The sequence below is a fragment of the Spermophilus citellus genome (genome assembly GCF_964194105.1).
Source record: "Spermophilus citellus genome assembly, chromosome: 3".
In the NCBI taxonomy this organism is placed as follows: domain Eukaryota; kingdom Metazoa; phylum Chordata; class Mammalia; order Rodentia; family Sciuridae; genus Spermophilus; species Spermophilus citellus.
Genome location: NC_138184.1, coordinates 110,925,957 through 110,995,209, shown reverse-complemented (window position 1 = coordinate 110,995,209; position 69,253 = coordinate 110,925,957). Strand labels below are relative to the sequence as shown.

General features: G+C 47.3%; 4 protein-coding genes and 1 long non-coding RNA gene across 16 annotated transcripts in view; 1 reads left to right on the top strand and 4 right to left on the bottom strand.

Moving 5' to 3' along the window:
- The window catches only part of TBC1D10A (TBC1 domain family member 10A), a 33,072-nt gene extending 14,372 nt beyond the window's left edge, over positions 1 to 18,700 (bottom strand). The window contains exon 1 of the mRNA XM_081286138.1: positions 18,222 to 18,700. Within this exon, the coding sequence (XP_081142264.1) occupies positions 18,222 to 18,532 (311 nt within the window). The 5' untranslated portion in view covers positions 18,533 to 18,700. The remainder of the gene's footprint in view (positions 1 to 18,221) is intronic.
- An 8,106-nt stretch (positions 18,701 to 26,806) lies between these two features.
- Positions 26,807 to 46,533, bottom strand: SF3A1 (splicing factor 3a subunit 1). Its single transcript, XM_081286130.1, has 16 exons — positions 46,395 to 46,533; positions 43,580 to 43,701; positions 38,049 to 38,256; positions 36,703 to 36,960; positions 34,775 to 34,849; positions 33,856 to 34,006; positions 33,392 to 33,585; positions 32,315 to 32,432; positions 31,827 to 32,012; positions 31,051 to 31,172; positions 30,711 to 30,956; positions 29,942 to 30,149; positions 29,287 to 29,441; positions 28,177 to 28,278; positions 27,991 to 28,062; positions 26,807 to 27,307 (listed from the first exon to the last, which is right to left on the bottom strand). Exons 1-16 carry the CDS (start codon positions 46,455 to 46,457, stop codon positions 27,206 to 27,208), a joined length of 2,382 nt encoding a protein of 793 aa, XP_081142256.1. The 5' UTR covers positions 46,458 to 46,533; the 3' UTR covers positions 26,807 to 27,205.
- A 127-nt stretch (positions 46,534 to 46,660) lies between these two features.
- On the top strand, positions 46,661 to 60,449 carry CCDC157 (coiled-coil domain containing 157). 9 transcript variants are annotated; one of them, XM_081286133.1, is made up of 12 exons: positions 46,664 to 46,795; positions 49,128 to 49,319; positions 52,225 to 52,483; positions 54,509 to 54,680; positions 55,370 to 56,015; positions 56,698 to 56,775; positions 57,144 to 57,334; positions 57,922 to 58,098; positions 58,254 to 58,422; positions 59,441 to 59,580; positions 59,968 to 60,056; positions 60,145 to 60,449. In XM_081286133.1, exons 3-12 carry the CDS (start codon positions 52,236 to 52,238, stop codon positions 60,392 to 60,394), a joined length of 2,160 nt encoding a protein of 719 aa, XP_081142259.1. In that variant the 5' UTR covers positions 46,664 to 46,795; positions 49,128 to 49,319; positions 52,225 to 52,235; the 3' UTR covers positions 60,395 to 60,449. The 9 variants fall into 9 exon arrangements, 7 of the variants coding, with proteins under 7 accessions (XP_081142257.1, XP_081142263.1, XP_081142258.1 ...); XM_081286134.1 differs by having other exon boundaries at positions 46,754 to 46,795; positions 49,194 to 49,319; XM_081286131.1 differs by lacking the exon at positions 49,128 to 49,319 and having other exon boundaries at positions 46,661 to 46,795.
- Positions 53,179 to 59,549, bottom strand: LOC308644673. The gene is made up of 3 exons (XR_014021074.1): positions 59,420 to 59,549; positions 55,502 to 55,639; positions 53,179 to 53,272 (listed from the first exon to the last, which is right to left on the bottom strand). It is a non-coding gene; the product is annotated as an uncharacterized lncRNA (long non-coding RNA).
- A 238-nt stretch (positions 60,450 to 60,687) lies between the features above and the next one.
- On the bottom strand, positions 60,688 to 68,250 carry RNF215 (ring finger protein 215). Of its 4 annotated transcripts, none has more exons than XM_081286142.1 (9): positions 67,373 to 68,180; positions 66,962 to 67,105; positions 66,427 to 66,498; positions 66,259 to 66,344; positions 65,676 to 65,832; positions 62,803 to 62,922; positions 62,583 to 62,726; positions 62,224 to 62,326; positions 60,688 to 60,768 (listed from the first exon to the last, which is right to left on the bottom strand). In XM_081286142.1, exons 1-9 carry the CDS (start codon positions 67,658 to 67,660, stop codon positions 60,692 to 60,694), a joined length of 1,191 nt encoding a protein of 396 aa, XP_081142268.1. In that variant the 5' UTR covers positions 67,661 to 68,180; the 3' UTR covers positions 60,688 to 60,691. The 4 variants fall into 4 exon arrangements, with proteins under 4 accessions (XP_081142268.1, XP_081142265.1, XP_081142267.1 ...); XM_081286139.1 differs by lacking the exon at positions 60,688 to 60,768 and adding an exon at positions 62,057 to 62,135 and having other exon boundaries at positions 67,373 to 68,162; XM_081286141.1 differs by lacking the exons at positions 60,688 to 60,768; positions 66,962 to 67,105 and adding an exon at positions 62,057 to 62,135 and having other exon boundaries at positions 67,373 to 68,250.
- Between the last annotated feature and the right edge of the window lie 1,003 nt (positions 68,251 to 69,253).

Here is a 69,253-nt window from a genome sequence, read left to right as displayed (position 1 = left end):
CCTACATACCCCAGGCCACGGTGACTTCCACCACCCATAATGCACTTGCTTATGTAATAAGTCAGGAGATAAGCCAGCAAGTTAACTGAAGAAGCACTCACAGAGTCAACAGGAAGTTCTGGCCGTTATGGATATAGATAACATCAGATCCAGTCTCCCTGTTGCACAGATGAGGAAACTGAGGCTCAGAGAGGGCAAGACTTTTATCCGAGAGTATCAGTTTCAAAGAATTCCCACATGATTAAATATGTACCCATTTGATACCTTATTCCTGGAGTCTGACTTTGGTGGCAAAAATCTTATTGCAAGGCCTCCAAGATACCCATTCTCTCAACTATAGATACACAGAGGAACATACTAAGAGTTCTTTTAACTGATGTCAGATAACAGCTCTGACAGTTTCAAAGCCTCAATTTCAAACCTCAAACCGGAATTTCAAAAGGGTACAAAACAAATGACCATATTTCCTGGATTCTAAGATACCTCTGATTTTAAGATACATGATTTAGCTGATCATTTGGTAAGACCTTCTCAGGGATAAACAATAAAAACTTCCACTGCTTTAAATATACATGTCAGCTGGGCAAAGTGACACACACCTGTAATCCCAGAGATTTGAGAGGCTAAGGCAGAGAATGATAAGTTTGAGGTCAGCCTCAACAACTTAGCAAGACCCTGGAAAGTGGTAAAGTGCCTGAGTTCAATCCCCAGTACCAAAACAAATAAACATATCAATCAAAAGATATTTTAATTTTTTCTTTTTTTGGCAAGGAGGCGGGGTACTAAGGATTGAACACAGTGGCACTTAACTACTGAACCACATTTTCAGCTCTTTTTATTTTTCTAAATTTTGAGACAAGGTCTCCCTAAGTTGCTTAGGGCCTCAGTAAGTTGCTAAGGCTGGCTTTTAACTTGCAATCCTCCTGCCTCAGCCTCCTGAGCTGCTGGAATTACAGGCGTGCACAACCATGCCCAGCCATGCCTGGTGATGTTTTAATTTTTAAAACCTTAAATTTGAGGAAATATGGTCATTTAAATGGCCTCTACAACAGAGGAGTTTAATCTACCTAGGAATGGAGAGAAGGAAGACACTTGAGGTCTGGGTGTATTCAGCACTCAGCACACTCTCTTTTTGTGTCCGTGTGTGGTACTAAGAATGTAATCCAGAGGCACTTTACCATTGGCTATATCTCTAGCTCTTTTTATTTTGTTTTTGAGACAGAGTTTAAAAGTTGCCAGATTGGCCCTAAACTTGTGATCCTTCTGTTTCAGCCTTCTTAGTTGCTGGGATTATAAGCATGTGCCACCACCCCTGGCCATTCAGCACACTCTCTAATGGCAGGCAGATGTCTCTTTCTGTACAGGATATGCTCCTGAGTAGTTGCAGACTATCCATTAAAAAAACAATCAAACAGGGCTGGGGATGTGGCTCAAGCAGTAGCGCGCTTGCCTGGAAGGCATGCGGCCCAGGTTCGATCCTCAGCACCACATACAAACAAAGATGTTGTGCCCGCTGATAACTAAAAAATAAATATTAAAATTCTCTCTCTCTCTCTCTACCTCTCTGTACCTCTCTCTCTCTTTGAAAAAATAAAATAAAAAAACAAACAAACAAAAAAAAAAACCTGAAGGTTCACATATCCTTTTATCAAAAAAGTCAGGATTCCAGAAAGCACCTGGTACAATTGCTGTCTGATACAGGAATACTTTTTACACAATCCAGTCTCCTCCTTACTCTGAGCCTCATTTTCCCTATATGCTTAGACAGGCTGCATTATAAATTGACTTTCAAAGAATGCCCAGAAAGGGGCTGTGAGAAGAACCTAGAGTCAATTGGGTGGGATTGGGGGTGGGGGTGGGGGTGGGTCCCTGCAAAAAGCTTAATGGTGTAAAGGCCCTGAGGTGGCATCCTCTTGACGGCAGACAGAGGGCATGAGCCAATTTCTGGTGAGAGAACAGTTGACTTCATATTAAGAAACCAAGTGGTTAAGATGTACATAAAAATAAAACAAAAAATGGAAACAAAAAAGAAAGAAACCAAGTGGTCCATGGGGTATGCCTCAGATCAGGACCTCACTCACCCTCCAGCAAACCCCTCTTGGTGGCCTGAGGAAGTTTCTGCAACCAAAGAGCCTACTGAAACAGTCTCTTGGGCCCAGCCTCTACTGGAATTCTGGCAGGGATAGGGCCTTATTATCTCCAGAGGAAGCCACCCAATTGTTGAACAATTTCTACACTAAAACTTTCTCCCCCGTGTTATGACAAAATTGTCCTGGTATTTTCTACCTACAATCTCAACATCCCCTCCTGAGGCCACACAATGCTTATCCCTTGTCACCTACTCATTCCTTTCTTCTCCGTCCCTCTCCAAGTTACAGTACTTCTTCAGGGACCAATGTACCGTTAAAAAACCCAATTACAACAAACATCAGCAATAGTAGTTACCATTCATACACCATTTACTACTTACTAATTTCTTTCTCAATGCTTTATGTACATTTATCACATGTACATTTCATATTAACCCTTAGCTTAATATTCTCCCCATTTCACAGTAGAATCCAAGACTTAGTAAGGTCAAAGTGCCTTGCTGAAGACCATGTAGCTGTAAGGGGAAGAGCTGGAACCAAACCCAGGCCTCTCTGACTCCACAGTCTATGCTTTTGACCCTTGTTATGCTCTTCCACTCCTACAAGCCAAACCCCCAGCCCCTACACAGCCAGCACACCTGCCAGCCCAGATGTCATTAACTGCCCTCCAATCTGGAGACCTTTATCCTGGCTTAGAACACCATTTCTCGTACTTTTTAAACTGAAATACATTTCATACTGAGTGTATACACACATATATAACTTAAGTATGTTTCATGAAACAAGTTGCCTTTACATGTACCAATGCACACTGATATTTTCAGTTCAATTTTATAATATTATATTCTGCTTTTACTTCTTTTTTCTTCTTTTATTAAATGCTGGTCACAATTCTGTAAAACTGACTTTAGCACCAGTTCATGAATAAATTAAAACATGAAGTCTGAAATGAACAGTTCATTATAATTTGCCCATTGCTCAGCATTGCCTCTCCCCAACTGGGTCTTGAACTTCTTCAATAACTCCCACCACACCCCTCACAGGTGTTCAACAGATGCCTAAGTGGTTTTCTCCATGACATCACTACTTCCACCTGTACTGCATTCAGGTCCACAAACCATTTCTGCATACAGCAATTTTATTTATCCCCTAATGCCATGTAAAGAGAAGTCCTCACAGACCATTTCTGTTTGGCCAATGAGAGACTTGACTCAGTCAGAGAGGTTGTATGACTTGGGCAAAGTCACAAAGCTAATAAATGAAAGAACAAGATCTTCTCCTCTGCCATAGTGACTTGTGTGTTGCCTCTAATTCCCCTGGGAAGGCTATGAGGCAATTAGGCCCTCTCCAGATGCTGCTGTGTGACTGAATCTGGCTCCCTACTCCTTGAGACAGTTTAACCCCCTCCTTCAGTTCTGACTGCCCCAGTGAGTGGTCTGTCCATGTCTAGCAATGCTCAGTGAGGCCAATATGCCAGATGGCATTTTACAAGCCCAACCTCAGAGATGGTAAGCCTGGGCGATCTGCCATTTGTCAGCAGCCCTGTCTCCTGAGTAGAAAAGGCTCAGTCAGAGAAGACAAAGGTGGCAGCTGACTACAGATCCCATCAGGCTCCCAGACTGAGCTAGGCTTAGCCATGCTGTGCCATACAACAGCCCAAGGTGGCAGTAACACTTCACAGACCTCATTCTCTGCAGGCTTCCAAGTCCCTAGCCTTCTCCCAAAACCCAGAGGCTGAAGGCTTCCAAAACCTCAGAAGCACAAGACTCATTCCCAAAACTGGGGCTTTTTCTTCGTTTGTACTTCTAGACATCATTTCTCAACCTCCTGGCTTGGCAGACTCAGTAGAAGTGGTACCCATGCCCAGGACCCCTCTACCCTAGGATGAAAGGTAAACCCAAGGAACTAATCTAAACCCCTTCACCAAACCTCACTCCTGGCCAGGCATGGTAGCACAGAACTATAATCCCAGCAACTCAGGAGACTGAGGCAGGAGGACGGGAGGATCGCAAGTTTGAGGTCAGCCTCAGCATCTTAGTGAGATGTAGTGAGACTCTATCTCAAAATTTAAAAAAAAAAAAAAAAAAAAAAGAGCTGGGGATGTGTATCTGTGGTAAAACATCCCTGGGTTCAATCCTCAGTATTAAAAAAAAAAAAAAAAAAAAAAAAAAAAAAAAAAAGCAAGAAGAAAAAGAAACTTCACTTTACTCCCTGAGTCTGCCCAAAAGAAGAGAAACACAGTCCAAGCAGAAACCCTGAGGTCACAGACCACAGTTGATCTTATCATCTCATTTATCAAGAAGACAAAGTGGGACATGAGGGAGAATAAACAGAGCAGGGACTTTGAAGTCAACCTACAGAGGTACCTATTCCAGTTCTTCCATCTACTAACAGGAGACTACAGACAAACACTTGACCTCCTAAGCCTCATCTTTAATGGGACCATAATGCACACCACATATTCATAAAACTTCAGTGAGAAATAAATGTATTGTTGGTCCAGCCTACTGGGTGGTCAGTAAGTGGCAGCTATTAGGCAACTGATGCAGTTTAGCTAGAACTTTCACATCCCTTTTCTAATCTGACTGGTCCCCATACACAGGTCTTGGAGGTAGACAGGGCAGGGTTATCCCCATTTTACCTAGGAAGCAATTGAGGCTCCAAAAGATTGTGTAATTTACATACAAACTATAATTCCTGTCTTCTCGGGGAAAGGGAGGAGGCAGGGGATTAGCAAGGATGATGGAATGTGATAGACATCATTATCCAAAGTACATGTATGAAGACACAAATTGAGTGTCAACATACTTTATATAAAAACAGAGATATGAAAAAAGTGGTATATATGTGTAATAAGAATTGTAATGCAAAAAATAAATAAAACAATTCCCGTCTTGTCATCTCAGCTCTGCCACTGTATAGCTATGTGAAATGGGGAAGGGTTTCTCCATTCTTTGAGCTTTCAGTTCCTCATTTATAACACATGGGCCATGCCATCTCCTTGGAGAGCAGTGGTAAAGATGGCATGAGGCAATAAGAACTGACACAATTTGAGCACTCACCATGTACTAACTCTGCCAAGCACCACATGGACACATAACTCCCTGAGGAAGTAGCTTTTTTTTTTTAATCTCCAGTCAATAGACTAACATTAAGCATGGTTGAGTAATCTGCCCATGGTTACATAGCCTGGAAGTGGAGGTTGCTACCTGAGCACTAACCTATCCAATAGATACTAAGTGACCTGCACACAACAGAGCTTCCCTCTTCTTCTCCACCCTCGGAACTGAGAAGGGCAGGAGTAAAGGATATAACAGGAGACTTTCATGTTTGAGTCTCCAGGATGAAGAAGAGACCACCGGAGGAAGTCCCACCAAAGTGCGGGAGTGGATGTGCAGAGACAACCAATCACAGACCCAGAGGCAATGAAGGTAAAGGAGTGTCTTCTTCCATACCCAGAATTGGATATAGAAGCAAGGATAAACAAAAAGACTGATCTACACACTGGACAACAGCCTCTAGAGTTCATTTCCCCAAGAGATGGATGGTAACAACTGAAATTAAAATAGCTTTTATCCCAATTCCAAAAGATGTGATGATAGAAAACCTGATTGCAGGAGAGGGTAGGCTGTTGGTGTGCAAATGGCTGACAATCAGGCCTGGGAGATCACCCAGTAAGTCTATACAATCCCTAGAAAGCTGCGGGGGACAGGGCACCTGTGGCCCAGAGGGTAAATGACTTGCCTAAGACCACATTGTAAGTAGTGTGGAAAGTATGATGGTCTGTAGCTGTCTGACCACCTGCCTTGGATCTGGCTGGCCATCAACAGGTCCTTGTTTGGGTGAGAGTCTGACCTGCTTTTCTTTCCTTGCTCCTAGTGCAGAGGAGTGCTGGGCCTGCCTCTCTTTCCCATGAGGCATTCCCTGGCTCTGTTCCTTCCGGTTCTGGGTCAGTGCACAGTGGTAAACAGGTTTTCTCCACCCTTCACTGGCCTTGGTGCCCTGGGCAGAGTGCCCTCAGCACTCTGCTCAGCTCCACCCTGCTCTGTGTGAGATACAAAAAAAAATGGTCTCCTTAGTCATCAGTTTTGTTGGCCCCAAAATGCAAGGCATCCCTCCTCGTCTGCCTTGCTCAGATAGGGAAGGGAACAGACCACAGCAGAAACCCTACAGCAGACCTCATTGACACACACAGAAAGCTATGGAGACTGTTCTCCACAGAAAATATCCCTTCCCCAAACCTCAACTTCTGCCAGCAGAGTGGTGTATTAAATTCCCTGCCAGTGTTGGGTGCATGCCTGTAATCAAGAAGCTGAGGCAGGAGGATTTCAAGTTTGAAGCCAGTCTGGGAAATTTAGCAAGACCCTGTCTCAAAAATAAAAATTGAAGGGCCAGGGATATCAGTGATAAAGTACCCTTGAAATCAATCACCAGTACTGCAAAAATAAATAAGTAAGTAAATACATACATACATACATAAAATTCCTTGCCAGTGACTGGGTCCTTGGATCACAATCTCATTGCAGGCACCCGGGGGCTACCCTGACTCACACATGACCCCTTCACCCACCCTTCCAAACTGCTAGATCTTATTGACAGATCTTATCAAATTATTCTTGTCTCAACTGCTTGCACAAAGCCCAACCTCTGCCTATACTCCTTCATGGCTGCCTACTGTCCTCCTTCACCAAGAAAAGCTTCAGGCCCAGGCTCTCTGCCCTCCTGCACATCACTCCTTTCACCTCTACTTGCAAGTCTACACAGCCCTCCCCTTGAGCCATCCTTCTTCAGCCTCCCTGACCCCAGCCTCTTAATTTGGTTCCTCTCATCCTAGTAGACCCCATTCAGATCTGCCTCTCATCTCTACAATGCCTCTCCTAATTGCTCTGGAGACAGCACAATCATTACATTCCATACACATCTCTCTAGAGCTGTGCTCTAAGCCTTGAATCTCTAAAAGATAAATAAAATGCAGTCTCTGCCCTTGAGGAGGTCAATCTGGCAAAGGAGATAAATGAATTGGTAAATAACTAGCCTGCACAGAAGTGCTAGCCTAGAAGCAAATGAAAGGCCAGGCACCATGGCATATGCCTGTAATCCCAGTGGCTCAGGAGGCTGAGGCAGGAGGATCACAAGTTCAAAGCCAACTTCAGCAACTTAGAGGGGTCCTAAGGACTTAGTGAGGCCCTGTCTAAAATTTTAAAAAGGGCTGGGGATGTAGCTCAGTAATTAAGTACCCCTGAGATCAATCCCTGGTACCATTAAAAAAAAAAAAAAAAAAAAAAAAAAACAGAAGCAAGTGAAAAGGATGAAGAGCCTGCAAGAAGTCCCTAGGATGAGGGTGGAAATGTTTAGGAAATGCTTCAAAAGGGAGTTGACTTTTAAATTGGGGTTTGAAGGGTGACAAGAAGTGACCAGGCCAAGAAAGGGAAAAGGACATACCAGGCAGTAGGCCCAGCACGTGCAAGTGCAAGTTAATAGGAAAGGGAATGGCTTGTTTGGGGAATGTGGACAGTCCAGTAGAGCAGGCACAGCTTCCCTACCCAACTGTCCAGTCTGCTAAGGAAGCATTCTGTAAGGAGGTGCCTTCCTAGAAAGCAGGGAATTCTGGAGGGCAGAGGCTTTGTCAGTCTCATTTTCTGCAGTGTGTCTCAGGTCAAGAACAGTGCTATCTGCTAGAACAGATAACTAGCTGGTGCTCAATAAATGTGTGTTGACAATTTGTTAACTTTGTGAGCTCAGGCCCTATTCATTTTAGGGTTCTCAGCAATGAACTCTACCTGGAAACCAATAGTATCAAGCACAGTAAGAGCCTGATGAACAGCACTCCCTCTCTGGCCTGATACCAGGTCTGGATCTTCCTCTAAAGCCAGCACAGAGCTGCACACATCTGCTTGATGATGGCCTTTTACAACATTACAATTCTAATAGTCAATTAACTTAACTGAAGGTCTGTTACAACACCAGACACTTGCTATGCACCAGACACTACTTAGCACTTAACTTACATGATTTCATTCAATCCTGGCACCAAGCCCATGAGATAGGTCCTCTAATTATCAAATCCCTTTTATAGATGAGAAAACTCAGGTAAGCCAGTAACTATCCAAGGTCCACAGCAAGCAGGGGATGGCACTGGGAAGTGAATCCAGGTCTTCCTCTTCTCCTGCTGTGTCACCCAACTATAGTATTGGATGCTGTCTGCTCAGCTCAGTGCACACAAGCCTTGTTCCAAGAGCTTGGAGCTCAATGGACTCACAGCCACAAGCTGGGTGATGCTTGGCAAGTCATATTGCCTCTTGGTTTATGCTTCTGTAAAATGGGGATTATGATGACAACTACATATCAGAGAATTAAATGAAGTGAGGTAGTTGAAAGTCTGATCCACCATACAGGTTCCTCTGTGAAATGGCATTGCCAGGACAATGCTGGAAAGCCAGAGGGAACCACTCAGAGGCAGGACAGAAGTGCAGCAGGAAGGTCTACAAGGCATGCAGGAGGATGGCAGTGGTAATTATGAAGCAAGCTTGGACTCTTTCCCAGGTGACTGCCCCAACCCAGGAGGGCAAAGGCTCCAGGCAGTCCTTTGGTCATATGCTGGGTTGAAGCTCTCAGGAGGCCCACCTCTGTCTCACTTCTGCTTTCTCATCACAAGTCAAGGAGAGGGAAGAGCAGGCCCTCAGAGTCAGGGTTGGCTGAGGGCCCTGCTTCAAATGTCTCAATGAGGAACTGATGGGGGAATTCCCAGCCTGCCCTGGCAAGCCCAAGTCTTCACTACAAACTGAGAGGGACTGGCTCCTGCCTCAACCCCAAGAATGGGTGGTCAGAGCATGTGGGGGAAGCCAGATCTTCACTCCCATGCTGCCTTGCTTCCTCACAATTACACCAAAGGTCTGAAGTGAAATCTCAAGAGGGTAATACACACTTGAAGTATGAAAGCCACCATGTACCACAGACACAGAGCACTTACACTATGGCAGACTATGTGCTGGGTGTTTTTCCAACACCATCTCCTTTAATCCTCTTAATGCCCCCCACCCTCCACCAATGCCATCAATGGCCCATTTACAGACTCAGTCACATGTAGGGGCTGGGGATGTGGCTCAAGCGGTAGCGCGCTCGCCTGGCATGCGTGCGGCCCGGGTTCGATCCTCAGCACCACATACCAACAAAGATGTTGTGTCCGCCGAGAACTAAAAAATAAATATTAAAAATTCTCTCTCTCTCTCTCCTCTCTCACTCTCTCTTTAAAAAAAAAAAAAAAAAAAAAAAAAAAAAAGAACAGTCACATGCCTAGGAAGGGTCATAGCCAGAACTTGAAGCTGAATTTGCTGGTGTCTTGAACCTAGGCTCTCCCAAGCCAGTTTAGGTTGTTCTTTCTTATAAAAGTGAAGACAGAAAGGGTAGGGAAAGAAGTAGCATCCTCCTAAAGTGGCCAGCCAGGAAGGATTGCTTTGAACACAGAGCGTCCAGGGCCCAGAGTACACTGAGGAAGAGCAAGAGTTCCCTACACTTACACTCCCACACTGGGCCCCTTATGACCCAGCTGTTCGCACCTCACCTTAGAGCACATGTGAGGAGCTGTGTGGGCAGACCTGGATCAGGAGTTGTGCCATCTCTCATAACAACTCAGACAGAAACAACCCAAGAAGCCTGTTAAGAGAAGTATCAAGGGCTGGGGCTGTAGCTCAGTGGCAGAGCACTTGCTAGCATGTGTGAGATACTTGGTTCGAGCCTTAGCACCACATAAAAATAAACAAATAAAATAAAGATATGCTATCCATCTACAGCTATAAAAAAATGTTTAAAAAAAAAAGAAGTATATAAGCTTGGAACTGGTCTGAGGTCTTAAGGCTCAAGGAAGGGGAAGAAAGGCTATACAGCCACAGCTCTGGTGAGATGGAAAACTGGAAGATTCCAAGTCCATTTCATTACTTTCAGCCTTGGTTTCCTTACCTGTTAACAAGGTAAAACAAAACAAAAAAACCTTAGTCTACCAATTTCCCATTGCTCCATAAGGGTTACTACAAAGTAATAGGAGAATGAAAGTGCATTATGGATTAAAGAGCCAGGCAAATCAAAGTATCCTTCAATCTGGTTTTACTTCCCAAAATGTGAGGGCCACTGGTCCTGCAAAAAAAAGAGGGGTCTACTCACAGGGTAACACAATATTCTGGAAGCACTGGCTTCTATATGATGTGCCACAATGACCCCTTGCAGTAGAAAAACTACCACATAAAGAACCTTTCAAAGCACTTTTCATATACTCTGAGGTCAGTCTCAGAATGTTCTTCAACATCATGCCAGTAGAATGGCCTTATTTTATATGAGAAGGAAACTGAGGTTTAGAAAGATTAAGCAAGCTTCTCAAGGTCACACACCTAGTTAGGGGGTCAGCGAGGCCAAGGACTTGGGTCTCCTGATCCCTGTACGGCAATCTTTGTTCACACTATGTTCCTAACCCAGTTATTGTGTTTGATCCTCACAGTCCTCTGTACACAGCCACACCTGTAATTACTGATTTAATGTCTGAATTCCCTGCTAGGCTGTAAGTCCTGTGAGGGCAGGACCAATGTCTACCCTGAGCCTGGCACAGGACTGTACACAAAGTGAGGGCTAAGGGGTTGGATGAGAAGATGAGCATATGTCACAAACCACAAGAGTCAGTGGGAAAGCTGGGATTGGAACCCTATGCCTGATTCACAGAATTTCCCCACACATCAGCCTGAATCGACATTTCTAACTAGTATCTCTCATCTCCAAGATATAAACTTGGAACTGGTCTGAGGTCTTAAGGCTCAAGGAAGGGGAAGAAAGGCTATACGGCCATCAGCTCTGGTGGTACCCCTAAATGATAAAGAGTTTGCCTTCTCAAAGGTGTGGAACTTGTTTCCACTATCTCAATCAAGGCACCAGCTCCATGAACAGATAAAGATACTAGATTTGGCCTGGAACTGTGGCTCAGCGGTGGCGCCCTTGCCTTGCATGTGTGAGGCACTGGGTTCAATTCTCAGCACCATGTATAAATAAATAAAATAAAGATCTATCAACAACTAAGGGAAAAATATTTTTTTTTAAAAAAAGATACTAGGTGAGTTCAAGCCAGGCCTCAGCTATCATCTGCCTCCCATTGACCAGTTTATGCTATGTCCAAAGGCCCAAACCTACCCTTCCCAACTGCCACACATCCTAAGGTTGTTTTCCCTGTCCTTGGGCCTCATTCCTCTCTCCTTGGAGAGGAGCCTGGCACTCCTTGGAGCTTTCCTTGCCATCCAATATGTTTATCAGGCAGAGACCACAAAGGTCAGTACTCACCTAACTCCCTCTCCAACCAGGTCAGCCAACCTGCTCTCCTGCTTGAAGGGAGACAAAGAGTCCCTTGATTTGCCCTGGACATACCAGCCAGATCAGGTACCTTGGGGAGTCCAGTGCTATGCCAAAATGAAGTCAGCAGCAGCCCACTGACTACTGCAGAGTAAGGTGCAGCCCGCCTTGCCTCCCTGTAGCTAGAAGATGCTAGGATGGGCTCTGTGGAAGGGCTTCCCACCTCTCCAGTCCATGCAGCCAGTTAAACACCAAGCCTTAATGATTTGCCAGCCCTTCCTCCTCATGGCTCCAGACCTCTTCCAGGTCTCACTAGAACTCTTGGCCTATCATGGATTCTCCCAACAGGTCTTACTACTTGTGATGCAGATTTTTGCCATCTTCCACACCAGACCTAGGCTAACCTTTCTGAAACAAGAGGCCTTAGTCTGACATCCAAGACTAGCCTTGTCAACCCATCTTCCTTTCCTAGCCCTTACTTCTGTTCTCCTGCCTATTCTTATCACCTCTGCTCTTGGTGTATCTACAATTCTCAAACTGCTGACTTGAGGGAAATGCTGCACATGTGTTCCCTCTCACCCAATGGACTGCCCTGGCTTGTCCCTTCTGAGTCTTGGATCAAATGCCACTTCTTTCTAGGCTCCTGTGGGTGGAACAGGCTGCTTCCTCTTATATATTCCCAGAACAACCACACACTTCAATTACAGCCTCTATCACTCAATATTGTAAAGATTTGTTTGTGATTCTGTTTTCCAACCAATCTGTGAACTCCTTGAGGGCAACAAGATAGAGACATCTTGTTCAGTTCTGTATTCCTTGTTCTAGTCACAGGGTCTGGCAAAGTAGGTACTCAAAAAATGTTTGGTAAGTAAGCTCACTGCTGAAATGGCTAAGCCAGCAAAAGTAAACTTTGGCTTGCTTTCTCAGGCTGTTGTGTCTGTTACCTACTTTCCTACCTAAAGAGGAGCAAAGAGCTAGGCTGTGACAGCCTCTGAGAAGCTAGACAGGGCATAGAATGGAATAGGCTGGGGTCAAGGTAAGAAAGATGGGGAAGGGGAAGATCAGACAGAAAGCCAAAGTGGGCAGCTACCCCCAAATCCTGGATAGGGGGCTTCTAAAGCAGGCTGAGTATCAGAAGTATTCGTTTGCCAGTGGGACATCCAGGACAGTTTTCTCCCTGCCAGGGAAGATCCCTTGAACCAGAATAGTAGCAGATTTTCCAAGAGCAAATTAATCGGCTAAAGGAGACCATCTCTCCATCAGGTGTGCTGCCAGGAGCATAAAGAAAATGATCAACTAGGACATGACTGCAGATGAATAGTGGAGGGTCCTGGTCTGGTACACAATGCATCCTGTGCTTGGAGACTCAATAGGCCAGTAAGAGTGGGCAGTGCCATATAGCTAGAGAAGTACTGGACTGAGAGTCAAACACCTGGGATCCCTCTTTGGTCTGTCTCCACTGTGAACTAATGCAAGGGTTCTCGCAGCTTCAGATTCCTCACAGGTACAAGAATACAATTCCTGCCTTGCCTACAAACACTACAAATACCTCTTCCAAAAGGTACAGATTGGATATCAAAATCAGATTGCCATTTTGTAGCACTCTGGAGTCAATACCAATACCATGTAGACTCTGGTTTATGGAAGGGCTAAGCCACACTTCCAGGGATTCCCCAAGGATCCTTCTCTCCAGGCCTTTCTCCTGCTTGAAGAGCCATGAACTTTCACTGTACTAAAACCTGTCTTGCCCTCCACACTGGGATGGGGAGGTAGCCAGGTTTCTGCTAACTCCTGCCCTGGGTGTGGGGCCTCAGAAAATGGAAAGACAGACCACTAATTAATTACTCCAGGGTTTAGGAGGGGGAAAAACATTCACTGATCACCTACTCTGTGCCAGGCTTTTGTCATTAGTGCATTTAAACTTCACAACAATCCTGCAAAGCCAGTGTTATTGTAACTACTTTGCAGGTGAGAAACTGAGGCTCAGAAGTGAAGCAACACATCCATGGTCACACAGACAGACAGACAGACTCAAGAGCTCATGTGAGGAGGGAACATCTTCTTTCTCCCTGCTCAGTGTAAATAGACTGGATGCTTGGAACAAAACCAGGTCTCCCTGTCCCCTGAAGGTCCTGTTTCAGGACAGATGCTGGGAGGACCAAACATCAAGCAGGTCCCACCACTTTATCTCTTTCCCACAGCTTAAGGTTTCCTAGCAGGCGGACACACAGGCACCTTCCCAGGGCAGCAGCTGGTGCCTGCCCCCACCTTTACCAAGTCAGGTCTTGTCTGAGGTCCTAGAACACCCACAGGGCCACCAAACCGGATTTTCTTTTGAGGCTGAGAGAAGGGAAGGAGGAGAGAAAATGGGAGGGCCTGTGGTCTAGAGTCACAGACCAGGGCCCCACATGTATAACTGCCTCCTTCCAGATGAGTCACCCAGGGACCACTTATTGCCAGCTCCATGCTCTCCCAGGACCTGTAATAGCTCAAGAAAAGTGGATTCTCTGAGCTTAAAAACGAGAGAAGGTAGTGGGAGGGCAAGAAGTCAAGTTCTGGCTTGCCAAGAGGGCCCTGGCCTCACCTCAACCAAAACTGGCACAATCTATAAGGGATGCCAATTAAGCCAGTTCTGATTTCCAAAGTCATAGAGCTGCCACAGTTGGCTGTAAGCAGAGGACCCAGGGGACAGAGGAATTGAAGAATGCAACACTGCTGTTCCAGATGTTTCTCCCTGAGCCCAGTTTAGATCCCTTGCTCCCTTAACAGGAAGCCAACGCCCACGGGATGTCAGAGAGCATAGCTCCTCACCTCATCTGGCCTGCAGACTGAGCATGGTCTGGGTGGGAAGCTCTAGCCTCAGGAGGCCAGTCTTAACAACCACATGAGAAAAAGAGAGAAAGTAAGGGATCCACCTTTCATCATCTCCTTCAGGCCAAAAGACCTGGCATTCAACTTGTATACTTCTTTCCCTTCCTGATCACCTCCTCTAGGCTGCAGAAGGGACACTTAACAGGTTTGTTCTTCCTACCCACCAAGTGATAGGAAGGGTAACAGCACTCCTCCCACCCTTCCCTGCTGAGAACACTTCTTTCCCCTTACCTGGGCCCACCCAGCCTTCAATGCCCAGCTCAGCCTCCAGTCAAACCACAAGAACTAATGTTGCCAGCATCTCTGTCTGTGCCTATGCCACCCACAGGGTCACTGGCGGGCTGGCTGCCTTCTTGCCTCTGACTACTGCCCAAGAGCAGGCAGGAATCCCTCTGTCTCACTAAACCTTCCCTGCACAACAGGCTCATATGACAGATAAGAGTAGAGGCTAATCACTTCTCTTAGACTTCAGTTTACCTATCTATATGATAATGGCCATCTCTAGGGTCACTTTAGCTTTCTGACTTGGAATGTCTATAAGTAAATAAATATTGTGCATTTATTCTACTGCAGGCCTGAGGGAGAAAAAGGTGAATAAGCCTGATCCTAGTCCAAACCTATCATGCTAATGTACTAGTAATGACAACACACCCTTCCTGTTAGCCTTATACAGTGCTGATATAGTAAAAAGTGCTGAACTAAGCTAGGGAAGGAGAGGGCAGGCAGGTTTGTGCTAGGTATCTTCAGTTCTACTCATCTGATCTGGTGAAGGTTGTGGAATGTATCCTGTCCTGGGAGTCTGAAACCCTAGGTTTAAGTCCCAGTTCTGTCACTAATACACTTGTGATTTTTCTAATTCTTCTTCAGTACTGGAAGTTGGACTCGGTGTATTCAACCACTGAGCTACATTACCAGCCCTTTTAATTTTTGAGACAGGCCTCAAAGCTTGCTGAGACTGGATTCAAGCTATGATCCTCTTGCCTCAGCCTCCTACTTGCTGAAATTACAGATGTACACCACTGTGCCTGGCATATGCTTGTGATCTTAAACAAGTTATTCTCCTCTCTGGGCTTCAATTTTCTCTTCTAAGTAAAGTTTAGGTAAAGGTTAAACTGATTGATTTCTTAAGATTCTTTTCAGCGGCTGGGGCTGGGGCTGGGGCTCAGCGGTAGAGCACTTGCCTGACATGTGTGAGGCACTGGGTTCAATTCTCAGCACCACATATAAAAAAATAAAATAAAGGTCTATCAACGACTAAAAAATATTTTTTTTAAAAAAAAGATTCTTTCCAGCTCAGTCTATGATTTTATGATCTACTCAGGTCTGGTACCTAACAGCTACTTGAGCAAGAAGACTGATCTATTTTCTTCCCCGTTCCCCCAGGCCCTGGCAATTACCAAAACTTGACTTTTCTTGAGACACCCTTTGGTCCAGGGTGGCTGAAATGGACCTTTACTCTGAAGCCAGAGTCTCCACCATCTCCACCATAGCCATCAGTGCTAATGTTTCCCTTCTCTGAGACTGCACATGAACTCCTAGCCCTCAACCACAAGACTGGGTTCAAGGCAGTCACCCTGAAACTTCCCATAACTTCCCCTCTTTGGCCTTGGGCAGGGAATTACTCTTGGCTTTTTTGAAACCACAATTCAAACTAAACAAGGAACACCCAAGCTTTCTGATACACAGATTTTATTGACCCAAAAGCTCAAGCAAGCAAAGCAGAGAGAAAGGAGCAGACCTGGGATCCCACATCAGCCTCAGTCTTACAGAACCAGAGATGCAGAGGGTGTTTGCAGAGCCACATCCCGGGTTTGTGGTTAGTGGGGTGGGGAATACAGATGTCTGGCTGCCTGGTTGGGGACTACAGCCAAAGGGAGGTACTCCCACTGGGCCTCTCTCTGCCCACAAATACCAGAGGTACGCCCTCATTTTTCTCCTCATTTCTCAGACCCTTAGAAGGAAAAGAAAGGAAATTAACATTTTCTGGGCCACCACTTGTGCCAGGCACTGTGCTAGGGAATTTTGTATATCCAATTCTCATTTAATTCCCTCAGTAATGTTGGAAGCAGATGTTATGATTGCCCTTTACAATGAGTAAACATGCTCAGATCTTGCCTGAGGTCTCATAGCCAACATATAAGATTCCTAAGTCCAGTCTTTTCCCACTACATTACACTACTCTGCATTCTGAGATCTGGTTAACAGCCTGGTAAGCATGTAGTAGGAATTCTCATGTTCTATAACTCACCAACAAGTATTAGGTCTTCCTTTCAAGACATCACAATGAAACTGCATACTCCTTTCCTAGTTCTCAAGATCCCACCCTTCCCTGTACCCTGGTCCCTGGTGACTGCACCCCAATTCAAAGCCACACCTAAGTTCCCTTTAGGTTCTCACAGCAAATCCCTGGGAAACTGGGACAAAATATCAAGTCAGGGTGAGAGATGGAAATGAGGGGCACTCTCTTGAGTCCTGGACTGAACCAGCTGCTGTGAACAACTGGGGAGAAGCTGAAGGAGACAGATCCAGAGGGGAAGGAGGAAACTCCCCTTATGGGAGGGGCCTAGATTTCTCCTAGAGAGAAGGAGGCCTGGTGAATAAGAGGCTTTGGGGCTGGAGAAAATCCCGGAAGTGACTTTTTCAGGGCTGCTTGTGTGGGATTGGGTTCTTAGATAGTCAAAGCACTAACAGAAGTCATAAGAGGAAGGGAGCATTGGGCAGTCCTAACTGGTCAGAGAAAGGAAGAAGACCTTCTAGAATAGGGTCGTTCCTGGAGTAGGGTCTCCACTGGTGACCAAAGGGCTCTCTGTTGAATGGAAGGCACATTAGGAAGGAGGCTTGTCAGTTCTGTACATGGCACTAGTCTTGTGTGACACAACAGGTGGGATGAGAGTGGGGTCTGGAGTCTATCTTCTCTACAGACCACCAGCATACACATACACTCTCTGGGAAGACTGGTTCTTTGGGGCTGCCCAGCCTACCCAGGTTGAAGGGAAGATGGTGCTACACTGCTTCAGCTTTTTCTGCCTGCCAGCTGGATGCTTGAGTGTTCTAGGGTGGGGCACCTTGATGTGCTATAATATGAGCAGGTACCTTGCTTTCTCCCTGCCTACCCTCAGGGAGGGTGTGTACATTCCCACAGCATCCATGGATTCTGCCTGCTAGCTCCTGTAGTTAAGTGTCTGCCCAATAAGGTAAGGTTCTGCTACCCTATAGGTACTGGAAAATGGAGGAGTGTCTGCCCACCTGTTGCCAGTGACAATGGGAAAGCTGCCTTTGATGGGGTAGGGGAACACCCCCTGAGCCTTCCATGAGGGGAAAGAACCAACTGTCTCAGGATGGGATTGTCTGTGAAGGAGCTGACCAGTGTCAGTCCATCCAGAAGTCTGTGTCTGTCTTAAAGTACGGATCAGTCTGTCTTGGGATGGGACAAGAGCAAGGCAATGGGTCCTTTTCGACCTGTGAGACAGGGGCTCTGTGGTTCTGTGAGGGAGGGAAGAAATGGAGAACATCTGTGTTTTGGGGGGTCCCAAATCTGTGAGCCTGCCCAGAGTTGGCAAAGTCAATCAGCTTTAAGGTCATAGTGGCAGAAGTGGATTTAAAGCAGGTGCTGGTTGTTGTTCCTTATTTGGGAGGGCACTGTGGGTCCTTCCTGTGGGACGGATCAGTTTGTCTAGGGGATAAGAATAGGGAAAGGGGAGGATAGGTGGGCTTGTTTGCTCCTAGGTCGGAAGTAGAACTGCCAAGGGGGTGGGCCTGGGGGGAAAGGGACGAAGTGGGGTGGGGCAAGGAAAAAAGGGGTCGGTTGTCTAGGGTAGGTAGGGTCCGGAACAAGTGGATCAGTCGTGAGGGCAGCTCTGCCCGCGTCCAGGCCCATCCCCGCGTGAGTCCTGCGCCTAGTCCCAACCCCTGGCTCAGACCCCCGGAGCTACTCACGCGCCCTCGGCGCCCTGTGAGCCCACGATGAAGCCGAACTTGTCGATGCGGCGCTCGGCGAAGCCGTTGGCCTCCGAGTCAGAGCCGAGAGAGCTGAGCTCATCAGCTGTTGCGGAGTCGGGGCCCTGGGCCAGGTTCTCCCGAGTCCCGGACAGGCTCCCACCGGCCGCGGGCGCGCGCGGCCCATTCTCTCCGCTGCTCTTCGCCATCCCGGCCGCGCCCGCCGCCTGAGCCCCAGCGGCCACCTCAGCCACCTCAGCCGCCTGGCCTCTGCCGACGCCGCCGACGCCCCGCCCACGCCCCGCGTCCATTGGCCACCGCAAGGCCCGGGGCGGGGCTACAAGCCCTCCGGGGAGCTCCCCCCAGGCCTGATGGGCGCCGCGGACCCCGGGCCCCGCCCACCTCCCCCAGGCTGGCGCCAACAGGCCCAACGTGAGGGGGCGGAGCAGCCGTCACCCGGAGTTCTCCCCCGCCAGGCTGCCAATCATGAGAACTCACCTGGAGGAGTTCCTCTGGCTTTTCCGGTTGACGCGGGCTGGGCCTGTCCCCTCCAGACCTTGCAGGCTGAAGGCCTAGGTATTTCCCCAGGGATTCCGCATCTGCATCTTGGGGCCTGCTCCTTGAGAGACTTTAGGAGCATGGGTGGGGATTGTTTTTACTTAGTGAACTCTTGTCTCAAAATTTAAAAAAATAAAAAGGAGGAATGTAGATCGGTGGCAGTCAATCCCCAGTGGGGTGTGGGGGGAGTGAGGGGAGGCCACATTTATTTAGCTACGCATTCATTTTTTTTTTTTGGTGGGTGGGACTGGTGTTTGATCCCAGAGATGCTTTACTACTGAGCTGCCCCCCGCTTTTTGAGACAGGGTATAAGTTGCTCAGACTCACCTCTAACTTGGCATCCTCCTGCCTCAGCTTCCCTAGGGATTGGGATAACAGACATGCACTTCCATGCCCAGCTCTGATAAACTTTTTTTTTTCAGCACCTTTATTGAGATATAATTATCATACCGTAAATTCACCTGTTTACAGCGTAAAATTCCATGATTTTAACATATTTACAAAGTTGTGCAACCATCACTTTATTTTTAGAACATAAAAATGTTATCATCCCCAAAACATACTCCTACCCATTAACTTCCTTCCGCAGTCCCTGGCAACCATTAATCTACTTTCTCTCTATAGATTTGCCTTCTTTGAACATTTCATATAAACAACCCTATGTGGATTTTTGTACCAGGGATTAAACCCAAGAATACTTAACCACTGAACCACATTCCCAGCTCTTTTTTTGAGACAGGGTCTCACTAGGTTGCTGAGGCTGGTTTTGAACCTGCCATCCTCCTGTCTCAGTCTCCAGAGCTGCTGGGATTACAGACGTGTGCTATGCTACCACACTTGGCTCATATGTGGATTTTGTGTTTAGATTCTTTGTTTAATGTTTCCAAGATCTGTTCACATGTAGCACTTATCAGTACTTCATTTATTTTTATTTTATTTATTTGGTACTGGGGATAGAACCCAAAGGTGCTTTACCACTAAGCTACATTCCCAGCCTATTTATTTATTTATTTGCGGTACCAGGGATTGAACTCAGGGGCACTCAACCACTGAGCCACATCCCTACCCCAATTTTGTATTTTATTAGAGACAGGTCTCACTGAGTTGCTTAGCACCTCACAGTTGCTGAGGCTGGCTTTGAACCTGTAGTCCTCCTGTCTCAGCCTACTGAGCTGCTGGGATTACAGGTGTGCACCACTGCACCCAGCATATTTTTATTTTTTTGTTTTGAGATAGGGTCTTGCTAAATTGCTTAGGGCCTCAATAAATTGCCGAGGTTGGCCTTGAACTTGCAATCGTGCTGCCTCAGCCTCCCTAGTTTCTGGGCTTACAGGTGAGTGCCACCATACCCAGAAGTATTTCATTCCTTTTTATGGCTAATAATATTATTGTATGGATATAGTACATTTTGTTTATCAATTCCTCAGTGATGATCATTTAGATATTTCCATTTTTTGGTTACTAGAAATAATGCTGCTTTAAGCATTTAGGTACAAGCTTTTCTGTGGACATACATTTTCATTTCTATTGGGTGGAAATTCCTAAGAGAGGTATTTCTGGGTTATAACATTAACTCTGTTTAACCATTGAGGAACTGGAAAACTGTACAAATTGGTTGTACCATCTCTTGTGATCTTTTAGCAATAAGATATATACTATTGTCGGTCTATACCTTAATCCCACTGACACAGGAAGCTGAGGCAGGAGAATCAAAAGTTTGAGGCCAGCTCAGCATCTTAGCAAGACCCTCAGCAACATAGAGAAATCCTGTCTCAAAATAAAAAATAGAAAGGTCTGGGGATGTAGTTCAGTAATAAGTGCTTCTAGGTTCAATCCCCAGTATCAAACAAAAAAGATATATACTATTATTAATCCCATTTCACAAGAAAAGGAACTAAATTTCTCAGAAGTAGTCCATTGAGCTAGGTGTTGTGATACATGCCTAAAATCCTAGCAGGAGAATAGCAAATTGGAGGCCAGCCTCAGCCACTTAGAGACCCTGTCTCAAAATAAAAAATAAAAAGGACTAGAGATATAGCTCAGTGATAAAGTACCAGGTTCAATCCCCAGTACCAAAAAAAGTAGTCAGTCGCCTAAGGTCTCAGGATTAATTTATGGTAGAGACAAGATTTGAACCCAGCTCTTACTGCTTTTATTGGGGGAGAGACACCAATTTTTTGTTTTGGTACCAGGGATTGAACCCAGGGGCACTTAACCACTGAACCACACCCTCAACCCTTTTTGTATTTTATTTAGAGACAGGGTCTTACTGAGTTGCTTAGGGCCTCCCTAAATTGCTGAGGCTGGCTTTTTATTTTCAATTGATTTTTTAATTACAATTCCTGTTACACATATAGAGCACAATTTTTCATATCTCTTGTTGTATATAAAGTATGTTCACACCAATTCATGTCTTCATACGTGTACTTTGGATAATGATGTCCGTCACATTCCACTGAGGCTGGCTTTGAATTCACAATCCTCCTGCCTCAGTCTCTGGAGTGGATGGGATACAGACATGTGCCACCATGCCGGGTAAAAGACCAATAATATCTATATGGTCTTACCCACTCCGCAAGTAGCCAACTTCTGACCCCAGAGATTGTTAATGATATTTCCTCACCTAAGTCTAGTACTCTATGGTTTAAAACTTACAACTGTGGTATGATATGACTCTCCCCTACAGACCAGAGGGGTAGACAGGCCCAGAAAGGGGAAGAGATTAGAAAAGTTAGCTCTGAGGGGCAGGGACCAAGGTAGGAAGCAAAAGGCCACAAAGCAAACTCCAAGAGGTCTTAAACCTTGATTTTGACAGATGTTTCCTTGACACCACATGGCCCAGATATTCCTAAAGTCTTTACTGTGCAGTTTTCACATTCCATGGGCTTCTGGTTTTCCATAAACAAAAAAAGATATACACTATTTTTCAAGTGCTTTCAACACTCAATAGGACAATGGCAAGCATGGGAATGGGCCTAGGTTGTTTTCATCTTAAACCCTCAGTCTGGAAGGATGTATCTTCTAATGGTTCTAGAGGGAGTGGTGGGCTCTAGGTCCCAGTTTCCAGGAGAGGCAGAGTAGGCCTTGCATGGGGGCATAGGCCTATTCCAGAAAAGGGAGAGAAAGGAACCAAATATACTTGGGAGCAGATGTGAAACCCCAAACACAGCAAAAAATCTACAGCCCTTGGCTACATAACTTTGGTCTTAGGGTCACACCTCAAACATATTTTATTGAGCCCATAAGGAGACATTTTCCTAACAATACTTGGAATGTGGGTAGAAGCAGGTTAAAGACACCTGGTGTCTATCTTTGAGAGACTATTTACACCTTATTTCAGTTAAAATCTTGATGCCCCATCTTCTAATTATCTTAAATCAGCCTACTCAGGATTCAAATTTCTGCTGTGTCCTTGAGCATATCACTTCTCTCTGAGGCCATTTTTTTTTTCTCTTCCTTCTTTTTTTTTGGGGGGGGTGAAGGGTGGAGAGGGGACAGAGGATCTCACTGTTGCTCAGACTGGCCTTAAATTCCTAGGCTCAAGCAATTCTCTTGCATGTCTCCTAAGTAGCTGGGACTACAAGCACACACTATCATATCTGGCTTCTCTGAGGCCATTTTCTCACTTGTAAAATGAATTACTGAAAAAATACCCCTTTGGAGGAGTCATTCTGAAACCTCAGGGTGACAATATAATCTAAGCATCTGGCACATGGAGTTGCCCAGTAAATAGCAAACAGGAATAACAGCATTTGTAGTTTGCAAAGCACTTGCAAATTCATTATTGTCTTATTTCCCACCACAGCCTGTGGCCATGGTATGGAAGTTAACTCAAATCTAATCAATGGCATACGGTTTAGAACGCTGCTTTATAGCTGTACCCCTCAAAATTGGGTGTTGGGTTTTTTTTTAAACATTTATTTAGTTGTAGATGAACACACAGTATATTTATTTTCACGTGGTGATAAGGATTGAACCCAGCACCTCACACATGTGAAGCAAGTGCTTTACCACTGAGCTACTGCCCCAGCCCCAATACTGGATGTTTTTATATAAAATTGCTTTTCAGAATTTCATTTTCCTTTTCTGAAAAATAGGAATTACTTTGTGTGTCATGGACTGTTTCTGAAGTCTCCAGGATATATTAGTTCCTTTACTTCCTTTAAATTCTAGCGTTCTTTATATAGGTATATATTATGGGCCAGGCATTACTCTAGTGAACAAGAGATAAAGCACTGGGAGAGGAGCTCAATGGTAGAGCACTTGCCTAGCATATGTGAGGCCTAGGTTTGATCTTTAGCACCATTAAAGAGATGGGGGTGAGGGAGAGGGAGAGAGAGAGAGGTATGAAAGTCCTGGCCCTAAATGAACTTATGGTCCACTGGAAGAGGGAGAACATGAATAAGCATAGAACATTTGTCAGTATGAAGAAAAGAAAGCTGGGTGAGACACAGAGAATACTGGGGCAGTGATGGGAGTGGGAGGTGGATGGAAGTGAGGGAGCCTTTCTGTGGGAACTGGGAAAACAGTATACAAGAAGCAGAGCAGCAGGTACAAAGCTTCTCCTTGAAGAAGGAGGTTCATAAGATGATGTGGTTAGGTTGGAGTGAGCAGGAAGGGGGAGGGCTGAATAAATGAACCAGAGTCCCAAGTGCAGTGGTATCTGCAATTCCAGTTACTCAGGAGGCAGGGGTAGGAGGATCACTTGAGCCCAGGAGTTCAAGGCCAGCCCAGGAAACAAAGTGAGACCACATAATACCTCAGAAAAAAATGAATAAATGAATAAGAGACCCACAGATTTATGTGGTTCACTAGAGTGCAAAGTACGAGAAGTCTTAGGCAATACTATGAGACCTGGTTGCCTGGCTACTATGGACATTCGTTTGAAGATAAGAGATACTAACTAAAGAAATAGGAATTTGTTGATATCCTTGAGTCTCATCCTGCAGAGGTCACTCCTGCAAGTTGATGCTCACATAGGTCACTCTTCCAACATGCTACAACGTGCAGTTTACATGTGCTACCTATGAGCATGGGCCATGAGCCCACATAAGTGCCTTTGTTACCTTCTGAGGCTCAGAAGATATGATCAGTATCAAGAAGCCTATGAAGAGCAGGCAAGCTATAAATAGCTTATTTATCCCAATGCAGAGGATAACAATTGAGAATCTTTTGGTACAAATAGCAGAAAACACAACTCAAGTAAGCTTAAACCACAAATATTTAGTGGGTCCCAAAGTTTAAAAAGAATTCACAGGTAGGGAAGGCTTCAGGAGCAGTTTAATCCAGATATTATGTCACCAGAGATATGGCCTCATTTTTCTTTTTCTGCATCTCTTTGACCTCCCTATGGCTGCTTCATTCTCTAACTGGAGCCCCTCAAGGCAGCAGATCCAGGCTTCACATCCTTCTCCATATATCCACACAAGTCTTCTGGTAGCTTCTGTTCAAATGGAGAGAAGCCTGCATTTCCTAGTATGTCAAACATTAATACTGGGTCACATGCCTACCCCTGATCTAGTCACCACAGCTCAGGGATAAGGAACACTGATGGCTTAATTTAACTCAGCTTAAGGGAACAGTACTCTCTTCACCATAAGAGTTTATCTTGTCTTGCTTCTTGGACTATAGAGTCCAAAAGTACGTAGAACTGTTTACCTATTTTTTTTAAAATATAGTAATGCAAAATAGTTAAGAGCAATTTCCCCCAAATAAGTAGAGTTAATAATCATAATACCATCTCTTTTTATTTTAATACATATTTTTAGTTGTAGATGGACACAATACTTTTTATTTTTATGTGGTGGCGAGGATTGAACCCAGTACCTTAACATGCCAGGTGAGGGCTCTATCACTGAGCCCCAGCCCCAAGACTTTTTATTTTTAAAAAGTAAATTTCTAAAAATCTTATGAATGTGGATCTATTTACCCTTAAAAATGACCTGTTATTACTTTGCCTGATTTTTTTTAAATAACAGGGACAAATAACATATATGATTGCTATAGTTATACTAGGTATTTCCATTCATGGATATATTCTAACATTTACCTAATATAACCATTGTACATATTCTCTAATATACAAAGTGAAATGGGACTGATGATTACTGGCCTCTCCGGGGATATGTGTTGAGCACTTATTTCAAGCAGCAAGTAGAACTGAAAAGGAAATTCCTTAATTTCTAGTGCTTCTAGAGCCTCTGAATGCAAATCTTTAAAAAAAAGTCCCCAGTTACTTGGGAGGCTGAGGCAGGAGGACTGCTTGAAGCCAGGAGTTTAAGGTCAGTCTGGGCAGGATAATGAGATGGCTTTGACTCTTTAAAACAAAAAATTACAGCAACTTTTCAAAGACTCCAGTCCTGCTTGGTTTCCCAGTGATCCCAAAATAGAAACATTTCTTTCTATTTCACAGTCTGTTCTGGTGGTACAGCACAGACAGGGTGGTGACCAGGAATGCATGGGCTACTTTGGTGTTCCAAAGCCTTCACTGGCTATGTATGTTGGATATTCTACCTCATGTTAAAAAACAAGATGATGATCCTCAGGCAAGAGCAATGAGAACCAGAATAGTTCTGCAAGCAACTCTGTAAATAGCAAGGTGCTACCTACAGGATGCAGTGGCTGGGTCAATAGCCACTGATGGTCACAAGGCCTCCTGGTCAATGGGCCTCTTGCAACTGAGGGGGCAGGACAGATGTTCATTCAGAAGCTCCGGGAAACTGGGTTCATTCCCTGCAGGGCAGCTCAAAGGGCCCATTCACTCACATTCCACCCAGCAGCATTCCTGGATTCCTGTCACAGCCTCAGCTATAGAGGCAGTGTATGATCTGCCAATCTATGGAGGAGACTAGTGCCCTAACACTTTGCCCTAGCCTTTACTCCCAGAAAGGAGAACTTGGGAGTATGAGACTCCCCCAGGTTTCCTGGTCCCCTTTTACCTCTTGAAATAAGGCCCAGTTGGTAGTGTTCAAGAGGATTTCTGGCCTTGCCTATGGAAAAGAAACTACAAGTGGGCTAACTTTAGGCACTAAACCATGAAGCCCACTTTAGGAAGCCAAATTTTGGCATTGGCCCAAAGGGCAAACTTCTAGCAATTGGGTTGGAGGCAAATAAATGTCAGAGGGTAAGGAATGAAATCACACTGACCAAGTTAAAAATGTGACAGCAGTTTGTAATGGAGCCACATGAATGGTGCTGCCTGAGCCATAGGTATGCAGTTGGAAGCTTTGAGCTTGCTTGGCTGAGAGGAATGGGATGACCAGAATACCAATTCTGTGACCTTGGGAATGGTCTTACCCCTCTGTGTCCTGAAAAGGACCTAATTGGGCAAGAAGGAGGACCAAATGAAAAGACTGTAAATAAAAGACATTGGGGGCCAGGCACAGTGGTACATGCCTGTAATCCCAGTGGCTTGGGAGGCTGAGGCAGGAGGATCGCAAGTTCAAAGCCAGCCTTAGCAACTTCACGAGGCCCTAAGCAACTCAGCAAGATCCTGTCTCTAAATAAAATATGGGGGAAAAAAAAAGGGCTGGAGATGTGGCTCAGTGGTTAAGCATCCCTGGGTTCAATCCCCAATACCAAAAAAAAGGCATTAGGGGTACTGAGGTTGTAACTCATTGGTAGAGCACTTGCCTAGCATGTGTGAGGCACTGGGTTTGATTCTCAGCAATGCATATAAATCAAAAATAAAGGTTCATCAACAACTTAAAAAAAAAAAAAAGGCATGGAGAACTCTCAGAATCTTCAAACACATGCGCTCTTCACAACATAGGTTTTAAAACCAGGAAACAATTCTCAACACTCTCACTTTCCTCCCTCTGAACACCCCTAGCAGCACCTACCTCCCTGTGATAGTGTGATTCCAAAAATAACAGCCTGTATCTGGCCCTAATATATAAAACATAAAATGTAAGAATTCAGATACAAACTGAGGGGAGCTACTCTGTCCTGTACAGTGTTCCTACTGCCTTTAGTGTGAAGAGGCACAGGTGGACAAGGGCCAAGTCTTATTACAATGCTTTCACAAGAAGAGTTTAAGAGAGGTTTATTAGACCACTGCAAGATACAAAATGACAATATCAATCATATTCTACTAACCAAGTGCCATTTGGCACTATGAAACTATTCTGTAGGACATCCCTGGGTTCTCAATTCCTAATGGGGTGCCGGAAGAAACGAAGGACTTCAAATCAAGACTCTAACACAAAGGGATTCCAGAGAGTGGTTCAGAAAGCCCTGCTACTCTTACCAATGCGGTGGGGAGTGGGGCTATGAATCTTTATAGGACAATTTGAACATCCAAACTGAGTTAAGAGGAACAAATGTGCAGGGAGCACCTGAGGCCCCAAGTGGGCTCCTGGGTATAGGATGGGGGTAGAAGACATGAGAGGCCAGCCAAATGGAACCAGAAAGCAGGGCTTTTTCTTCTACTTCTTCCTGCCACCTCTCTCCTTGAGGGCCAGATGAATGACAGCGCCATTGGCCATGTTATAGTAAGCCAGTGAGTTGGAATCCTTGATGAAGATGCCCTGGAAAATAGATGGGAGTACTTTATAGAACATGGCACCTAGCCTTGAGTACTTTACTACAGCTTCAAAACCCTGAACTTGGCAGGTTTCAAAACTCTGAACTCTAGCAGTTTGAGGGAAGACTAGGGCGGGATACATGGGAGGATTCTGGTTCCTCCTAGAATGATTTCTCCTGCCTTTCCTCCAACTGATGCTTTTTCCCTTCATTGACATTTAGCTCAAAGCTCAACTCTGCAAGATGCTGATCCTGATCAAGCCCATGGAGGTTGACTCTCAAATCATGAGACCATTAGAGATCACCTCATCCAACAGCCGCACTTTATAGAGAAGGAAATAGGCCCAGAGTGTGGACATGTTCAAGTCCAAAGAGGTGAATGAAGCACTTCATGTGACCTACTTAGGCTAGACATCTCCTCAGTGTCTACACAGAGCCAGGCCACCTGAGAACACACCAGTGTGGCAGGCCTCACCACTGAGTCAGCAATCTACCAGAGGATTCCCAAGTCTTGTCTCTGGATCTCCCCCAGTTGCTGAAGCAAAGGGTATTTGGAACCCCACACAAGGGCCTCCCATTATCAGTTACCAGGACTCCTAGCCAGCAATGTCACTGGAATGGACTCAGCCACATCCAAATCTCTTTTCCATGGGACTCAAGAGGCAGGACTTGGGACATTCTGACTCACCTCATATTGTAGCTTCTGTTTCCCAGCAGGCATGCCTGTGGCTTCATGAATTTTCACCTTGATGACAGAGACCTGTAGGGCAAAGGAGAGGTCATTCACCCATTTGCTAAGGCCAGCTAGAGGAGATTGTCTCTTGACATCTTGATTCCCACGCATCTGATATCAACTGGGCGCAGCAGCCGATACCTGGTCTGTGAGCGGGAGGGTGAAGACCAGCACCTGCCCATTCAGCTTCCATTCTGTCTTATCTTGCATGTTGGGCACCTGCACTTTGATGGACACTGGACCCTGCAAAAAAGGAGGTGGTTGTTATGCCGGTGGAATCCCTGAGCCAACAATGAACTATGCTCTGCTGTTTCAAGTACTGTCCAGACAATGTCACCTGTCCTCTCCTGGGGTCTGGCCCCCAATTCACTACATGGCATGAGTCATTCCCCTAAGACTTTGTTTCTTTCTTTAAATAATGGATCCCTACCTGCCCTGTCTCCTGTTGAGTCAGGAAGTAGGGTGAAGCAGTTAGGTAAAAATGTTCTGTAAACCCCAAGTAGCACAAAGGGAAAAAAGATTAACCCAAGCCAGAAGACTTAGGTTAACAAATCAGCTTCCCACCTGACAAGGTCTGAGCCTCAATGCTACAAGTATGGTACAGTGACATTGTGAGCACTAAACAGAAAGTGCCTGTGATCATAGCTGACAAGGTCTGAACCTCAATGCCACAAGCGTGGTACAGTGACATTGTAAGCACTAAAAAGAAAGTGCCTATGATGTGCTTAGCTCTACCCCAAACTTGAGTGAAGAAGAATTACTAAAAATTCTTCTTAGTATTAGAAAACAAGAGACTGGGTCAAATCCTTTAGGAAAGCAGAAGTAGCAACTTTCTGCCTCCTCACAGGAGCCTAATAGCTTTCCTAGGGACTGCCAATGTCCAGGATTCTATCTACCCTAATATCAGTACTCTTAACAAGCAGTCCTTTTGGGGTGGAGCTATAGGCAAGCCCAGATTCCCTCTAAGTGTCCAAGGTTCCTGTCATACCTAGGTCATGCTGCTTGTGCAGCTGGGTCCCCTATTGGCTTCTACAGGAATACACACCAAGGGGCGATGACTACCACCATCACCACTGCTCTCTGCTCCCCCAGCTGCTAACCCCACATTTGAATATATGTTGTGAAGACTCTAATGGCTAGTTTAGACCTCAGAAGCTAAAACTAAAACCATGGGAGTAGAAAAGGGGGACTGAAGGAATGTGTGGCTTGGACCTGGATGCTCCAGGCCACAGAGCACTCCAGATCACAGACCTTATTCCTGCGAAGGAACTCCTCCTCAGGCATGAGGCTATCCTCTGTCTTCAGCTTCTTAGAGGCAGGCTCATCTTCCATTGGAGGTGGAGGGTGGACAGGGGGCATGGGGGCTGGAGCTGGGACAGGAGCCACAGGTGGAGCAGGCACAAAGGCTGCAGAGAGGAAACAACAACACTTGAGTGGAGGAGGAGCCTGGGAAACAGGGCTGGCGAGGAAGTGAAGGGAGAAACTTCAAAGGTTCCATGGAGAGGTGTGAAATGTTACTCTCTGCTCAATCTGGCAGTTAATAGGTTCCCTGGCTGGGGGCCCTGGGAGGCTGCCCATATCAGGCAGCAGGGCACTGGAGGAGCAGGACTGATGGATGGAGCAGTTGCCAGCCAACAACAAGCATTGCTCAGGCCTCTGAGCTTGTCTGGGGCCTGAACCCTGGGTGCAAACACCAGCTATACCATTATGGACTCCTACACTTCCCTAGAAGATGTGGTTCCCAGCTCCTGGCTCAGGAATACTTTATGTGGGATGCCAGGGCTCTCCTCCGGGCTAGACACCCAGCTAGAAGAACTGCCACTAACATTAGCCACAACTCTTTGGATAATGCTTAGCTTGTGGTCCCTGACTCAGTGGCCTGTAAAGTGATATAAGAGAGACTGACCTGTTGGCACAATCATGGGGGGTGGGCGGGGTGCCATGATGGGAGGTGCTGAGGGAGGCATGGGCACCACATTGATCCTGGGTGCATGGATGATAGGCGGCATAGGAGCTATCACTGAGCCTGGGGGCAGCCGTACCACAGATGCCATGGGGGGCCTGGGCATGACAGGTACTGCAGATACAACTGTAGTACGAACGGGGGGCGGCATCTGTGGGGGAAAGAAATCCACAGGTCACAGGAAGCTTCGACTTGACTCCAAGGGCACACATAGCTGGCAACTGGCCACCTATATCTCTGAGAACGGAAGTTGGACAGCTCTGACTCAGTCCCCTGGTGCCAAAAGACCGCAGCCTCACTTTGGACACATGACAGAAACTGTACTGAGGCCCAGGGTGGACACTCTCACCACGTGGGACTTATAGGTCAGACTCAATTAGCAGCTCCTAGAAGACACTGAGAGCAACTAAAAGGGTTAACCTCAACTAAGCCTCCTTGTGACGGCTTAGCAGGCTTCAAAGACCTATTAAGTCACACTGCTCTTCTGTTCTTTAAACCAAACATGTTTTTCACATTTGTCACTTGTCTTCTTCCCTGTTCCAATCCACCTGTGCAGACTGAAGATCAGGGTAGCAATCCCCGCTTTCATTTAAAAAGTTCTTTATCTTTTAACTTGACCCACACAGCATTCAGGCCTCACTATAATAAGGTAGTTTCCTTTCTCAGTCAATTGTGTCCAACCCCAAAATTGATCAGAGTGCTGCTAGCTCACCGCAGGTGGGCGGGGTACTGAGGTGATAGGTGGGGCTGAACTGGGGATGTTGGTGGCTGAAGATGGAGGTGGAGGCTGCTGGGGGATTTCATTGGGCTTGCTGGGGCCAATCTTCTCTTTGGTATCATCTTCTGGCACCAGGCCCTTGGCCTTGTGAATGGCCTCAATCTGCTCCTGGAGGGTGATGTTGGCCTGGGCAGCCTGCTGGGTCCGGGCCATGCTGCCTGAGTGGCCATCCCAGGTCACCTGCAAAGTAAAGCAAAGCCACAGGATCTCTAAAACTGAGCTCAAGTGTAGGAGACAGATGACAGGAAGACAAAAGGATCCACTCAAGCCATACCTTTTCCTCTGGCTTCTGGATCTCCTCCTCACCAATCTTCTTACCAATGGCTGTTTCTTCCACACCAAAGATATCAGTACGCCGCTCAGCTAATTGCTTCAAGCTACTCTCAATATCCAGACCTTTATGCAGCCACACAATGGGAAGAGAGAAAGGGAAGCTAAACTCAGTGCTCTTCAAACAAGGCAGAAGCTTTCCAGGAGTGTAGGACAGAAGCTGGATCCACAGTGCAAGGCTGACACTCAGTCTAACACTGTACTCCTACCCTTTCAGCCTGCACAAGGACTGCTCAGTTGACCCTAAGTCTATAGACCCAATACTTGTCCAACCTGAGTTATAAAAGAATAATGGGCCAGAGAGGGCAGATGGGAGAACAATTAGCAATCAGGATATTAAAAGCCTCGTGCTCTGCCGCTGGCAGTTCCCTCCCTACTCTGCTGCTTCCCAAACTGTAGTTAAAAGAGGACTGGTGGGTCCTCTAGGAGTCATGGTACTTCAACCATTAGTCTAAGAAAGCTCAGAAGCCAGTATTATTCCCAGCTATTATCAGATTCTGCTGAGAAGCCAACAGCACATGTCATCTATGTCAGTGCCTGCCTTTGGAAGATTCCTCTGGAGAGTCTTTCTTAGAAATGAGAAGTTCTTTGGCAAAATCATAGGCCAGACCTACCCTCAAAAGCTTTAATTAACTTCAACTGCTGCTTTCTTTATCTGTATAAAGCAAGCTGACTATGACCTGGACATTGCACAGTCTTTTTAGGAACACCCCACCTCACCTGGTGCATAAACCTCATCATCACTCTGCTTTTCCCGGATGGAGCGATCCCGCTGCTCTAGCCAGCGGGGATCGAGAAGCCCAATGCGCATATGTTCTTGCATTTTGCTGGCTGGGATCTTCTCCCCAGTGATGGGGGACACAAGATATTCGTCTGGAGCAGGGGCTGGAGGCAAGGGTTTGGAAGCTAAAAGGCAAAGAGATGTCCAAATGAGAAAACAGGGTGGCAGCTGAGGTAAAACAGTGGTATTTCATTCATGCATCATTCGTTGATGATGCATCCGGTGAGCACACTCCTGTACCTGGTTCCAGGACACTGGCAATGACTAAATCTTATTTCCTACCCTGAGGCCTATAATAGATAGGCTTATCAGTGCTCTTACCAAAAAAAGATGCCTCAAGACCTCCTAGAAATTGCCCAATCTAAGAAATACACAAAGACAGGCAGGACCTTCCCGGGCAGCCCAAGAGCTGGAAAGCAGACCGTACCTTTGGGATCATAGTCCTTTCGAACAATGACTTGGTCTGGAGTCGGAGGCAGAGGCGGAGGCATAGGTGTCTCTGGGGGTGGGGGCACTTTCTGCCCTTCTTCTTCATCATCTGAACCCTGAAAAGCAAAGCAGTGGCAGGGCTCAGAAAAGGGACAAGAGACCACCTACAGCTGAGCTCTGGCAGCTCTCATGGTGGCAAGGAGCCTTGGCCTCTGCCAGCCAACGTCCATGTGCTAAGCCTCCCAGGGCAGCTGAGGCCAGCTGGCAGCAGGCCAAACTGCTTCCTCACAGCATGAATGGGAGCACCAGGGGCCATGGTGCTAACACTCCTCCCAGGCATTTCCAGCAGCTGGCACCAGGCAGTCCCAAGAGGCCAAGGGCACTTAACATGCAGGGGAGGGGTGCAAGAGGAGAGTCCACACTCAATGTTAGCTGCTCACAGAGCAATGCTGGGAGGAAGAGAAAAACTCAATTCCCACAGACACAAGGACCCTTTCTTCTCAGGCTGCACACAAATTCTTTGCGGGGGGCGGGGGGGGGGGGAGCGGGGACAACAGCTTGGCTCTGGAGACTGTGCTTATTTGGAGGGCCAGGCTGGAAGTGGGTAGGGATGTCTGAAAGAAAGTATAGGCCACATTTAATTTCTTTGTTTTGTTTTTTTATTGGTTTATTCCCTTTAGACTATAGGCTACATTTAGAAAAGCTCTGGAGAACTACTGATCATTTGGACCTAAGAGTTCAAAAGTCATCAAAGCACAGGGTGATGCAGAGTTCCCTAACTAAGGGCTAGCATGAGGTAGAGGAAGCAGGGCCTCTAAGGCAAAGAGAAAGAAACAGAACAGGGCCAGTACATCTTTTAGATCCTTGCCTGTGAATGCATCTTTGTTATCAGAGCTGGAAAGAGGCTCTGTGCTGCCTGGACTTGGGCAGCTATAGAGTCAGTCCAGCCTTGTTTAGGGCCCACGCCTCTTTTGGAGGCTCACAAGGAAGCTAAACCTTTGACTCGGGGAATAGCATCACCCTGATCTCCTGGGCTCAGGGGAAAGGTCAGCACACAAGCCACCTGAGAGCTCACCTCATCCATGTCCTGCACTTGGGTGTCCTGGTCCAGCTGGGAAGGAGGCTCTTCGGTCTTTTCCTGTTTCTCATCCTCCTCATCAGATTCAACCTCCATCTCGACCTCTTCACTCTCCCCAAACTTCTCATAGCGCTCCTGAATGAGGATTCGGGCCCCCAGTTCCTCTGGTGTGGTTGGGGGAGGGAAGTTCCCTAACAGGATGTGAGCCAGAGTCAAAAGGATTCCATTTCAAAGGCCCACCTATTTGCCGGTCCAGTTCTCCAAGGGTTGGCACTCTGATTCCTTGCTCTATCTACAGAGGCCCATTCAGGATAAGGCAAAACAGTTGTTGAATTGCACTTAATTTGGGCAAAGTGGTAGAAATAAAATGGGAGCAGAGAAGAAACAGTGATAAAGCCCTCTGGAAACATCTAAAGGGGTTTCCAAGTTCCCAACTGGAGGCACTCTCCTCACAGACCTACCTTGCTCATTGGGTTGGAAGTCCACTGTTTCTACTACCACAAAATCATGCCAGTCAATCTGAGCATAGGCCACCCGTTCCTTCTCCTTTTCCTCCTCTTCTTTCTTCCTCTCTCGCTCCTGGAACTTGGCCCACTCCACTCTGTAACATACCTACAGGGATAGGAAACAACATGGTGCTGATCTCAGTCAGTGTCTACTCCCAATAAGGTTGGGATCCACCAAAGTTAGCATCTTCTTCACACCAGAATGATGCCAAGGGCAAGTTCTGGTATTCTTTAATTGCCAAGGGACTTCCTGAGTTCTGAGTTCGGAGTAGGAGAATCTTTCAGGAAGTCTGAATGATAACCTAGTATTCTCAAGAAAACCAGCAATGTTAAAAACCCGAGAAACAAAACCTTTAAGTATCCACTAAGATCAGTTAGCAACAATACAGCTTCTCAACTCTGAAAGCCTGGGAGCTTTTAGGCATATATCATCAGAGAATCTGCTTGGAAGATAGCCTTCTGGTTAGAAAACAAACCTACTGAAGCTAAGAGTAAAGAAGAATGTAGCATCATATGAAACCTGGTTTCTTTGGCCTTTGTAGCCACAAGGCCTTTCTTCTAACCATCCTGTGAATACACCTTATCTGAAATAATTATGGGCCAGAAATGTTTTGAATTTCAGAATATTTGCATATACATGATGAAATACCCTGGGGAAAGAGCCCACATCTAAACACAAAATCCAATTGCTTTTCACATGAACCTTAAACACATAGCCTAGAAATGGTTTCTTATATTTTTTGGACCTTTGAAGCATTTTGTATTAGGGACACTCAACCTATACTACCTCAGAGTGTTTCTAAACACAGAACTCACAGAGTAGAACCTGAACCCCCACTTACTAAATGGTCACAAGAAATCTTATTCACTTTACCTGATCCAAAACTTCTCGGGGATTTTCAGCTTCTTTCTTGAGCTTTGCAAATAAGCCCTTAGGTGGAATTAAGATCTAAAATAGAAGAGGTAAAGCAAACATTAGTGTTATTATATCACAAGACGGAAAGGCAGACTTGCTGGGCAAGAGTAAGGGATTCTGGGTCCCAATTCCAGATCCATTTGGCTGGGGGACTTTGGGAAAGTTACCTAACAATCCCAGTTTGGCTTCCTTCTACAAAATTATGACACCACCAATGTAAAAAGGTTGCTCAAGGATTAGCAGAAAAAGTATGCAAATACTGGAAGGTTACCCAGAACATGGTCAGCATGTGATGGCTGTTTCTGTAACACTAGTCTGCTCTTATCCTTTGAAAATGCTACTCAGACTTCTTCATCCCACAACCCTATATTTCTATCCCCTTTTTCTCCATAGTACTTATCACATCTGACACATACTGATGTTGCACCTATTATTTCCTCCCCACTAGATTAGAAACTCTTACGAAGACAGGAAATTCTGTCTTCTGTTCACTACTACATTTCTAGCACCTTGAATACCATCTGACATTTACATTTACTGAGAGAAGGAATACCATTTTGTTTTTGTAGTGCTACGAATTGAACCCAGGGCCTCAAGCACACTACACAAGCACTCTACCACGGAACTACATCCCTAGCCCTTACCTTTGTTCTGGACAGACAGCCATTATAACTGTTTCAATAGTTTCTACTACCAGTAGCAAAAAGGATGATCCACCCTGCTCTTCCTTCTACCTCTAGCCTTAGAATCTACCTCTACTGATAGGGTCTTCCATGGTTAGAGAGACACTAGGGACTTCAAGTCAGAATTGTAAATGCAAATACCAAGTTTTGGAAAAAAAAACCAGGAAAGTAACAGAATAATGGTAACCTTTAACCATGGAGGCAGTCCACTGAGGGATGTTAAGGGAGTCACTGAGGAATCCAGCACTCTCATAAATGGATCCCGTGTACTTACAGTACTCTTCAATGATTATAATCAAGCTACTCTACTAGCTTCTGGATTTGGTTATTTGGTATTGGGGACTGAACCCAAGGGTGCTTTATCACAGTAATATCCCCGGTCTTCAGTGTGTACTATCATGCTCAGAGATTTGGTAATTCTCTAAATACACAGTTTTACAATTCTTTTAAATTATATACTTAGGGTAAAAGAAGTCTGAGGAAATCCCCGAGTCCTTTCAACTTAGATCAAACATATTTTTTTTAGATTGATCAAAAATAGAAATGTAAACCATTTCACTAAAAAAGAAAGGAAAACAACCTGAGCTATATATGCACCAAGAAAAATGTGCCCGAGGCAAATTTGTACCAATGTTCTTAACAATAAACTAATGAGCTGATAATTTTAAATACCAGTATTGACTTGTCCAGGTTCTCTCTGTTCATTTGTTTTTCCATAATAGTAGGTACTGAACTCAGGGGTGATCTATCACTGAGCTACTCCTCCAGCCCTAATTTGAAATAGAGTCTCATTTAGTTGCCCAGGTTGGCCTCAAACTTGAGATCCTCCTGCCTCAACTTCCAGAGTAGCTAGAAGTATAGGTATGTGCCACTGACCCAGTGACGGCTTGCTTTCTCTTAAGTTCTATACTAGGAAAACTGAAAAGGTACATGTACCTAGAAGCAGCTAGCAACCTGGCCTTGTCACGTAGTGGGTAATCAGCTATTGGTAGAATGCAAGCATATGTTTCATTTCTCTTTATAAATAAGACATCTCTTCTGAATTTAAAGAAATAACTAAACAGGATTTTTACTTTAAACTGGGTTTCATAATATTTGCCCACAAGCTCACAGACAAGTAGTGTCCTTGCAGACAATGAATGGATATTGCTGAGATGCCTTCCCTCCCTGGGCCCAACACATGACCCAGCCCCATCTAGATACCTTGGTATACTGCTCCACCAGTTTTGTGAAGTAGTTGAAGAGGCTGTGTTGTGGGCGGAGAAAGTCAAACTGGTAGTTGCGCTGCTCTTTCTGCATCAGCTGTGTGAGAAATTGGCGCCCATTCCTGGCCACAAACTGAGCTGTCAGCTTCACTACATCCAGGTCGAAGGCTGAGATGGATGGGGGGTCAGCGATGAACTCAAACTCAGGAGGGGGCTCTTTGGGCACAATAGTTTCTTGGATCACCTGGGCTTGGACCTAAAATGTAGAGGAAGTATGAGGTGAGTGGCATAGGGGTGGACCAGCTCCAGAAAGAGAGGTAGCACCACCACCCAGAAGAATGGCTGTATACTACTATGCTCTATTAACACACCACCAGCACTTGGCATGAGAGAATCCTAACTCAAAGAGTATTAATTTCTTGGTCAACTGTGGCCTCAACTCCCTGAATGACTTCAAAAGAGACTGTGTCCATTTGTATCTCTGACCCTGCCCTGAAATTGAGGACCAAAAGTGCATGACAGAATATTGACAGAAACTGACTTACTAAATCCTACTTAAGGGGGATGGAAATGCAGTAAGACCTATGTACATGCACAGAAACCCACTATATAAAGGTAAATGGATCATCTACTATGAGCCCTTTTTACAGATGAGAAAACCGAGGTAATCTGAGGCTCTAGGAGTAGTAAATTGTGACACAATTTCTTAGAACCTGTCTTTAATCTTTACTTCCCATGTAAGTAAGCTTCTTCCACCAGCTGGCAAGAAAGCAAAATGAACAGACCAGGCCAGGACTATCCAAGAGGCAAAATGTGTTGGCCCTTCCTGTCTTTTATTTACAACCCTAGTAGTCCTTGGTGGTGGACTCCATGATCCTGAGCCCAATGCAGGGAGGGTGGTATTAGGACAGCCCAGACTGAAGGGAAGGAATGGCACAAAGAGGCCTAGGCCACACCATATCCTTTAGCTTAATCAGGCAGGAGGTCGGAGGTCCTTCACACACTGAGCACTGCCCTCATACCATGGCAAAGGCCTTGAGTAAATCAAAGTCCTACAGGCCTCAGATTCATCATCTGTAAAATAATCATTCAATCAGCCTTTGCAATGCAGACCTTCAGAGGTGTCAATAAAGCACAGAGCAAAGTATGACTAGCAGTAATCAGGAAATGCCAACTGTCATCAGTACCTCATTGCTTGAGCACTGCCTGCTTCCTTAAGATAGGGATAACAGCTTCCCTTGTCCCCCTGGGTGGCTGTGAGATGTGGACAACAGTTATTTATGTGCCACACCCCCCTTGTCCTTGCCTCCCTCTCAATCTGGGGAAAGGGGGTAAGCTCCAAACCTTCTGGGGAAGCTGCTGCTGGGTGGCTTGCTGCTGCTGTTGCATGACTTTGGGGATGGCTGCAGAGGGCTCCTGAGCCTTTCCCTCCTTGAATTCGCTGACCTTGTGACGGTAGTATGCATGGTAAGGGTCATTGGGGTTCAGGAAGTTGAACTTGGGATTGTTGATCTCATTCTGTCGTATCCTAGCTTCAAATTCAGGCCCATTTCTGGAAGAAGAAAAAGACATAAGAATGAACACCACAGTATCTATGATTGCTCAGATTCAAAACATCATCCATTCCAGCCTCTTCTTGCCATCACTTCCTGCTCAAAGCAGCCCATCTTTCAGAACAACAGACTTCCTCCTCAAGCCTCCAGACACCAGCAATTAGTGCCATCTGACTCACTTGGCCTGGCCCAGGCCACCTCTACCTATAGACCACCCTGACTTCTATCACTCTTTAGGTCCTTGGTCTGCCACCTCCACAAACCAACCGAGCTATCACTTTTTGCTTTTAATAAACATTATTCAGTTTAAAAAAACATATTTAAAAGATACATATTACTACCCCAAATAAATACTAGTATGTATGCCTTTACTAACAAAATATAGCCCAAAGTGAGGTCAACAGAGTAATGCTGTTAAAGTTTAGCTCAAAGTTTGCTGAGACTAGTTCTCAGTGAGGTGTTAAAAAATATATTAATTCCTAACTGAGACTTTGTCCTCCAGGTAATGAGAAGGACTAAAAAACCATGGAAATTGAAATAATCTATGAGAATGTATAGGGCACATTCAGATGACAGGTGTGGTGAGACTGGCTAGAGTTAGGGGGTTTCTCCTTACTGCTCTCCTTGCCTGGGATGGTTCTCCAGGTATGCCCCATGTTCCCAGTATGCATACCTTCAAAACCTCAGGATAATTAAAAAGAAAAAAGAAAAAGAAAAAAAAAAGTCCCTAACATGATATTTAGGAAATCCTGGTTTTTAGAGTCCTGATGGTAACAATTCAAAGTGCCACACTGACATATAACACCTGTGTCAGTCAGAAAGCACACAAACCTTAAAAGACACATGGAAGTTTCATATTCACTAACAACTCACTATGACCTAGAGCAAGTTACTAAACTACTCTTTGCCTCAATTTCCCCATGTGTAAAATTTGGCTAACATCACCTTGCCTCTGTAACCTGAAGTACTACTGAGAAAACCAAATTACTTCAGGAGATACCAGTCTTTTTGAATCATAGATTCGCCTGTAAATGCCTGAGGCTATTACTCCTATGAAGGGTAGAAGTGCCAGTTCCATAAACATTCAAGATGATTTGGTTATTAAGAGAGGACTGTGGGGCTTTTATTGCTCCTCTGGCCAGAGCCCTATACTCAAAGGTGAACACACCAAGGCACAGCTTCAGGGCTGCTGCCAGTCATGTTGCTCTACTCTCCTCAGACTTTTGTACACCTGGCTCTATCAAAGAGGGCAAGAGAATGCAGGCCACTCTATGGCCCATATTAGCCACAACAATCTATACCATGCTAGTGGTTTTCAACACCCAGACTAATGCCTCAGCAAGTTCTGGTCACATCCTATAGTGTGACTAACACCATGAGGTCTCAATTTGACAGTGCACTAGCCCAACAGAAACCTCATGCTTTGGGAAGAAGCATTTTTCTACCTCCTTACATAAGGCAAACCACACACGAGGAGAAGGGTGAAAGCACACTTAAATCCTGCTAAAGTAGGTCATCATGCACAGCAAATGCCCAAGGCAGACTGAGTACTACTAGAAAAGGGGCTCTGGTTGTCCCCATACATCACTGCCTCCTAAGCCACAACCTTGCCACATCTGGAAACTGAAAAGATCCAATGCTGAGAAGGCAGGCATGTTCATTCCAAGCTATTCTGTGGTGTTAAGTTGGCTGAGTGTTAATTTTAGAATTACCCCCTCCAACACGAGTAATAGATTTCAGCAGAAAAAGACATGATTCTGACTCAACCCGGCTGATGGGACTTTTTAAGGGTAATTTCCACTTCAGCTTCCTGACAAGAAAATGCAGGGAAGACCCAACCCAGAAATAAAAGCTCCTTTTGGAAAATCACACTCCACTGAAGATTCTACTGCTTGCTCCAAAATATGTGTACAACCTTGGCAAAAACACGATAAGAGTCATACATGCTGGCTTTCTCCCAGAGTGAAGAATTTGCCTATCCCCTCATTGCTATGTGAACAAAAGCAAGTTCATGTATTTTAAAAATGCCTACAAAAGCAATCAAAGTAGCTAAAAATCCACCTACACATGGATGCATATTTATTTTTAAGGGAACTAGATAAGGCCAACTATTATGTCTATGGAAGCAAAGTATTACATAAAATACTTTATTGGAAAGTAAATTACTTGGCAAAATGTTTTATTTTGTTTGTTTGTTCTTTTTTTTTTTTTTAATGTAGTGTGGGGGGGATCAAATCCAGGGCCTTCAAGGACCTGAACAGACACTTCTCAGAGGAGGATATACAATCAATCAACAAGTACATGAAAAAATGCTCACCATCTCTAGCAGTCAGAGAAATGCAAATCAAAACCACCCTAAGATACCATTTCACTCCAGTAAGATTGGCAGCCACTATGAAGTCAAACAACAACAAGTGCTGGCGAGGATGTGGAGAAAAGGGTACACTTGTACATTGCTGGTGGGACTGCAAATTGGTGCGGCCAATTTGGAAAGCAGTTTGGAGATTCCTGGGAATGCTGGGAATGGAACCACCATTTGACCCTGCTATTGCCCTTCTCGGACTATTCCCTGAAGACCTTAAAAGAGCATGCTACTGGGATACTGCCACATCGATGTTCATAGCAGCACAATTCACAATTGCTAGACTGTGGAACCAACCCAGATGCCCCTCAATAGATGAATGGATAAAAAAAATGTGGCATCTATACACAATGGAGTACTATGCAGCAATAAAAAATGACAAAATCATAGAATTTGCAGGGAAATGGACGGCACTAGAGCAGATTATGCTTAGTGAAGCTAGCCAATCCCTAAAAAACAAATACCAAATGTCTTCTTTGATATAATGAGAGCAAATATGAACAGAGCAGGGAAGAAGAGTAGGAAGAAAAGAGTAACATTAATCAGTGACATGAGATGGGAGGGAAAGGGAGAGAAGAGGAAAATTGCATGGAAATGAAGGGAGACCCTCATAGCTATACAAAATTACATATAAGAGGTTGTGAGGGGAATGGGAAAATAAACAAGGAGAGAAATGAATTACAGTAGATGGGGTAGGGAGAGAAGAAGGGAGGGGAGGGGAGGGGGGATAGTAGGGGATAGGAAAGGTAGCAGAATACAACAATTACTAATAGGGCATTATGTAAAATTGTGGATGTGTAACCGACGTGATTCTGCAATCTGCATTTGGGGTAAAATTTGGGGTTCATAACCCACTTCAATCTAATGTATGAAGTATGATATGTCAAGAGCTTTGTAATGTTGTGAACAACCAATAAAAATAAATAAATAAAAATAAATAAAAAAATAAATAAAATAAAAAAAATCCAGGGCCTTGAACATATTAGGCAAGTGCTCTACCACTGAGCTACATCCCCAGCCCTTAAGAAGTCTTTTTTAGCCAGGTGCAGTGGAACAGATGGTAATTCCAGCAACTCAGGAGGCTGAGGCAGAAGGATTTCAAGTTCAAGGCCAGCGTGGGACAACTTAGTGAGACCTTGTCTTAAACTAAGATTTAAAAAAGAGATGGAGTGATAGCTTGGAGGCAGAATGCTCCGGAGAACACCTGGTACTACCAAAAAAAATTTAAATAATTTTAAAATGATCGTAGACTGTGATATTTTCTTCTAAGGAAACAATCTAAAAGGGAAAGAAAATGCCAAGACTCCCCTGTGGCTTTGTTGGTCAAATGGAAACACTGGAAACAATCTCAAAGGAAAATAGAGAGGAGTTGGCTAAGTCAAAGATGACCCACCACCTGCACACAATGCATCCTGTCAACAGAAGGCCTGACAAGAAAATGCAGGGAAGACCCAACCCAGAAAGAAAAGCTCCTTTTGGAAAATCACACTCCACACAGCATGAGGAAGACTACAGAGCAATATGAAGGGCTTACAACACAGCACCAAAAGGAAAAGAAAGTTGTGAAAGGATCTCTGCTAGTATCACAAGGATCTCAAAATGGATGGATGCCAAGGCCCAGAAAGAAAGAGGAAAAATTGAAAACAACAGGCAGAAACTATTCTGATAGTAAGAGTATAGTGATTCCTCACCCAACATCCTTTTCTTCTTTGTTGTTTTAAAAATATCAGGGGAAAAGGGCAAGACACAAGGGGAGCTGTGAGACATTAAAAGTTTTTCTAAACAACACCTGATGCCTGAAATCTGATAATGGCCTAATAATGTTCAATCAAGAACAGAGCAGCAGTTTCAGAGCCCTTGATACGTGATGAGATGAATTCGTACACAGGGGACACAGTGAAAGATATCAACTAGAGTAATTCTGTTTCATTTTATTAGGAGGCTGGAAAAGGAAGGAATATCCATTAAATTACATAAAATATTAAGGATTCTGCCTTAAAAGAAGTGACTGTCAAGGCATGAACCCCTGGAGAACACATTCCCCAACTGAGGGCAATAATCTTCTCAGGGATAGCTATAGCTTTCCAGCAAGAAGGTGCCAGTTTCAGGGCTGGAGTTGTGGCTCAGCACTATTGCCTAGCACGTTCGAGGCACTGGGTTCAATCCTCAGCACCACATAAAAAATAAATAAATAAAATAAAAATATTGTGTCCAACTATAAAAACTAAAAAATATTTTTAAAAAAGAAGGTGCCAGTTCCCCAAAGGAAAGCCAGAAATCCAAATTTATTGTGAAATTTCCTCCCTTTTAAGCACTGACAACTAATTCGAGTTTTAAAAGAATACTGTGAGGGCAAACAAAAACAACTGTAGGCTGGATATAATCTGTTGGCTGTCATAAGAATACTCTAAATACCCTAAACCAGGGGATGTATTGCTCTTTGGAGTCCAAGAAGATTCCATCTAAGGATATGTGAGTGTACATAAATAAGCACAATGGGGTGAGCCAGGAGGAAAGCTGACCAACTTCCATCCCATTTGGGAAGGCAGCTAACATTTGCATGACATAAATGAGCTCTATTCAGTCCAATCAGCTTACTCATTGACTCAACTTTGCAGAGGGGTCATTTGAGGCTGGTGAAATATGGTCCCTGTACAATGAGAATGATCAACTCCTTTTTACCTTTCTCAGGCCAGCAGCTCAGACAAACTGTCTATGATAGAATAGCTTTCCAGGCATCTACTCAGGCCTGTTTTGGATACAGAGGGTGAGACTCTGTGCTATGTTGGAAATGTCAGTCCTATCTGTTGGCTACCTCACTGCCGTGTTGTAGTTTTGGACAAACTAACACATCCAAGCCAATAAAATCTTTTGTAACACAGGTTACTTCTGTGATGATTCAGAAGCTTTTCATGCCACAATCCACCTCTGACCCACCTGTGCAGAAGTAGTTACATTACCTGGCTACAAAGCTGGCAGTCTTGTCAACGATATTCCTGACCTCTGGAGGAGGGTAAATAATCCCAACCACTGGCTTGGAAGGGGTGGAATCTTCCTTTGAAGGTGCTTCTTCTTCAGTTGGCTGTGAAAATAGAAATTAAAGTCTTGAAGTCCCAGGTCTGGGGAAGAATTTCCCTCATCCCATCTCATTATACCCTTCCAGGATATTGTTTACAGCACAAACTTTGCCCTGCAGACTTCCTTAGAACCCCCTGTTTCAGAAAAGCAGTTGTGTTACCTGCATGGTGCTTACACAGGTTTCTCCTGGGAACCAAGGAAAAGGGGAGCTTCCTTGGCTCCCCTCCAGGTCTCAGTGAGACCAGCATTTTAACCAAATGCTCAAGTGATTCAGATGCAGCAGCTCTGGCTACTTCTGAGAAGATGACCAGAACCCAGAAGATCATGTTTGTAACCCTGCACCCAGCACTTTGCCTGGCACAGAACATTTAATTTGCAGACCAGTTGTATTGATTGCTGAATAAAGAAACAGGAAGGCTGGCGTGTAGCTCATGGTAGAATATACGCTAAGCATGTATAAAGCCTTGGTTTAATTCCTAGGACCCAACACCCAACACCCACATGGGTAATTCCTTGCTGGCGGCTTCGTTCTGCTTTGAATTCCCTTTCTCTCTGTATCTATTCCATAGCTTTAATCACCATTCAATGCACCGATGTTTTGTGAAGCACCCCTGGAATAGCCGAATTTCCCTGTAAGTTATCATGTTCTTTATCCAGTAGCTTCTTTCCCTTAGTAATAAACAAAGGGTCAAGTCCTTCACCTTAGAAAAATAAAATCTATGCCCTGCCTTCAAGTTCTGTCCCACTGCTGCCTTCTCCCTCCCTTTCTTACTGTAGCTTAACATCCTGAGTTTCCACTACCTTACCTCCCATTTGATCCACATTCAAAGTGCTCTTGCCAAGGTAAAAAACAACTGCCAACAATCAACTACAACCATTATCTGGACAACACCAGTGACTATCCCTTCACAAAACTGTTTAACCAAAGCCTCATTCTATCTTTGCTTCTTGCTCATGATTCCTTCCTGCCTCCTAGCCTATAATGCTAGAGACCCCTAAAATTTTGCTTTTGGTTCTCTTTACTGTATTCACATTAGTGAGGCAATCCTAACTATGTCCCCTACTTCCTCTGTTTGGCTGAACAATCCAGCCAAATCAATCCAGATCACTTTGGAATGCCACAGTGCTTTAGGTGCAGCCTACTCCTTGGCATTTTGCACTTTTCATTTCTAACCTCATAGATGGTCTCCAACTCACACAGGCCAGAAACCCGGGCCTCCACAATGATAATATTATTTGTAAAACCTTAACAAAGTAGGTTGCGGGTGTCTTTTAAAAGCATTTAAATTTATTAACTCTTACAACCCTTATAAGAACCCTATGAAGTAAATACCCTCCCAGTACTGCCGACTGAACCCAAGGCTTTTTAGACAAGTGCTCTAGCACTGAACTACATCATCCCCAGCACTTATGTCAGTCTCTAAGTTTCCCAGGCTGGCCTCAAACTTGGGATCCCCCCTGCCTCAGTTTCCTAAGAGGCTGGGATTAGAGGTGGGCCCCACAATGCCTAGCTCCTCAGTATCTCTGATCCCCCTAGCAATTCCCCTCATTACTGCCTGACCACCTGAATCTCAAACAGAACTATTACTACCTAGAAATTCTTCCATTTTTCCCATTTTCTAAAAGGTCAAGGTCAAATCCTAAGAATCATATCTCCAGCTACCATGTTCCCCACCCTGCACTTCAGCCACACTTGCTCACTTACCCTTGATCAGGGAGAGGCACTATCTGATTCTTATCTTGCTGCTTTTGAACTTACTACCTGGTATTACCTTATTTTCCCCTAGTGCCTAGGAAAATGACAAGAACACATAAATACTGGTGGAAAGGACATGGGTCTTTTCTGTCTTGTTGCTTGGAGTATTCTGAATCCAAAGCAGTGATCAGCATACAGTGTGAGCTCAGTAAATGTTCACCGAATGATTACAGTATGCCATTTTCCTTCCCTAATCATCCTCCTGGTGAACTCCTATTAATCCTTCTAAAAATAATTTACCTCTCTTTACTGTGCACTTCAACTATGGTCATCTCTCCTCTACCCCAGCAAGAACTTTTGATTTAACGGCTCCTTTGTATCCAGTACTTCTAGTATTGTGATACCACACCATATAGCAATTATTCATGCATCTGTTTCACCAATAGCCGACTGAGCACTTTAGGGGTGAGTGGCACTTCATCATTTATATTAATCAAGGCAATAAACATTTGGTGGGTATTTTAGTCTGTTCGTCTTCCCTAAAGCTGGGGTTGTGCCTCATTCATTTTGGTAATGTTGAATGCCAGCACAGTAAGTGCAGAGTAGATGCTAAGAATTAACATCCAAAAAGATACGACGAAGGTAGGGAAATTAGGAATTACAAGACAAAAGCCTAGTGGATGGGCTGAATCAGTGCTTCTCACACTTTAATTAATCACTGTGATCTTGTTAAAAATGTCTACTTAAAAAGTCTGGGTTAGTGACTACATTTCTAATAAGCTCTAGGTGATGCCGGTGCTGCTGGTCTGCGGACTACTTTGAGAACTAGAGTTCTAGAGGGAAGGCCGCGCAGCGCGGAAAGCGCGTTGCCTCCTGGGACTTGTAGTCCTTCCAAACCCTCCAAAGGGGCCGCTTCTTTCTGCGGGAGTGAGGAAGGCTGGAGGGGAGGGCCCAGGCCTAGGCTCCGGCTTGGACTGCGGTAGAGCTGGGGGACGCGGTACCTGTTTGGGTTCGGTGGCCACGGGCGGCGGCGGGGGTACCGCCTGCACGGGTCCCGCCGGCATGACTGCGACGCTCAGGGCTGCCAGTCCGCCTCGGTATCGATGACTGGTACTGCGTCAAGACAGACTCGCGCACCCACCGTACGACGAGCTCACAAGATGGCGGCGGCTAAGCGGGTCGTCGTAGCGGAGGCGCGACTGGCGCACTTCCGGTCCCTCCCCTCGCTATGGCGAGCTTCCTGCTCCTCAGGGTGGGTACGGCCGCACGCGGCACCGTTGCCATGGCAACACTCTTGACGCTAGGCTAGAGTTTTCAAAGGATCTTCAGAGCTGCAGGCGCCCTGGGTGTAATTCCATGAGCCAGCCAGACGCCGAAGCTAAGGCCAGGACTTCAAAGACAGGTGAGATGTTCCACATTACTTTCGGGACAGCCGCCGGTCTAACCTCGCGGCCGCGGTTGTTGCTTTATTCCACAGGCCAGTTCCGTGTTCCCATCGACCCCGCCTTACAAGGTTCCCGCTCGCTTCCTCAGATTTGGCATCTCCTGGTGGAGAGCCCGGGCCACTTAGGTCCACCGGCTCAAAACTCCACCTTCTTACTCCTTTAGACTCTTTCGCTTCAGGCCCACCTCCTCCAGGGCCCCCTCTCAAATCTAACGTCCTTAATTCCCACCCGTGGGTCTACCTTTTCTAAGTCCCACCCTTGCCTTCCTTAGACTCCTCCTCAAGCCCCACTGGACCCTCTCAGATCAGGTCAGGTTCTGACCCTGACTCCCACAGGTTAGGCCTTGCAGACCGTACTCCTTGTTTTGCAGAGACACGCTTCAATCGCGCAAGCTTCTCTCCCTCTGCCAAGATCTTCTCATCCATGTCCCCTCTCCTCTCAACTCCGGAATGCAGGGAGCTGATTTAGAGCCCTTGCTGGACTTTAATTTTCTCACCTGTGAGATGGGGCAGTGATAGGAAGAGTTTCTCTCCCAAGACTCTTTCCCCTGTCTGCACACTTTACCTTATTAATGTCATTGTTATTATTAACGTAGAACGGTAATGATAGCTAGAACCCATCTCAATGGCACGTGCTTGTAGTCCCAGCTACCCCTCTCCTCCTCCTCTCCTCCTCCTCCTCTCCCTCCTCCTCTCCTCTCCTCCTCCTCTCCTCTCCTCCTCCTCTCCTCTCCTCCTCCTCTCCTCTCCTCCTCCTCTCCTCTCCTCCTCCTCTTCTCCTCCTCTCCTCCTCTCCTCTCCTCTCCTCTCCTCTCCTCTCCTCCTCCTCTCCTCTCCTCCTCCTCTCCTCTCCTCCTCCTCCTCCTCCTCTCCTCTCCTCCTCTCCTCCCCTCCCCTCCCCTCCTCCTCCTTCCCTCCTCCCCTCCTCCTCCCCTCCTCCTCCCCTCCTCCCCTCTTCCTCCCCTCCTCCTCCTTCTCCTCTCCTCTCCTCCTCTCCTCCTCTCCTCTCCTCCCCTCCCCCTCCTCCTCCCCTACCCCCTCCTCCTCCCCTCCCCCCTCCTCCTCCCCTCCCCCCTCCTCCTCCCCTCCTCCCCTCTTCCTCCCCTCCTCCTCTCCTCCCCTCCTCCCCTCTTCCTCCCCTCCTCCTCCTCCTCCTCTCCTCCCCTCCCCTCCTCCTCTCCCCCTCCTCCCCTCCTCCCCTCCTCCTCCCCTCCTCCCCTCCTCCTCCCCTCCCCCCTCCTCCCCCCTCCCCTCCTCCTCCCCTACCCCCTCCTCCTCTCCCCTCCCCCCCTCCTCCCCCGCTCCTCCCCTCCCCTCCCCCTCCCCTCCCCTCCTCCCTCTCTCTCATGCTGGGGTTAATCCAGGACCTTGTGCATGCAATGCAAGCACTCCACCACTGAGCTATATCAGCCCAGCCCAACCTTGGATATTCTTAATGCTTTAGCTTTTGCTGCTACTTATCTGAACCAGAATCTAATGGGAGTTGGTATCCAAGATGACCTGAGATGGCTGCTGTAGTAATTTGATGGTGAACAGACCTGTGTTTCTTGGTACCTTCACCAGAAAGCTCATGAGTTCTAGGACCTTTGCCCCTGAATTTGCTTCCTCCTGAGTTGGGGCTTTTTGCTTTCTTTGTTTATCTCCTTCATGCTCATTCCAGGAAGGAAACCCAAATGTTGCAGTCTGTTTTTCCTCTCTGTTTTCACTTCACTCCTTAGGGACATAAAATCTCTTAAACAGCATTATCTCCCAAGAGGCAGTTGCCAAAGCAACACATGTATGCATCTTCCTAGCCTGTGAGTGAATCTGACACACCCAAGTTTACCCTCAGAGACCCTCAGACATAATTGTTTCCTGGAGGACAGGTATCTGTATGTCCTGCTCTGTTTCTTGTCTCCCCTCTGACCCTATACTGAGGATTGAACCTAGGGGTGCTCTACCATTAAGATAACCCTGGTTCATTTTTCATTTTGAGACAGGGTCTCACTAAGTTGCCCAGGCTGGCCTCACACTTTCAATCCTCCTGCCTTAGCCTCCTAAGTTGCTGGAATTACAGGTATGCACCACTGTCCCTAGTCTTGATACAGGACATAGCAGTATGGATACTTAGTCCCTGTTTGCTGAATGAATGCAGCATCTGATCCTCTACATCTGCATTGTACAAAACTGTAATTACCAGCCCATATGGCTTTTAAGCATGGAATACTGTCTGATGCAAATTGAGATGCTCTGTAAATAAAGGTCAAATAGACACTAGGTAACTTTATTTTTATTTTTTGTTTTTGTACAGGGGATTGAACCCAGGGTTACTTAACCACTGAACCACATCTCCAGCCCTTTTTTATATTTTATTTAGAGACAGGGTCTCACTGAGTTGCTAAGTGCTTTGCTAATCTGCTGAGGTTGGCTTTGAACTCAAGATTCTCCTTCCTCATCCTCCTGAGTTGCTGGGATTACAGGCGTGTGCCACCACGCCCAGCAGGTGACTTTTTTTGTGTGTGTACTGGGCATTGAACTCAGGGGTACTCAACCACTGAGCCTCATCCCTAGCCCTGTTTTGTATTTTATTTAGAGATAGGGTCTCACTGAGTTGCTTAGCTTCTCACTGTTGCTGAGGCCGGCTTATTCTCCTGTCTCAGCCTCCCAAGCCACTGGGATTATAGGTGTGTGCCACCACGCCCTGCTGACTTAATTTTTAAAATGTGAAAAAAAGTCTTAATTGTATGTTGAGTTCATGTTGAAATAATGTTTTGAGTATATTCAAGTAAAGAAATGTTGTTAAAATTAATTCGCCACTTTTTTTTACTCTTCTTAATGTGGTATAGGAGAGAAAAGATAATATCTTTTCCTTACCCATCACAAGAGTTTTGGCTGAGGACCCTATAACTAGGACAAATTAGCAATAGAAGAGCATATACCAGTTTATTTAATAAAAGTTTTCCATGACATGCAAGGCTTTAGAAGCGAAGACCCAAAGACACCAAGACATCTGTATATTTTCATTCACAATCATCCTGATATCACAGTATGATAGGACAAAAAGGGAGGCACTTAGCAAGGACTATTTGTTCATATTTTTCTTGTCATTTCTGTGTGACATTCTTTCCCAATCTGCTATATAGGAGAGGACAACTGTCACACCAGGTCTTTAGGAGAGAAGGGAAGGAGGAGGTCATTGAATGACCTCTCTAGGTTGTATGGCCCATTTTAGGGAAGAAAGATGAAGGGAAGGTGAGAAGGCTTTCCTGCTTCTGTTTCTCAGTTTCCAAGATGCCATATTTTGAGATAGGGTTCCTGTACCCCATAAGTAGCAAGTACAAAATTTAAACCCCATATGTGCCTTGCATTTTATTTATCTTAGACACTGCTGCTATTGAAAGAGCATGGCCTAACGAAAGAGCAGATGTTAGATTCAGAATCCCAGCTCCCTAGGAGACCTTAGGCTAGCCTCTTAGCTTCCCAGAGCCTAGGTTTCCTTTTCTATGTAAAGGAGGGAAATTCAGTGAAGTAGGGCACAGAAGGCTGTTTAATCAAAGCTAATACTATTGAAGCACACCCATTGTGTTTAGGCTCAAAGCATGCATCCCACCCACCCTTTCACCCCATTTCTCCAGCGCCTTCTTCCTAGATAGCTTCCAACCCACCCCAGGAACCCCTGCCTGACTATGCACTCACTCACTCTTGCCTTCATCCATTCCCAGGTACTGAAGGGCAGCTTGAGGCCAGTCTTGCAGCAAATACAGGAAGCCAGGCAACTGAATGAGACCCAGAGTATAAGAACCAGACTCAGTGGGTCACTCCAGCACTGTAGGCAGACACATGTGAAAGGTGAGGGCAGAGCCCAGTTCTCTTGGAGACTGAGTTCCCTTCAGCTGTGGAGTATCATCCTCAGGTACTTGAGCTTCCCAGCACCTGTGAATGAACTGGTCCTCAGGCCTCAGCCCAACTGGTCAGGTCATACTCAAAGGACAAGGTATACACACAGGGAGACAGACAACTGTTACATACAGATATTTAATGATTCCATTCTGGTGGTGGCATATGCTTGGAAGAAAAAGACAGGGTGCTAAAAACAATGTATAACAGAGGACCTCACTCAGCCTGGGGTTCTGGAGGGCTTTCCTGAGGAGGGGACATAGGGGTAGAAATCTGAGGGAAGTATCTTATCTAGAGGAAGTATGAGATATGGGCACATTCTGGGTGATGAGACCAGGAAGTGTTCCAGTCCTCAGTGCTAGCTGTTGTGACTTGCTTGAGGCCATGAAGCCAGGAAGAGCAAGGTTGGTTAGAATAGGTCTCCATACAAGTTTCCAGGTTTTCATCTCTTACACTTCAGACCTTATTTTTCCCCAAAGTCAGTGCATTTTAAATTTCTTATGTGATTTTTTTTCTTTATTCAGTACTCAATTATTCATTTGCCAGTAAACATCTACAATGGGCAGGGCCCCAGTTGACCATGCTGAAGATACCACAATGACTATTGACACAGAGAGGAGGCTATTACAGCAGTGAGGGATCAGGGCTGATTTGGGAATATCTAACCCAGCCTGGAGGGTACTTTGGGTAGCCTTCCTGGAGGAGGTGATACCCAGGGACCCTCAAGAATGAAAGGAGTTAGCTAGGTGACAGGAATCCAGTGGAGAAACATGATTCAGACTGGGACAGATGAGCAAGGATTCAAAAATGAGTGTGAAGGGCACATGACTGCTGCTCACAGCTGATGGTGGAAGGAGTGGAATATGGCAGGGTAGACTATGAGGTGAGGAATGCGGCCATTCTATGGCCCTTGGGAGAATATGGCCTTCTCCCAAGGGCCATAGAGGCATAGGGAGTCCTGAGGGGTTGTTGGCCAGCTGATGTGGTCAGATAGAGTTTGGTGCAGATCTCTTAAGCCAAAGTTGATCAAATTACAGCAGCAGATCAAATTGTAGGACTGCCAGAAGCTGCTGCATTAGTCTAGGCAGGAGATGGCAGTGGTTTGGTATATCCCAGCACTCCCTGTCATGGTGTAGCTATAACTCTTTAAATTGTCCATACCCCTGTTTGAGAGTTTGTCCTAGGAGGGAAGGGTGATAAACACATTCCTGTTCACAGCTGTATACACCCAACATTTGGGCCCAGCACTTGCAGACTTTCAGGAAGTACTTGAGAAATAATGGGATAGGTAGGGTGGGTACAGGGTTGGGTGGATGAGAGGGAGGCTGGCCAGGCCACCCATAAACAGGTCCTGAAAAGTCTGTTACTTAGGGATTGGGAACAGACTTCTCCCCAAGGTCAGGGGCAGAATTTTGGCTGAGAAGCAACCAGGAAGATTAGGGTTTTCCAAAGATTCCTTCAGCAGCAATAACCTAACTTTGACTAACAGGGTTTCTCTCTGCCCACCTCAGGAGCGGTGGGGATGGCACATCTGTTGGGCAGCCAGTCCTGCATGGACAGCCTGCGCAAGGACCTCACTGATCTGCAGGGTGCTATTGTGGATGTGTTCTCACGTGCTGGGCCTGTGCGCTTCCCCTCCTGGAAGTTCCCTGACCGTGTGGCCTGTGACCTCGACATGGTGGCCCTGCTGGAACACTATGACCATGTGCCAGATGATCCCGAATTCACGCAGCTGTCCCATGCAGTGCTGCTAGAGCTGGTCATTGACAGGTGAGGGCCTTGGTAGAATCTGGACATCCCTGGATGCTAGCATCTGCCCCTTATACCAGTTGCAGCTGTAGGAACCCCTTCTAGAGGTGGTGAGGACATGGGTAAAATTAATCACCATTTACTGAGTACCTGTCAGGGGCTATATCAGCTCAGGACCCTTGAAATGACCTCACCTTTTTATTGTGTTCAGTGCTATGCTGTCCTATTGCCTCCATTATCAGGGAGTTGCCACCTACCCCTTTCAGTCCTTGGTTCACCACAGTTCTAACCATTGTCTCAGGGTTTCTGTGTCTGGGACTCCTTAGCTATCACTCAGAGTTTCCATCCCAGGCTCTTTTTCCTGGTGTCTTGTGGGCTGTATTGTTCCCTCTACACATCACAAGGCCAGACATGGGATGTTTTTCCACTTCCTGGTCCTGCTGGGAAAAGGCTAGTGGATTCCCTATAGCCCCCACCACTTCTACACTGTCATTAAAGTTAGCATGACTGGTCTGGGGATGTAGCTCAGTGGTAGAGCCTATTGGCCTAGCATGTGTGAGGCCCTGGGTTCCATCCCCAGCACACACACATACAAAATAACAATAAAAAAATTAATGTGGTCATTAGCCTTCTACTTCCTGGAAATTGCAACCTAGGCTCTTGGTACTCAAAAAACTTATAAGACAGTAAAGCCATGGGGGCCTGACAGGCAGCAGGGATGTTGCAGCATGACTCACCTGGAAACAGAGAAGGCAGGATTACTACTCTGAGACCTGGTGGAGCTGTAGGTAAGAAAGCACCATTTGTAACCTATAAGAAGCCAGATAAATATGAGTCTAGAACACACCTTCCTTCTTCTGTGACTGTGCATTACGCATTATCCCCCTGTTCAGAGTGCTCTACCCATTCCCTGCTGGTCTGACCAAGCCCCTCTCATCTATCAAAGCTCTGTTTACCCATTCCTTCTCTGTGAAGTTGTTACTGAAATGCCCCCCTATCCACTTCAGCCAAATTAACTGGAGCTTCCTTTGGGCTCCTGTGTATATAAAAGTAACTCCTGCCAGAGACCACTGGACCTCAGACTCAGACTTGCCTGGGAACCCTGACCTCTAGCCCCCAGTGTGGCATTTAGAGGTACTCAGGTCATTTCAAGGAATGGAATCAGAGCGTCTTCCACCATTAGGGTCTGTCTGAGCACAGATTGCTGTGCCAAGGCCATGTTCTACCCTCTTTCCAGATGTGTCCCCATTCCCCATTGCTGCTTGGCACAATGCCAGGCACCACTGTCCCCAAGATATAGATGGGGCAAGGCCAGGAAGCAGTTGGCATCTCCTCCCCAGACCCCAGGGTTTGATACCTTTCCTGCATCTGAAATAAGGTCTCTTATCTTCCTGCATATGCTGTGAATACAATACCTTTTAAATAACTCCATATTCATGCAAATGTAAACTTATCTTTTCAACACCCCTTTTTTCTTAAATTAATGCCTGCCTCTAATTTTGAACTTGGAAATTAGCACAGAGACCTCATCCCAAGTCTCCCTTGTCATAAAAATAGGTCAGCCTGTGGGAGAAGCCCCTGACTACACTCAGGAGGCTGCACTGTGCATCTTTCCTGCCCTGCTCACCCTGTGGCTGTGGAGGGCCTTGACTTCTTGGGGTCTCAGCTGTGTCATCTGTAAAGATTCTAGAGCACTTGATATAAGGCAGTTGCTCACCCAGAACTTCCAGGCACTCAGAATATACCTTATATGTAGCCAGGCTGGCCTCCCTGAGTTCCCTGATCAAGTTCGGGGAACAACCAGGCAGAAGGGCTGCCACCAGGAGGCTCCGAAGAGGCCCCTGAGCTGAGCTGGGGGCCAGGGAGGGCTTCTTGGAGACAGTGGCCACTGAGTTGTCATTGAAGCTGACCCAGCAGCAGATTCAGAGACTCTCCAAGTTCCTGATGCCTGGGCCGCTTTCCCAGAGTCTGAAGCTGCCAGTTGTGTGGTGTGAGGGCACACTAGCCCATCTTGATCCTGGCCCACCATGGCATCTCTGCCTACAGGCTCCTGCTGCTACTTCAGAGCTGCGCCAGCTACCTGGAGAACCTTGGCTCAGGTCAGACAATGCCCCCTGCCCAGGCTGCAGGGCCCTGCATGTCCGTGGGGCTCACAGTGCGACGCTTCTGGAATAGCCTGCTAAGGCTGGGCATGCTCTACCAGCAGGTGGCTGGCCAGGTGAATGGGCCCCAGCCCCCAATGGTGATGCCCCTCACACCCTGCCTCAACTTCAGCTTCCTAGTGTGCCACTGTGTGCACTGCATCCTTCATTGACTCCCTACTGCTCACAGGGAGCAGGGTAAACTCTGCAGCCTCCCAGTCAAGGCCCACATGGCACAGCAGTTAAGAAAGTAGGCTTTGGTCATATCTGTGCTTCCTGGCTCTGCCATTTACGCCATGGGACTTTAGGAGAATCCTACCTATTCAGACTCTAAGTTTGTTCATCTGTACAGTAGGGCTAAGATGAGGCCCCATGTGGTATGGGTTATCCCATAGTCCTCCAAACCATCTGGTAGGGAAGGACATCTGTCACCATGAGGAGGAAGAAATTAAATGAATGGTGATAGTGACATGACGGCAAGCAAGGGCCCAGTAATTGGCTGCTGTTCCTGTCACTGTTACCCTCCCAATACCACGTATAACATCACATCAAATTTGGGGTGAGGGTGGGGGCAGAAGAAAGGAAGCCTGGGCTTAGTAAGCTGAGTCACAGGAAAAGTCACATTTTCTCTTATTCCTGTTTTGTCAGATATCATTTGAGAGTCTGAGCATTGGGGCAAGGCTGTTACAGAACATCCCCAGGGAACTGGTCACTTCCCAGGCCCATTTCTCTCTCACCTGCTTTCCCTTTCTTTTCATAACCCCAGAAAAGGGCAAAACAAGGAGAGACTCCCATCTCTAAGCCCACAGCCAAGGGTGAGCCAGCCAGGAGCCCTGAATGTATGACTGCCAAGTTCATCAAGCCTCCCTCCCCAACAGCAGGCTTGACCCATACCTACCAAGGGCCACAGAGAATCCCTGTCAGAGTCTCCTTGAGGTATCCAGCTGGGACATCCAAGAACACCAAAAGCGTCCAGTCCCAGACCATCGAGACAGCACTGGTACCCTGTGATGCATGTACCAGTGTCCAGGGCAGCCTTTGGGAAGTGGGCAAAGTGGTCATCAGCCTGTGTCAGAGCCAGAACTTGCCCTCATCCTTGGGTCAGTTCCAGCAGCTGGTACAGGACAGCATGGGGCTCAGGCCACTACCAGCTGCCACCATGGGCCACTGGGCAACAGAGCAGAGCAAAGACCTGGCACGCCTCAGTAAGCATGTGAGCACTCTCACTCAGCTTGTTGGGCCCCTTAGGGCCCAACTGGAGGAGGCTGAGGGACAGAAGGATGGACTGAGGAAGCAGGTGGGCAAGCTGGAGCATGCCCTGAAGCAGGAGCAGGGCGAGCGGCAGCGGCGGGCAGAAGAGGCTGAGCAGCGCATGGCCCAGCAGGAGTGTGACAGGCAGCATTTACTCGCAGGTCTGTATCCCAAAGGCTGGATATTCAGTGCCCATGGGCTCTGCTAAAGTCTTGCCATGGGCACTTTCTGAGGTAGACCCTGACACAGCTTGCGTGGAAGGAACCTGGCCTGGGGAGTAGGCAAGGAGGAGAAGGTAGCAAAGAAGAGCATGTCCATCCAGCTGGTGATACTGTGAGCAGCTAGAGCTCAGTCCCACTGGGGAATACCAGGAGATAATGGATGGTACATGTGCCTCAGAGTAGTCCCATCAGAAGGGGAGGGAGCTAAGATATTAATCCACTTGCTCCTGGAGGTCATTGAGGGTTACTTCTGGGGAACTTGTTCCCCTAGTATTTCCCCCTTAGTGGAGCAGTCTCTCTGGCTTTGACCAAAGAGATACAGCTCCCAGCACTGAAGCTTCTCAGTATCCTCTGATGGTTTGAAGCCTGAGGAACTGGGGCAAGTCCAAGCCTCACCATTACTTCCATGGAAGGCACCAAGGCCCAGAGAGGCATAGGCACACAGCAGCCAGCCAGTGAGAAGCAGGTTGGGGGCTCAAGCATCTCCCCAGGGCTTCTTTGGCAACCTCTGGTGGCCTCTTCCACACTGCATGGCTGCCTCTGCTCTGCAGCATGCATTGGGTATGAGGGCTGCTGGCTAGTCCCAAAAGACCCTTTGAAGGACCTCTCTCTGCTGCTCTAGAAACATGTGACCTAAAAACAAAGGTGGCCACCCTAGAGGAGGAGCTGAAGCAGCAACAGGAGTCCATGCAGGCAATGGGTAAGGAACCCCATTGCATGTTACCATGCCATATCTCAATCCAGTGGTGACTGTACAAGCATCCTCCATCTCTGTTCCCTGAGCTTCTGGGGCAAAGAGAAAGGGAGGGTGTACCTGACCATCCACACTGTTGGGCGATGACCTGAGTTGGGGTACTACCTCCTACCCAGAAAGTATCTTCTGTTTTCTAGACCCACCTCATTGGGGTCCAGAGCTGCATATTGTGGCTGAGAACACAAGCCCAGAGACATAATGTGACCTCCCCTTGGGTCCCATCTTGGGTCAGAGGTAGTCCAGGGTCTCCCTCCCAAAGGCTCCAGTGCCCTACCCCTCCCCCTCAACACATGCTTGTTCACTGGATCCTGCAGAAGCAAAGACCCAGCAGCTGCAGGAGGAAAGTGAGCGCAGGGCAGTGGCTGAAAGGCAGGTGCAGCAGCTGGAGGAGCAGGTACAGCTGCTGGCAGGGCGGCTGGACAGTGCTGGCCAGCAGATCCGCTGGGCCAGCACAGAGCTGGACAAGGAGAAGGCCCGTGTCGACAGCATGGTTCGCCATCAGGAGGTAAGGCCCTCAACCAGGCACTGGGCTTCAGGCTTTGCAGTCCTTTTGTTCTTACTCCCTTCCACAATAGTAGGCAGTACATACTCCTGTCATTCCCATTCATGCATGGGGAAACTGAGGCTCAGTGAGATTAAGGAAGCTTCCCAGGCTGTACAACTAAGAGGCAGAGCCAGACTCAGCACACTAACAGTGGTTCTCACTGCTTTACAGTCAATGCAAGTCAGGCAGTAAGGGTTTCAATGACAGGCTGATATGACACTGGAGGAAAAGAAGAGAAGCCTATTTGCCAGAATTCCTCTTCTAGTAGGGACTGTGTATGACTGAAAAAAATGTGTGGGAGGGAAGGCTTCCAGGGTCAGCCAATTGCCTTACAAGGGTGGAGGGTCTGCAAGCTGGGGACTTGAACTGGATCTGGTTGGGTGTACATGTCTGCTGTCTCCCCTCTGCCCACTTTCCATGTATGTGCACAGACCCCTGTACACAGACTCATGGCACAAGGGAAGGAACTGGGAGGGTTGTAGATACTAGTCCCATGTTGGCCTAGACTGGTGGACCTCACAGCCTTCCTGCCCATCCTTCTCACCTAGTCCCTGCAAGCCAAACAGCGGGCCCTGCTACAGCAGCTGGACATCTTGGACCAGGAGCGTGAGGAGCTACAGGGCAGTCTGGAAGAGGCCAAGGCCCAACGAGCCCAGGTGGAGGAGCAGCTACAGAACCTGCAGAGCCAGAGGGAGCAGGGACAGTGCCAGCTCCAGGCCCAGCAGGTGAAACTGGGCAGGGTGAGATGGGGGGAGCTTCCCTTTCATCAGAGGAACCTCTAACCTGTTAAGTGTCTATGGGCCTGTCCTATGTCTGGAGGTGGGGCAGTGACCCTAGGGGAGCCATCCTGGGACCAGATCTGAACCTCTCCCTGCCCCAGGAGCTACTGCAGAGCCTGCAGCGGGAGAAGCAGGACATGGAGCAGGTGACAACAGATCTACGACTGACCATCTCAGAACTGCAACGGGAGTTGGCGGAGCTGAGGGAGCGAGAGCGGTTGCTGGTGGCCTTTCCTGACCTACACAAGCCCATGGAGGCCCAGATCCCAAGTAGGGTCCTAGGAATGCTGCCAAAGATATTGTTGGGCCTGAGTGGGCAACTAAAGACTCACCTTGGCAGAACACTGGGCCTGCAACTCCCCCAGTCCACAATGTACGTGGTAGTGGGGAAGGTGTGACAACTAGAAGTGCAGCCCTTAGAGTCACCATGACAACACATAACATGCTTTATGTGTTGTCCACCGCTTTGTGTAGAGGGGACATGGAAACCCAGAGGTGAGGTGACTGCCTATGGTTGCTACAGCAGAATCTAGAAATGGATCTAGCTGCCTATAGTGCATGGTTTTTACATCACGTGCCAGTCCTTGCTCAGCTTTTCTGTGACCCCCTTTCTGGTTCTCTCCCCAAACCATACTACAGAGCTGGTTCCAATGACACAGCCCCCCACTCTCCAAAGTCCTAGAGCCCATGCTCAGGAGTGCTATGTACCCATATTGGCACAGGATTAAGTGTCAGGCAAACGGGTTCTTTTCTCCTCTCAGCCCCTACAGCCCTTTAAGACTCTGGAGTGAATCCTGTCACAGAGCTCTTGGGAAGATGCATTGTAATTTAGCTGATCATTATAAGTCGTCATTTCTGAGCATTAAGTGACAGGCCCTTCTGAGGGCAGGTAGCTTCTTTTTCCAAACCAGGAAACCTGAAATCAAAGTGGGCAGTAACTTTCCCAGGTTTACACAGCTGGAAGCAAGCATGGGAAAGAACATCCAAGCTGAATTCTTGTGACTTATCCAGGGCTGCCTGGATAATTCTTAGGACAAACTCACTGTATTTCTGGCACACCAAAAACAGGTGACCTTGGAAGGGATTCTCTCTTTCCCTTTTGTGGTGCTGGAGATAAGAGATCCACTCTTTCATTTTTTTGCCAAATCACTGTGAATTCGAACAAGGCCCTAGGAGAATGAAGATGCAATGGATGGGAAGCACAGTGCATTGCCTAGCTCCAAGCCTGTCCTGTTAGGTCCAGTCCCATTGGGCACAAGAGGCAGACCCAGATATCATGTCTCCACAGACTCTGGCAACATCACAGATGACATGGAGAGGCAGGTGCAGGCCAATGACATCCGCATCCGGGTCCTGCAGGAGGAGAATGGGCGGCTCCAGTCAATGCTGTCCAAAATCCATGAGGTGGCGCAGCAGGGGGCCCTCAAGGTGGGTCTGAGAGGGTAACCTTTTGGGACTTAGAGGAGGCCTCTACCCATTGAGATCTTCAGGTTGCCTGGGAGCCTGCTGAAAGCCATCTTCATTTGGTATTTAAGCAGTGCTTTTGTGAAACTTCACTCAAGGTGTGAGGATGTTAAAGTTCCAGTGTCCTCTATCTCCAAATCCCCTTAGAGACTTTAATACCATCAAATGTCAGAGGAACCTTCCCATATATACTGCCTGCCTGAGGGTTTGCTGCTGAGGAAAGCCCTGGACAGCTTCCTAGGTCATACCACTTAGTGGAAGGAACTATGAGTTCAGGCTTTCCCTCCCTGTCCCTACTAAGACACCCTCTTTGTACAGTGGGTAGGGTACAGAGCTTGGCCTTCTTTGCAGATGATTCCACAGGACCAGCTCTGGTCCCCTCCCAGCAAGGGAACCCAAGGAGCAGCATCCCGGGCCCAGGCCCAGAGTACATCCCCAGGGTGAGTGAGTCTTTGTCAAATGTAGGACAGATGGAGTGGTATAGACCCCCTTGCTCACAGGGGATTTTGTGATCTTGTCTTCCCTCAGGCCTCTAGGCAGGTGGCACCCTCCTGGCAGCAGGACAAGCAGTGCAGGCAGGACTCTGCCAGGCCAGTCTCGAGCATCCCCACCTCGGCAGCCCTCCACCTGGCCCAACAAATCCTCCCTGGAGGACATGACCCACTCTGCCATCTGTACCCAGAACCCTATCCGGACCTTGGCCAAGCTGAGGAGGAGACTGTCACCAAGCCGGGGCCAGGCGGGTACTGCAAACCAGCCCCAGGAACCACCCTTGTAGGCTGTGGTAGAGGTAGGGATAGAGGACAAGTAGCTGGCAACTCCCAATGAAATAAAGGCCCAGCCATCTAACCAAGATGATCTTGGCCTCACAGAATGGCTAAACTGGACAAAGAGTCCTTCCTTCCCTGCCCAGACTGGAGGCTGAGGCCATACCATGCAGGTCTTCAGTGAGCAGAGACCTGGCACTGTGGGCCATCAGTAGGCAGGAGCTTCCCGACTCCCTCTTGATAGACTTGGGGAAAGGAGAGCACATCACAAAGAGAAGCTTCTAGCACCTGGGCCAGGTGAAGAAATCTTAACTATTCTCACAGCAAGTACCAAGGGGTAAACCTGGTCTCTGTCTTCTCTTTGTTGCAGAAGTAGTCCAGGCACCTACAAAGAGGAAGATCAGGGTGTGGGGGATGTACAGGGGAAAGACCAGTGAAGGCATCTGAGGCATGAGTCAGAGGCTAGGATGCTGGCTCAGGGCTCACTGAGGCAAGCAGAGTGCAGCAGTGCCTTCAGCCTCCTACCGTGGCTCTGATCCTGGGTCTGGGGCATTAAGGACCCAAGAACACCAGGCATTCATTCACGGAGGAACTCCATGCCTTTAAGAATTGGTTATGAAGGATTTCTCTAAGTTCTGGAAGTCAGAGCCTCAGGAGGGCCACCAAAGGCAGGGCCAGGACTTTTGTCCCCTGTATTGAATCCCCTTCAGGTATCAAGTGTCTGACTTCCTTTTTTCTTCTACCAGCCAGAGCAAACTCTGCTTTTAACAGGCCCAGGTCAAGGTCAGGCTCACTTGAGTGCTTTCCCTACCTTAAAGTCAACTGTGCATATAACATAAGCTAATCATAGGGGTAAAATCCCTTAAGAGTCGCCATTCCAGAGACAATACAAGGCATGTTCATGACAAGGTAGGAATGGGGGGGACCTTAGAAGCCATGTGAGAATTCCACCTACCACCAGCAACATTCACTCAAATTTTACATATTAAAATATATCCACATTTATTTTACTATTAAAACTTCCCTACCCTAACTCTTAAAAAATGGATGCCCTTGGAAAATGTTCCACTTTTATCCTGTGGCTTCAAGTATCCTGATCAGCAATACACAGCCCAACCAAGAACAGGACTGGATGGTTTCCGAGGCCTCTGGTCCTAGCCAGGCACAGGAAGAGAGCCCAGCTGAACAAGCAGCAGGACCCATGGCTCCCAGTGCCCAAGATTGAGGGCAGCAGGCAGTAGAGTCGTCTCTGGGTTTAACATCACAGCCTTGACCAAGACATATTCTGAAACATGGTTAGGTCAGGGTGCCCAAAGGTCAGAGAACTTTTCCCTTAATCCACCCCCCAATAAATAAGCATAAAACCCGGCCTCTGTAGCCTCAGGGACACTGAGAGCTCCCGGGGCTGGGGACAGCAGCACTGGGCCCCACATTCTCTTTCCCCAGGGTCCTCAGAGCTACCCATGACAAGGGCAGACACAGATGTCCCAGGATTATAGAGAAAGATCCCAGAGTGACCTGTCTCCCGTGCCTGATGGGTCCTGGCTTGCATCCTTGTCCTGGGGGCTGCAGGACCCTTCTTCCCAGCAAGGTCACAGAGGGAGCAATATCCTTCCTTCATCCACAGGACTGGCAGTCCTGTCCACCCCACTGTCCTGTCCCAGAAGTCCAGGCTGTCCTGTCTCGGGGTACAGGTGGGAAGGTTCCATCCCACATCCAGAATCCCCAGCTATTCATCTGAGTAGTGGTTCCCTGCAGGGAAGGAGAAAGAACATGGAGAAAGGCATCAGGTAGGTCAGATAGAAGGGGTCAGCCAAGGGCCCCACCCCCTGATGCTCACCTAGGACATTGAATTTGCACAGCGGACAAGTCTGCTGGAGTATCAGCCAGGGGTCCACACAGTCTCGATGGAACTCATGCTTACAGGGCAGTACCCGGAGCCACTACAAGGGCAGGGGAAAATGGGCTCAAGCTACAGGGACAGGATTCCATAAGGGGGGCCCCAGGCCTATAACCCTCACCCGAACTGGGAAACCAAAACCCCCTGGGGCCTGCCTACCACCCTCCTCCATCCCAGTTCTGCTTTTTGTAGCCCTTGTTAGGGGCTGGGAAGAGAAAGTCCTGGTTGGGGTGGTTCCAGGTCTCTCAGGAATATGGTAGAGGAAGCCAAGTTCAGCTGATCCTGCCCAGGGCACTTACCTGTTTGTTGCAGAAGTAGTCCAGACACACAGCACAGGTCTCAGTGACCAGCTCTGGGTGGCCCTGTGCTACCCTGCTGAGACGGCAGCGCCGGGTCTTAAGGGATGCCAGTCTCCGCACTATACGCCGCTTGAACAGGTCCGCCTGTCAGGAGAGGACAACCACAGTCTTGCAGGCCCAAGGTCTGTGGGCACCAGGGCTCCCTTAGTCTGGCTCCCACCTGGCCGCTGGGCTCCTGTTGGCTCTGCCGAGATGCCTGTCGCTGGGCCTGGACCACAAGGCCTGTGCACAGGAGCATGGCCACTAGCAGAATGGCATTCCACAGCTGCTGCAGAGGCTTCTGGGGAGGGAGGTGGGTGTCAAGGGCGCTGGAGCTGCCCCACACTCTTCCCTAGGAATATCCACGGCCAGAGACCAGCCAGGTGACATGCCCTGGAGGCCTTTGTGTCCCCCCAGGCTCCTGGCTTCCTCTTCTGAAGCCTCCATCCCTCCTACCTGGATGATCCTCAGGATCTGCCTCTAGCTATGTTTGCTTCACCCAGTTGCAAGGAAAGCTATATATGTCCCCAGCATCGTTCTACCCATTCTCATCTTGCACATCCTCCTGGACTGCTTTCTCAGGCACTGCCATCTCCCACTCCCCTCCATCCAGGCTGAACATTCACACACTCAATCTTGAAGCCAGCCCCAGAGCTTTGTTGCTTTGCTCTCCTAGAGGTCTCATGCACCCCTCCTCCATCCCATGACCTTTTGGTCCTCAACCTTGCCCACCCATTTCCCACCCACAGACAGGGGATCTCACCTGCAAACTTGACCCCATAGCACAGTTTCCCTCCTTTACCCACTGCCTCTCTCCTTGTTCCATACTCCTCGCTCCTTCCATGTTTGTGCCCTTCTACACATATACTGCTCCCTCTCTCAGAAACTATTCTTCCTTACCCCTCCCCTGAAATAGTGTGCCTTTGGACCCCTTTTCCTTTTTTGAGGGGGTGGAGGATACCAGGGAATGAACCCAGGGGTGCTTACCCACTGAGCCACATCCCCAGCCCTTTTTTATTTTGAGACAGGATTTCGCTGAGTTGCTTAGGGCCTCACTAAGTTGCTGAGGCTGGCTTTGAACTTGCAATCCTCCTGCCTCTGCCTCCTGAGCCACTGGGATTATAAGGTATACCACTGTGCCTAGCTGGACCCCATTTCTTGCACCACTGGGGTGATATTCCCTTCTGGTCTCCACCTGCTCCGCCCTTTCCTCATGTCACTTTAATCACGTGTTTCCTTGCTGCTGCCCTCCGTGGTCCACAAGCTCCTGTTGGTGGGAGGAACCACTTCTGACATGGTCACACTATATCCTCAGTGCCTCTCCTAGTCATGGAATGAATGTGCTGGGAAACATGACTGAAAGACCACTATAAAACCTGCTGGGGGAAGAACATTGACCTTAACTTAGCTTCTACCACTTGGCTACTAGTCTTTGATCACTGAGAAGCTGGCTCAGGAAATGATGTGGCAGAGTAAGTAAGACATCATTCTCTTCCATGCAGGCATGCTATTTCACACAGCCTGGATTTGTGTTCTTATTAATAAACATTCATTTAAAAGCTGTTGGCATTCCTAGCAGCTCTGTGCCTTCATGTTCTTTCCCAACCAATGTTGAAGTTAAACTTCCACCATGGCAGAGGAGAGGAGCTAAGAAGTAATTTGATGGTTAAAGGCCATCACTCTAGACCAGGTTTGGGGCTACTAATGCCATGAGATGTTCTTGCTTGAGACAAGGGCACTCTGGGGAATACTACCAAGTGGTATTTGTGAGCCTGCCTATATCTCCTCTCCAGTTGCATTGGGGTGCTGGCACCTGATCCAGGAAGCTCTCCTAAAGCTCCCTAAGATGAGCTCAGGTGACCTTGCTATGACCTGGAAGGTCCTATGCTACTGCCAGCATGGCATCCCAGCAGAGATATCTGACAGAGCATCTCTGGCATATCTGCCTCCAGGACTGGGCCCTACAAGCCCAGAGTTGGACCTGCCTAGTTCTGTGTCCCATACTATGCCGAGACAGACTGACATGTGGCAGGATTTGCTGAGTGGCCACTACAGAATAGCCCATCAGGCTAGCAAGCTGAAATGTCTGACCAGTCACCCTTGACACCCCAATTGCCATGGCCACCCAACACTTATAATGGGCACACCCCATAAAAGCAGTATGGCCAAAGTTGAAAAATCAACAGTATACTGTCGTATTCCCAAATGAGGATCATGAGCCCAGAGATGTTAAATACTAGGTCTGTAATCACTCAGCTAAGGTTTTGGAGCCAAAATTTGAATCCAAGCCTATCTGACTTGAAGCTACTTAGTGTGCACACTAGACAAAGCAGGGGCTCCAGATATGTTTAAGGAGAGGATATACTTTCTTTTTGCAGTTCTGGGACTTGGATTCAGAGCCTTGGGCATGCTAGGCAAGTACTATACTACTGAACTACACCCCCAACCCAAGAGAATACCAAATATCAGGAAACTGAGAGGCAAAACTGGCCACCAGGAGAAACACATGCTCCCCAACACGTGCGTGTACATTATGGGTTATCCTAAAAGCCTGTAAAAGGTTGGCAAAGCACAGCTGTGGCTGAAAAGACAGTGTAAAGAGCTTTCTCAAGCAGGCAGGCAAGATGAGCTGGGAAGGTTCTGTCAGACATATGAAGATGAAGAAAAAGGGTATCAATGCCTAAGGTCAAGCATGGACAAGCCCCAGAGGCAGGAGCTCAGTGACTGGCACAGTGTAGCCATAGCATAAACAGAAGACTCAAAAAACAGATAAGTGATGAGGGCTATGAAATCCAGGCTAAGGAGTCAGAACTTTGTTATGAAGATAATGGAAAGCCAAGGAAGGCTACCGGGTAGGAGAAGATGATCATGGCAAGAGCTAAATTAACTACACATGTCCCTGGGCCAGATGTGTTACTGAAAGCCCACAGTACCATGTGGGCTTTCAGTAACACATAAGCCCTGTGAGGTAAGAAGGGCTATCCTTGTCATCAAGGCAAGGAGCGGCCACAGGATTTTTAAGACAAGGCATATATGTGGCCCCACCTGACTTACCTGCTCCTGGGCACGACTGCCTCCCAGGCATACCAAGTCCTGCCATCCTCCATAACTATCCTTGGAGAGGCTGCAGGTGGTCCATAGGGTCAGCTTCCACTCGATGTTGGCTGACAGGGATTCTCCACTGGTGATCTCAGCTGTGGCTTGGGTCCTCCTAGGAAGGAAAGTCACATAGGGGGCAGGCAGAAGGGCCCTTGGAAAAAAAGGCCCAGACTCACTCATTCACCCACCCTATTCCTGCATGGATATACCAAAATGTCATTCCTGTAGGCTTTCCACTTTGGCTCTCAGGCCTTTCCTGGCTGTTGATTTTTCTAGTTTTCACCTCATACCAAGGAAGAGCACATCAATTAGGTATCCTGTTTTTTCCTTGCTGGGACCAGTCTTCTCTGCCCATAAAGCCACCCCCTCCCTCCAGGCCCCATGTGTCCATCCTATTTCCTCCCCCATTTTTCAGCCAGGGAGAGCACAGTCTTAAGGTGAACAGATTAAGTCCTGTTTCTGAGAACCCTCTGGGAGAGCCAGAACACTCCACATCCAGGTTCTAGGCCCAGTCCTTTGAGGTCAAACTCCAACTCACTGCAGCAGTGCCTCCAACAGCTTGGTGACATTGGAAGAATAATGGAGGACAATCACAGGTCTGAGCAGAAGTTGGGATATGTCCAGCTGTAGGGAACAGGGAGGTCAGCAGGCCTTGGTTGTTGCTCTTACACCAACCTGCTCACCCTCAGAGCCTACTCCAGTTTACCTCTCGGACCACATTATGGTTCAGGATGAGGAGCAGTAGGGCAGAGGCTCCCAGGAAGAGGGCCCGTTGCATCTGCAAGAGGACAGAGGTGGGAAGCTAGCATATACCCTGCTGCACACCTGTCTCAACACCTGTGGCCCCAGCTGCTCTTAGCTCCTTGCTCTGCAATGAGTGTTCCCTCTGGATAGACTAGCCATAAGCTCCTTGAAGTCAAGGGAGGAAACTCTCATTCCTTCCGCTCTATTGAATTCAAAATCCTAGTCCTTTCCCTAGACTGAGCAAGGCAGTCCCCCCACCCCAACCCAGATTCCCATCACCTGCTTCTAGAGCCTGGTCCAGTTTCCTGTCTCCCTCCACCTCCTTGCTTCAACACCATACTATTTTAATTCTCCAAACAGGGGACCCACGCATGCTCATGGCTTCTCTGAAAGTTCCTTAGAAGCCATGTGGTAGCCTGGCACTAGCAGATGCTAGAGGACCATATCCTCCAGCCCTCCACCCCCCACCCCTCCACACACACATACACCCTCTGCACCTGCTGGACCAGGGCCTTGGGACAGGCCTGCGGCCCACTGCCCTGATTCTCCTGGTGAAATTGAGCTGCCTGCTCCTTGCCCACATATGCCACTGCGATCCAGCTTTCTACGGGCACCTCTTGCTCAGCATCCACGATGTCCATCTGTATAGCAAGGGCCATGAGAAGAGGAAAGCAGGGAAAGGTGGAAAAGAGAGGTGGAAGGGTCGGCTACAGAAAATACAAGGTCAGGGTCTGGGAACGAGATTGCAGAAGTATATAAGTTTTTGGAAGCCTGAATGCTGGGGGCCTAGGAAGCCTGGGCTGGGAGCGCTGGGCTGTCAGCTCGGTTTGGTCCAGGGTGAAGGTGAGTTCTGGATGCGGGGTCTATAGCGGGGTAGCAGATGGGGGGTTTGGGCGAGGCGCGCTCACCAGCAGCAGGCGGCCCCCCAGCTGGGGCGCCGGCTCGGCTTCGGAGCCGATCCTGACGCCCTCCAGGACTAGAGCGTCCTGCCGCGGCAGCCTCACGTCCACCCGCACTGCGCGGGCTCCGCCCCGCCCCACTCGAGCGGCCGGCTCGCTGCCGTCAGCCGCGGCCCCGGGCCCCGCCAGGCCCAGCCACAGCGGCAGCAGAGGCAGCAGCAGTAGCAGCGGCGACGGGGCTGGCGGAGGTGGCGGGGGCGGAGGCGACTTCAGCAAGGGGCGAACGGCGGGCCCCATGGCCGAACCCGGCGCGCTGGCAAGACTAGGGACCTGGGGTCCCAGGCGCGGCGGGGATAGCTGAGAGAGCTACGCCGCGCCGGACGGGGCGGGGCGTAGGGAGGGGCGGGGCCACTGCCGGACGGGGCGGGGCGCCGAGAGGGGTGGTACGGATCCTGGAGGCTCCGTGCCCTAATTGGGCCACGCGCGCCCCCTTGTGACGGAGGAGAGTCCCGGCCCCGGAGGCCGGAAGCTGAAAGGGGGCGGAGCCCGGGTCCTGGTTTCGAGGCGCAAGTGCGAAAGACCAAGCGTTGGCCAGCCAGCAATATTGTCAGACAGTCCAGTCTGGCGCAGGGTAGACCGAGGGAGATAATTGGAAAGGGTAATCCGGAGAGGCAGAATCGCAATCAGGGCCTGAGAAGGACGGCAGCGAGGGACATTTGGGGTTGTGGGTCTTGGCCCTTGCTCTGTGGAGGCCCATATTGTGGCCAGGATCATGTTAACACCCGCTCTTCCCTGGGTTTATCTCCATCTGACCAAAGGTCAGAAGACAGAAATTGACATGGGTAGCAAGCAGATGGAAGGGTCCCCGGCGGACAGGAAGAGGGACTGGAGGGCGCGGGGCTAGCCCAAGCACACAGATCCTTGATGGGGCAAAGAGGCGGGTCACTTTCGTCACTTACTTCATCTGTGAAAGGGGCTTGACAAAAATCAGGACTGCCCTACCCCCAACAAATAATCTCTAACGCCTATTGGAAGGCGAAGGTTTCACTACTGTCCTAAAATAGGTCCGTTTCTCTAAATGTTGAGCTTCAGGGGGCTTTTAAAAATTGAACAGTAAATTAAAAAAAAAAAAGAAAGAAAGAAAAAGAAAAAAGGCCAGATGAATCTTGACACTACCTCACCTACTATTTTATCATAATATAAAAAGTTCAAACAGGGCTGGGATGTGGCTCAAGTGGTAGCGCGCTCGCCTGGCATGCGTGCGGCCCGGGTTCGATCCTCAGCACCACATACAAACAAAGATGTTGTGTCCGCCGATAACTAAAAAATAAATGTTTAAAAAAAAATTAAAAAAAAATAAAAAGTTCAAACAGAAAAACAAAAAAATCTTACAGTGAACTCCGATCCAGCCATCAACATCAAAGGTCAAAGTATTCCTGAAGAATAACGAGATAGACTAAAATAGCCTGATATCAGTGCAAAAACAGACAAATGGGGCATGAAACAGGCCAGAAACCGACAAAGTGTAAACCTGGTGTGTCAGAGGGAATGCTGCATTTTGGGAAATGAAAGGAGATACGTGGTGGACCCTTCCAAAATTTTGCTAAGAAGCTGGGTGTGGTGGCGCATGCCTGTAATCCCAGCAACTGGGTAGGCTGAGGCAGGAGGGTCAAAATTTCAAAGCCAGCCTTAGCAATTTAGCAAGAACTTTTCTCAAAATAAAATACAAAAAGGACTGGGAATGTGGTTCAGTGGTTAAGAGCCCCTGGGTTTGATCCCTGGTACAAAAAAAAAAAAAAAGGAAAGAAAGAAAAAATTTTTGCTAAGCAATCAGTTTAACCACTAGAAAAAGAAGTGAAATTGGACTTCTACTGTATATCATAAACAGAA

Bases quoted from the DNA above. Each gene is read 5' to 3' on its own strand.
- SF3A1 (XM_081286130.1), bottom strand. From the start codon at position 46,457: ATGCCGGCGGGACCCGTGCAGGCGGTACCCCCGCCGCCGCCCGTGGCC. The intron at 36,961-38,048 runs GTTTGGAGCTTA...TCTACATTTTAG, and splicing joins AGCAGCAGCTTCCCCAGAAG to GTCCAAGCCCAGGTGATCCA. The intron at 30,957-31,050 runs GTATGGCTTGAG...TTTACTTTGCAG, and splicing joins TCCAGAAGCCAGAGGAAAAG to GTGACCTGGGATGGCCACTC.
- RNF215 (XM_081286142.1), bottom strand. From the start codon at position 67,660: ATGGGGCCCGCCGTTCGCCCCTTGCTGAAGTCGCCTCCGCCCCCGCCA. The intron at 65,833-66,258 runs GTGAGTTGGAGT...TTTCCTTCCTAG, and splicing joins CTGTTGGAGGCACTGCTGCA to GAGGACCCAAGCCACAGCTG. The intron at 62,327-62,582 runs GTAAGTGCCCTG...CTGCCCTTGTAG, and splicing joins ACTACTTCTGCAACAAACAG to TGGCTCCGGGTACTGCCCTG.
- CCDC157 (XM_081286131.1), top strand. From the start codon at position 46,750: ATGAGCCAGCCAGACGCCGAAGCTAAGGCCAGGACTTCAAAGACAG. The intron at 57,335-57,921 runs GTAAGGCCCTCA...CTTCTCACCTAG, and splicing joins GCATGGTTCGCCATCAGGAG to TCCCTGCAAGCCAAACAGCG. The intron at 60,057-60,144 runs GTGAGTGAGTCT...GTCTTCCCTCAG, and splicing joins GCCCAGAGTACATCCCCAGG to GCCTCTAGGCAGGTGGCACC.